This window comes from Sardina pilchardus, chromosome 21, assembly GCF_963854185.1.
Source record: "Sardina pilchardus chromosome 21, fSarPil1.1, whole genome shotgun sequence".
Classification (NCBI taxonomy): domain Eukaryota; kingdom Metazoa; phylum Chordata; class Actinopteri; order Clupeiformes; family Clupeidae; genus Sardina; species Sardina pilchardus.
The window spans coordinates 27,599,870-27,665,153 of NC_085014.1; the positions used below are offsets into that span (position 1 = coordinate 27,599,870).

At 45.9% G+C, this 65,284-nt stretch overlaps 2 protein-coding genes and 1 long non-coding RNA gene across 4 annotated transcripts in view; 2 read left to right on the top strand and 1 right to left on the bottom strand.

Moving 5' to 3' along the window:
• Nucleotides 1-15,947: 15,947 nt before the first annotated feature.
• tm9sf5 (transmembrane 9 superfamily protein member 5) lies at nt 15,948-28,149 on the top strand. Of its 2 annotated transcripts, XM_062524351.1 has the most exons (18): nt 15,948-16,247; nt 17,031-17,098; nt 17,190-17,283; nt 17,743-17,870; nt 18,091-18,220; nt 18,421-18,548; nt 18,667-18,775; nt 18,923-19,002; nt 19,112-19,217; nt 19,886-19,930; nt 20,305-20,437; nt 20,933-21,052; nt 21,269-21,326; nt 21,417-21,576; nt 22,511-22,662; nt 23,530-23,641; nt 24,003-24,174; nt 27,150-28,149. In XM_062524351.1, exons 1-18 carry the CDS (start codon nt 16,119-16,121, stop codon nt 27,215-27,217), a joined length of 1,992 nt encoding a protein of 663 aa, XP_062380335.1. In that variant the 5' UTR covers nt 15,948-16,118; the 3' UTR covers nt 27,218-28,149. The 2 variants fall into 2 exon arrangements, with proteins under 2 accessions (XP_062380335.1, XP_062380336.1); XM_062524352.1 differs by lacking the exon at nt 19,886-19,930 and having other exon boundaries at nt 15,949-16,247.
• Nucleotides 28,150-30,188: 2,039 nt separating this feature from the next.
• gpr101 (G protein-coupled receptor 101) lies at nt 30,189-31,565 on the bottom strand. Its single transcript, XM_062524321.1, has one exon. It carries the CDS (start codon nt 31,563-31,565, stop codon nt 30,189-30,191), a length of 1,377 nt encoding a protein of 458 aa, XP_062380305.1.
• A 27,225-nt stretch (nt 31,566-58,790) lies between these two features.
• Nucleotides 58,791-65,284, top strand: part of LOC134069107 (uncharacterized) — a 55,718-nt gene continuing 49,224 nt past the window's right edge. Inside the window, exons 1-2 of the long non-coding RNA XR_009936771.1 lie at nt 58,791-58,942; nt 64,978-65,030. This is a non-coding gene — a long non-coding RNA (uncharacterized LOC134069107). The remainder of the gene's footprint in view (nt 58,943-64,977; nt 65,031-65,284) is intronic.

A 65,284-nucleotide genomic window follows, 5' to 3' on the forward strand; every position in this document is an offset into this window, starting at 1 on the left:
AAAGCCCTCGAAGATAAAATATCATTAAATCATTGTATTGGGTCCTCCTAATATGGAATATCTAGCACTCAGTTTCAGTGAGCAAATAGCCCTGTTAAGAGAAACGAGAGGAGCGTTCAAATCCCGCAGACACAGGACAGAAAGTGCACATTTACAGTGGTAGCCTAGCAGCTATTGTGCCTTACCTATGCTATGTGCAGAAATAAAATGGCCTTGGAATTGGAATTGGTGTGTTGAAGTCATACTTTTTCTCCTGAAATGTATGAATGAAATATTACCATTCCACCCAATGTATAGCCTATAGTCTGCCAAAGTTGTCAAAAATCTTTTATTAGCTCAGGGGAGGCCATTCCTATATAAACTCCTATCCCATCTCTCTTATAGTAGTAGGCATGTGATGTAGTGTACTTGAATGACCCACGCCCCTCAAGGGCCGCTAAAACTTGACATTTCACAGTAAAATTAAGTGTCCCACTCTGGCCCTGAGCTGTGCTGTGTGTGTGTGTGTGTGGCTTGCAGTTGTGTGCCTGTCTGTATTTGGGTATTGTGTTTATAGAGACTCATTTCTAATTTGAAACAAATAGGTTTGGATGAGCATGAGAGGGCTGGACAAAACAATGATTTAAAAAAAAAAAAAAAAAAGATTAATCTAACAATTTTATTTTTTAGTTTGATTTCAGTTATTGATAATTTCTCCTTTAATTAACATGACAATCTATTCTGGCTAATTTAGCCTATCTAGGACTGTGTAGCCTAATACATGTTTAAGAGTCATTGCATGAGAAAACCAGGCAGAGGTGGGAAGATGGGGGTCGGCCAAATCGGCTCATACTTTGTATATGTGATAAGTATGTGGAACTATGAACAGCCATATACTTAAAACCCTCCAGCTGTTTTTTGTTATGGAGTTCTGGGACCCCTCTCAGAGACCCTCAAAAATCCAACAATTCATGGCTGAAAATGACTGAAATTGCCATTTCTACCCTGATTATCCTGATAAAGATATGAACATAAGCTTTATATTTCCATAGAGCCTAGGTAGCATAGTTTTAAAGACCAAAAGGTGCACCGAGGGGTTATCTACACCACTGAAAGCAGAATTTTCCTCCCTCTAAATTTCGGTCATTTTTAAGAAGCATTATCTCGTATTCGCAGTGGCTTTGGTGGATGGTTTTACTGTTGCTGGAGAAAGGAACATCTACTGATTCAAAAACAATTGTCGTCTAATTGGGCCACACATAATGTGTGCCGTGCCAGGAGGGTCTTTAGCAGGATTTGTCGTGTTTTGGCCTATGATAAACCATATTCAGATCGCCATCACATGGCCATACCATGGCATTACATCACAAACAGATGTAATGACAGATGTTTTCGATGTAATGGCATGGTATGGCCACTCGGTGGCGATCTGAATAGTCTAGTTTCAAATGTATGACAACCAAGAACAACAATGCATGCAGAGGTCTGCACTCTTTGAGTGCTTTTCTAGTTAATTAAAGCTTTCTTTAACAATTTGTCATACAGTGACACAAAAATTGACCATAAATTACCCTATAGTGAGATATTATTACCTGGTTTATTATACTCCAAAACCCGAAAAAAAAACCTGTAAAGACCCTCCTGGCACGGCGCACATTATGTGTGGCCCAATTAGACGACAATTGTTTTTGAATCAGAAGATGTTCCTCTGTCCAGCAACAGTAAAACCATCCACCAAAGCCACTGCGAATGTGAGATAATGCCTCCTAAAAATGACCAATTTTAGAGGGATGAAAATTCTGCTTTCAGTGGTGCAGTCGTGCAGATAACCCCCTAGTGCACCTTTTGGTCTTTAAAACTATTCTACCTAAGCTCTATGGAAACTTAAAGCTCATGTTCATATCTTTATCAGGATAATCAGGGTAGAAATGGCAATTTCAGTCATTTTCAGCCATGAATTGTTGGATTTTTGAGGTTCTCTGAGAGGGGCCCCAGAACTCCACAACAAAAAAGAGTTTGAGGGTTTTAAGTATATGGCTGTTCATAGTTCCACATACTTATCACATACAAAGTATGAGCCGATTTGGCCGACCCCCATCTTCCTACCTCCTGCTGGTTTTGCCTGGTTTTCTCGTGCAATGACTCTTAAAGTGCACACAAACACACACATACTTATGTCGACAGACACACACAGCACAGTTACACACGAACACACACACAGCACAGCTACACACACATGTACAGAGTGTATAATAACACTGGTAAAAAATCTTTTGGTAAGAAATGTGTTGAGGAATCTTTTATGGAACTGATTGAGCCAAATCTGAGATTTACCAAATAGATATAGATGAGAATTGCTTGAGTTTACAAAGAGACCTCTCTGGCGCCTCAGCCTGAGTAAAGAATGAGACATATAAATGAGACAAAACTGAGCATTATTTAAAACATAGCTGAGATCTCATTAGTAGATTAAAGGGAGTCTACACTGAGCCTAACACGAGATTTACCAAAGAGACTTAAATGAGAATTTCTTGAGTTTACAAGGAGAGCTCTCTGGTGACTCAGCCTGAGTAAAATATGAGACATACAACATGGACAAAACTGAGCATTATTTGAGAACTAATTGAGATCTCATTTATAAATCAAAGGGAGTCTACACTGAGATAACATAACTCTTTGGCTCCCGAGACAAACCTGAGAAGCGTGAGACAAAGGCAATAATCTCATTTTTGTATCACTGTGATCTCATTATTGTCTAGGAGAAACAAATGAGAAACAAAAGAGATCTCATTCTAAGAATTTCTTTCCTCTGGGGAGTGGCACCTGAAATGCATTCATGTTTTTAAAGCTTTATTTGTTATGAAAATATGATGATGAGGACTCCAATGAATTCTTTCTCAAACGTTGAGACTGCATCTTAAACAGCACAATGTTCCCGGGGGAGAATTGTTTTATATTAACACGTAGTCCAAGTTATAGCCTATATGTTACTGTGCTGTTCACTCAGCCTATCCCACAATTCCCAGTCCCAATTTAAAACAAAATAAACCAAAATCCATCATAATTCTGAACCGAGGACTTTTAATGGCATACGATGCAATAAAAACAGCCTGTTTTGAATGTTGAAACAGTGTGTTAGGCTAGCGCCTGCTCTGCTTATGTTTTGATCTGACTAATCGTTTATTATAGGAAAAGACACCGTAGACAAGAAAGTATTAGACCTAACCGCATTTAAATACTTAGCTGACACTAAGACATGGTAACAAGCCGTATTGTCGCAGTTCAGCAAGCAGCTAATGGTAAGTGAATTTACATGCGTGTGGTAGCCTATAGCCCCATTCATGCTCAACGTAAAATACGAATACGGATATGTGTGGAGTGTTTCAAACGTTCTTTCCGTTGATTTCGTCCGTACTTTGACACGAAATTGAGGAGCTTATGATTACGGATGAAACGGATGAAACGTTGCAATACCGAACACTACCACAGGAATACCACATGAAAAAGTGGGGGCGCTATGCATTCACACGTAAAATACGGACGGAGGTATGAAGACACCACCGGATAGAACGTGCGTACAAAATACGGACGTAAATTGCCACACGTTGAGCATGAATGGGGCTTATAATGTCATTGCCGTAGTCATCAGAGACGTTCGCTCTCCCAGGTTGCAGATAGGCGCAGCAGACGGCAAGTGTACAGCGGAGCCATGCCTCGATGTCACAATAATTCTACATATTTTTTCCCCCTTTACACTTTGTTGCTGGGAGGTTAGGGGAACGTTAATGCAACCAAATATAGTAAAGTTCCCTAAAGGGTAGGAGAACGTTCTGCTAACCAAAATAAACAACCAGAAAAAAACGTTGTATTTTCGTCAAGAAAACTTTCCTGGGGAACCTTGTGGCAACTTTCGCAACTTTCAGGCAACGTTTTCCTAACCAGGAAAAAAACGTTCTAAAAACGTTCTCCTAACCAGAAATTGTTAGCTGGGTAGCCTACCGTAATATAATGTGGTAACCTCCTGTTGTCATGCTTTCCGACTGCTTATGCTATTGGGTAGTTATTTCTAATCCTACAATAAACCTACACTCAACTAACAACACTAAATTAAACGCCTGTCTCATATAGACGCCTGTCTCAAATACACGCCGGTGCATTTTGGCGATTTGGCAAAATAAAAGCCCGGGCTATTGTTTGGAGTTTTACGGTATTCTATTTCCCCCCCCTCTGGTGGATTGATATTAGGCCGACCAGAGCCATATAGCCCGAGAAGGGGGGCAAGACTGCTGTCTTTGTGATCATGGTAAGTGCATTATCTAGTACAAATGTAAAACTGAATTGGTGTTGATGTCATGTTAGTCTGATAAATATTATATGTAACCGAAAAGTTCACAAACTTAGTTTACACATGCGTGTCAGACGAGTTGGGTAGGCTATTTTGCTGTCTAGTGGGTACGGTAACGGTTAACTACCCTATAGGTTATTTAAAACATTTACAACTAATGTGAACATATGCTTTAAGGCTGAATCGGTATGATCTTCACTTATAATTTACCAAAATTGCTGAATATCGTGTCCATTAGTGTTAGCTGTAAAAGTAAATTAGCCCTGTGTACACTAGTCTACAAGTCATAGCCTACCAACGTTTTTTTTTTTAGTTAGCAGCTAGCTGTGTAAATGGATTTACAAACGTGACAGAGACACTGTCATATAATAATCTTTGAATATTGAATCTAATATTTACTCTCTATTCTTTGCTTTGTGTGCCTTTGTACGTCTTATAGGAGCAGTGAGGGAGAATCGCAAGTCTGAAAAAGCCGACATGGAGATAGCCTACGCCGGTTTAAAGTAAGTTAGCCCTGTGCACTACAAGTCATATCCTTGCTAGCCTACCTGCCAACGTTTTTTTAGTTAGAATTTCTAGCTGGATAAATGGATTTACAAACGTGACAGAGACGATACTGTCATGTAATAATCTTTGAATATTGAATCTAATATTTACACACTGCTTTGTGTGCCTTTGTAGCCGTCTCATAGGAGCAATTAGGGAGAATCGCAAGTCTGAAAAAGCCGACACGGAGATAGCCTGCCCTACACAGTAACCTAACCTTGCTGTCGGCCGCGGGGTGGTCGCCTTGCCCGGTCTCACCTAACTAATGAGCAGTAAAGCCGACACGGAGATAGCCTACGCCGGTTTACAGTAGGCCTACCTTGGTTTCGGCCGCAGGGTGGTCGCCTTGCCCGGTCCCACCCAACTAATGAGCAGTAATGTGCAGTGTTCACAGTAGGTTTTACTTGGTTTTGTATTTGTTTTTCTAAACCGTTTTTAACATTGATCTTTAACGTTGTGATTATGTGCTGGATTCACGTCAACAAATGATTGTTCATGCTGTGTTAGCTTATAATGTTGGTTCAAGTTCGTTTGGCGAAGTTTGTTTATCAACACAAGACAATGAAAATGGAAACAAATAGGCCTAGCAATGTCGCCACAGCAGTTCGTACAGTCTGCCGCCTCTGGTTTGGCGCCGTATATCACTTGCTGCAGGATGATTGAGTGATACGAGATCCAATAGACTTCCTGTATAGCTTTATTTGTAGAGGAGGGTCGACGAAATAAGCCCTGATTGGGTTATATCCGAGCATTGCGGCTAATACTACGGGGGCCTATTGCACAAAACTAGGATAAGGGATTAACCCGGGATATCTTGGTTATCCTGGCTCAATTTATCCGTGATCCAGTTGCACAAAAGCGGGATAGGGGGCAGCAGGATATGTTATGGTATAAGTTACCATGACGATTTATTCTGTGGAGCTAACCTGCTCCTGACCAGGCTCACAGCCAAGATAAGTTGATTCTAATGGTAATTACATAATCTGATTGGTTCAGCTAGCTGTCATTCAAAAGAGACCTCCACGTGATTTTTTTTAAAGAGCTGTAGATTCCATTTATATATTATTTGCAACATGCATTTACTCGCAAAACACAGCAGAATGTCTGCCTAATACCATATGGATGTCATTTAAATTATGGTGGCCTTATAATTCATAACATAGCCTACTCGTTGTTTGCTTGTTTTTTGACAGATGTTTGATGAGTAGGCTGCTGTAGTAGTTGATTGGAAGTGGAGGGGACATTTTTTTAAGGTGTTTTGAACTAATTCGGCTTTTAAGACAAATTAAGATACTTTGTGCATCTTTGCGGTGGCAAAGCGCTTCCTAATGACGTTGCGTGCCGAGACAAGGAAGCTCTCACACACGTGGGTGCATACGTAAATTTGCATTCAGTTGATCTGCCACACCTACTACCGCTATGTAACAGAAATAATCATGATCCCCCATCCAAAAAAGTAAAACTTTACCTCGTTGTTAGTCTATATCAAAAGCGGTTGTTCACTTTGTGTGCAAGACGCTATTTTTTGCGTCTTTTTTATTCCAACCGTGAGTTATTTGGGGGAGAAACGAGAACGCGCACACATAGCCTACCGGATAACTTACACCTGGCTTGATGAATCCGTGTCTGCTTATCCTGGATTGGTCTTTGTGCAACCAATTAAGCCGGTATGCTCTTGTTTTGGATTCAGTGATCGCAGCTCAGTAACTTATCCCGGATATGTTAATTCTGCTTTTGTGCAACGGGCCCTTGTTTTGCTAACATAGCCAGTAACAGTGTTCCGGACTAGGTTTGCGAAACCGTAACAGTAGTTCGTACAGTGCTGTTTTGTACGATATAAACACATATTTTACACCTTATAACGTGTTTTCACGTTGGTTAATGTCGGTCGATTAAGTAGTTAATGCATAGGTTTGTTGGTCAATTACCTGGCAAGGATTATTTTAGGATTTAGCTTAGCTGTAGTTTAGCCTTACCAGCTAAGTCATTTGGTACTGCTACGTCCTTTCTGTGATAACTGATACTTTTGAATAAATCAATAGAAACTCTGAGTGCAGCAGTGACAACTTTTATTTTAAACACAAAGTGCAACAAGTCAAGTGTTTGCGTGGAGGGGGACATAGAAAAGTGGCATGTAAGAACACTTGTGAGACATCTGAACAGGTTGATGTTATGAGGCTTCGTGCCGACGGCGAACCACAGCCAACAGCACCACTCGTACGATAATGCTTAATGAAAACACAACTGCATGTTAGTTTTGCTAGTACTGTCCCTCCTTCGTTTGTATACAGTACAATGGGGAAACGTTAGCATATGTCATAACATGTTTATGATCGCAATGAACAGTAATGTTACTCAACCGTATAATAACATTAATTTGTAAAGCCTTCATGTGCATGGAAGACGTTATAACACCGCATTACAGCATAGGACATTCATATGTGCCATGTTAAAGAGAAATATATATTGTAAAGCATTTCAAATGTGAAAAGAACATAATTGCAACAATCACAAGAGAATGCATCAGATTAAGAGCCCTTGTAAGACCAGGACACAGAACACAACATGCGTACTGAATGAAGTGCCATTTCAAGAAGCCCTTGTAAGACCAGAACTAGGGATGCACCGATCCGATATTTGGATCGGATATCGGCCCCGATATGAACAAAATAGCTGGATCGGGGATCGGGGAAAATGAGCAGATCCATGGGCCGATCTGAATTTAATTTCGTTTAAAAAAGAGGCTGAGGCATGACGCACAACCAGCCATTTAGCGCCGCTGTAGCAGCAGCTCACTGCTGCGGGTTAGAGTGTGCCTCACCTCACTGTGTGCTCTGAGTGTTTAAATTCACGGATGGGATAAATACAGATACCAAATTTATGTCATAGGATCAAAAGAATATCTATGCTAACCACCATTTGTCATAGGTTAATTACGATCTTCATGCGTTTTGTTGCATTTAGGCAACACGTTTAATGTGTCAGTTTACACAAAATAGGCTACTCAAACTAAACCCATTGTCATTTTCATCTGTATAAACTGTTCTTGGTATCAAGACATGCAAATGTTCAAATTGGCTGTTCAAAACTTCTCATTTATTAGATAAAACGTACAACTTCAAGTACCGTTTACCACTATTCAAACTCCATGTGAACTAATTAGTTTATCGCTGGGAAACTGAGGGACGTACCACTATGAGTTAATAGAGGGGTTTCGCGGGTGACACCATTTTGGCAGGGGTGTTTCAATGTATGTCACTAATATGGGATTTTTACCTGCAAAATTGTTTTGATGGGAGAAAATTATGCATTTCTTGAGTTTCATGTCAGCTAGTTAGATGTATTATTTAGTAATAACTGTGAACACAGTTTCTCGGCACTTGTGACAGTACCATGCACCCTCTGGTACCACACTGACCCCCAGGCACTCAGTGTGGTACCAGAGGGTGCACATGTCACACCGTACCCATTCGTGAAGATCACGGGAGGACCCAGGCGGAGCCATGTCCTTGCACAATGTGCAATACTGCTCTGGGTCCTCCCGTGCAGCACGTAGTGCCGCCTGTCTCTCATCCGCGCTGCCCGTGCAGCCTGCTGCGCTGCCACCTGCTGTGGCCGGAGTCGTCGCTGCGCCGCCCTCTCCCGCTTCCCCTCCTCCTTCCTCCTCTCTCTCTGCCAGGAGGGTCGCGTAGGCATCAGCGGTGATGACCTTCGCTGGCAGAGGCATTCTCCTCCTCCCCCGGGCCGGCCGGTCGAACATGGGTGGCACTAAAATGTCCGCCAACCCAGCAGGGATCACACGGGCCGACACCAGGGGATTGGGGAAGCGCCGGCAAGTTGGGCACCGGGTGGTGGTGGCTGCAGCAGGGGTGGTGGTGGTGGCAACAGCAGCGGCGGTGGTGGCGGCAGCAGCGGTGGTGGTGGTGGTAGTGGCTGCAGCAGCAGGGGTGGTGGCTGCGGTGGTGGTGGCAGCAGCGGTGGAGGTGGTCGAGGAGGAGGAGGCAGTGGTTCCCTAAGGCGTCAGGACGGTGGTGGAGGCTGAGTCGGCAGGACCCCAGGGTGATGAGACGGACGATGGAGACTCTACGGCGGTGGAGGAGGCTACAGTGGCGGTGACGGTACCCGTGTCGGTGGCGGTGGAGGTGGTGGGAGACGAGGTGTGGGCAGCGGCGACAGCGGTGCCAGCGGTGGAGACGTCAGCGACATCAGGTTCCCGGAGGCCTTTGACGAGCTGTTAGTAGGGGTTTAGAAAAAGATGTTAATTCAATGAATTGTTCTTTACACAATGTTAAACTGTTTTTTTTTTCTGCCAACTCACCTTTGAGTCGTCCACCGCTGTCCTGTCAAGCGGGAACAGGCCTGCAGAGCGGAACCCGCTCTTGATGGTATCGGACGTACAGGCCTGCTCCACCGCTTACTTTAGCACCGCTGAAAAGTGCCGCTTGCCCAGTCTCCTCTCACCAGCCCCATTTCCCGTGGCAGCCGGGAGAACGCCGCCTTCAGGGCACCGTACACCGCCACGTCCAGTGGCTGGAGCACATGGGTGGTGTTCGCTGGAAGGCACACCACCTCCACCTGGTTGGCCCGACAGAAGTCGACCACCCCCTTCCCAACATGGGCCTCATGCTGGTCCATGAACAGGAGGAGAGGCCGCTCCTGCCGGGCGTAGTTGATAAAGTGCCCCAGCCACTTCAGGAACAAGTCACTGTCCATGTAGCCTCTCTCTGACACGCCGTAGAGTGCGTTGGTTGGCCCCTCCAGGCTGTAGGCTGTGCTGGGGAGGCACCCCTGGAAGATGACGAACGGGGGGATGCTCTTCCCAGCAGCGTTCGCGCAGCAGTGGACGGTGACGTGGTCCCTGGTGGTCACCTGCTGCGTGTACACGTGCCTCTGTCCCTTACAACAGAGGACACGTTGCCTGGAGTGGCCCTTGTCTCCAAAGCCCGTCTCGTCACAGTTGTACACCAACTCTGGGGTCCCGCCGAACACATGCTGCTGGTACAGGGCCTGGCAGATGTGGAACAGCTCGTCCACCCGTGCCACCGTGGCCCCATGGACCCTCTCCCTATCAAGGGGATCAGGCCTCCGCGAGGCCACGGTGGGGTGGCGAGCCCTGAAGCGAGTCCACCACATCTTGCTCAGGCCCTTCTCCATGTTCACCATGGGTGATGTCCGTCCCGACACCTTACAATCTCAGTGGCCAATAACAAGGCCACTGATCTTGTGATGGGGAAGCCGTGGGCTGCCATCCAAAAAATGTAGCCCACTAACGCCTCCTCCTCCTCTGGCATGAGGGCCCGGTTAGGGTGGGGAATGCCGTGTCCATGCCGCCCATGCCTCCTGTCCTGCAGGGTGGTGTGGGGGATGCCATGGCGGGCAGCCACCTTCCGGAGGCTCCCGCCCTCCTCCAACTCCTGGATGGCCTTTGCCATGTCTTCAGAGTATTTAGGCATTTTTCTGAAAAAAAAAAAAAAAAATACAGAAAATGTATTAAAACTAAATTATTATTTCATGGGCAGTGATTATGTTGTTGGAAAGTGGTGCCACAAAAGCATTATTTTTTATTAGTTATGTGGTTTGTTGGATTTATGTGATAACTAGGTTTTCATTGAACACAGAGGGGATTTTATTCAAATAATTACTAGGTGGGTGCTTTTTTTATCCAGTAGGTGGCAGTCCAGGATAAGACGTAGCAGAGCTGTATATATACGGCTCTGTTATTTCTTGTCCTGGACTGCCACCTACTGGATAAAAAAGGAGCCATCTAGTAATTATTTGAATAAAATCCCCACTGCTGTCAGTGCCATTTTACGCTGTGTGTGCACAATATTAATAACTCAAATTCAGTCTAACCATTTCATTGGACTCTGATCTTACAAAAAAAATATTGAAATGGCACTTAATTCACTACGTGTTGCTTACAAATATATTGTTGTGCTGAAATCTATGTATGGCGTTACCAACAACGAGTACCTTGAGCGTCGACAACCTCCTGCCTCATCTTGCAGGAGTGTCTAGCTTGCACTGATTGCTAAGTTTAAGCCTCAAAACGATTCATTATATAAACATACGATCCCAAAACTTTACATGACTGGTCGACCTTGCTAACATTATCAACAACGTTGGCTTTGCTTACCTTGAGTATCGACAACCTCCTGCCTCATCGTGCAGGGGTATCTACTTGCATTGATTGCTAAGTGTAAACTTCATTGCTATTAATTATATAAATATACGAATCCAAAAACATTACTCGATTTTAAATTATGTAATTATAACCTGACCATCATATCTACTCATGGCAATGGCAAATTCATTCTGCTTGACTACTGCATATCTGATATCTGGCGATAACGTTAACGCGCGCTTTGGGTTTTTTAGATGTCCCGCCATTTCCCGGCATATTTTTATGTTGCAAATTACATCATGAAATAAAATGATAGAATGTCCACTAATGTTACATTAACAATCTATATACAAACCAAATAGCTTTTTCAACGTGTCTACATAGTTTTTCGATATATTACACTTGTACATTTTACCTCATATTTTCACAACTTTTGTTTTAAATCTTCCCCCATGTCAATTTGGGACAAAGGTTAAACCCTCCTCCGACGCCATTTTGAAATATCCCTTCGGTATTGATATGCTGTGCATGTCGATATACTTACTCGGTTTGTGGAGGTCGTGATGGACGTAGATCCGTTGATTCGGTCAGAGATCAAAGAGGACAAGACAAGGTTATCAAAGGTATAGTTTTTATTGACCTGGAAATAATTAACTGCATTTTGTCATAAAAGGCTAACTGTACGGACTACTGTTACTGATGTACGAACGTTTCCCTATGGCAAGGAGCACTGTACGAACTACTGTTACTGACTGCTACATTTGGAAAGACACATTACGTTTACATTTCATATTACGTGTATTGGTTTGTGCTATGTTAGGGCACACTGTAGTGTTCTCTGTTGCATTTTCAAAATAAAAAATACTTTGAAAATTACAAATTGTGTGGGTATTTTTTTGTATGATAGCCTAACTATGAATCACGGACCAGGGCCAGATGAGCCCCAGATGTAAAATATGAATCGCGGATCTGGGCCAGATGAGCCCCAAATGTAAAATATGAGTCACGGATCCGGGCCAGATCCGCACCAAATGCGATGCCATTAACAACGGTAGTGGGCCAGTTCTGGCCCAGGTCTGTTTCTGATCCGTAATTCGGAACTGTTCCGGTATTGGGCCGTTGGAAAAAAAGACCCCGGCGTAGATCCGTATATCGGATTTGGGCCAAATGCAAGTGAAGATTTGGCGCAAATCTGGCCCAAATACATTTTGCTGTCTGGGGATCAATTCATAATTAGCATGTATAAACAATTTACAGTCTGTACTAAATGTCTCTTGACTTTTGAAAGGGCCCTAGATTTTGGGAAAATGTGCATTAAGTGTCATATTGAGGGTATGAAAAAAACAGTTTATTTTTTCACTTGGTATCAGTCTCTATTTTCTATTGAAAAACATCAGTTTATTAATGTTTTCTTATCATTTGAAGTCTCTACGACAAATGACCATGACAATAATGATAAAATATGTGTTTGTATTTTTGTGTCATTTTCATGCACCTGAAATGCTATGTGGGGTAGGTAGTAGGACCATGAAAATGTACGTGGAATGCACAAAGTATATGGGCATTTAGTGTGTAAAGTATCAATATTGTACCGAGTCCCATTCACAGAATAAATGCATGTAGTTACAAGTGTTTGGGAACACCAGAATAAAAAATTTTGATTAAAAATATCTATTTCCCCCCTGGTGAAATAGTATGGCATTTTGCAAGCCATTAAACTCTGATAGCTACTTGTATTGAATGAAATGGCTATCATACTTCTCATATTACAAGTATAAGCAGAAATTCCTAGTACCTTGGAAATGTAAAAGATGCCAAATACACCGAATAACCTAAGCCTGCCATCTATGTGCTGTGCCAGCCCAAGCCACTACCAGGACAGAACAGCAGTATTCCTTGGATAAGCAGACGTATGAAGATATTCAAATGGCCTTTGAGAACTTCATAGCCACCAATGAATGAAAGGCCTATTTTAGGTCAATGGTTTCATTTCGAAGGTATTAGGAATTTCTTGTTATTTTTGTAATATGACAAGTAAAATAAAGCCATTCCATTCAATTCAAGACATACTGTATGGGTGCTTGTCTTCTTTATATCCTCTCTTCCTTCCTCAGTCCTCGTTCTCAGTGATCCAGATAAAGTATGATGGGGCGGCAACAATGGGATAGTCTATCCAGTGCTAGTAGGCGCGTTCAAGTTCAACTCCAAATGACCTCTTGCTGCAGCGAGAGCTGCCGGTGGCAGCAGGGGAGGGGATACAAACGCTGCTATGAAGTTGTACACTCTCTACTTCCCGTAGTCTAGATGTGACCATGTGACAAAACATGAGGCACGGACCCTTGTGGATATGAAGAGGCATCTAAACACCTGCACATACGTCAGGGATGTAAAAGCCAATTAGGGCAAAGTCCTGACGTCATAAAGGCAGGGTCGAGGCTCCGCAGCGCTCCGCAGTACCTAGAGAGCTGCTGCGCCGCTGCTCAGCAGCCGCCTGGCCCCGCCTTGCTCCCGCGATAAGTTGAGGCCATGTGATACCGACTGTCGAAAACACACGCATCTAGACCATCGTGGACAGATTTTTAACCACGTGCATCTTATGCTGTGCAGTTCTTGCGCTGCGCAGCCATCATGAACTCGCCTAGTTATAGATCAGTGGGAACGGGTCTGGAGGATCGAGAATCGAAGAGGGATGTTGAGAGAGGCCCCATCTAGATGCCTTGCAAAAAGGAGCAAAATCCTATGTTGAGTTCACCTGAGGGGGCGCTAAAATCAATTTTTTAATTGTAAGTATTAATTTCGGTGTTCTTAAAACACCTGTAACTACATGCATTTATTCTGTGAATGGGACTCGGTACAATATTGATACTTTACACACTAAATTCCCATATACTTTGTGCTTTCCACATACATTTTCATGGTCCTACCACCTACCCCACATAGCATTTCAGGTGTATGAAAATGACACAAAAATACAAACACGTCTTGTTTTATCCTTATTATTGTCATGACCATTTGTTTTGAAGACTTCAAATTTTCAGACAACATTAACAACGGATTATAATTCTAGAGAAAATACTCAATGATGACAGGTGTGTCCCAATAAAAGAGAGTTTTGAGACCCTCAATATCACTTTTTTTACATGTTTTTTTTTTTTTCCGAAACTAGGGACTTCTATACCACCAATGAGACAAACTGTGGTGCAAACTTTTAATCATTGCGTCTGGCTGAGAACATGCTTGTCTTCCATTCTATAAAGTTTAGTCAGGCTAGGAATAATACTTTTAAGATATGAATACCTTAACATGGCCTCCAAGATAAGGCCGTTCAGAGAGTGTAAAATATCAAGGGCAAAAAGACAATGAAAACAATAGAACTGAACGAAAATATTTTACAGGTTTTAGTTATGGAATTATGGATTTTGTCTGATTTCACACAGAATTTTCTGATTTACTGAATAACTAAACGAGATATCCATAATTCCCTCTCTAAAATACTTTTAATCTCTTATGTCAACAAAATGAAAAGAAAAAAACTGAAACTGGCTTTATTCAATATTAATCTTTTTAAGTGTATGCAAATCAGCGCACAATTCATTACATCATACCTAATTTGCATATTCAAACATTACATTTTAGAAAACTTGTAATACATGTATTTTGTATTGAAGAAATTGATTGAAGAAATCAACTGGTGAAGTTTCATAGTAATATCTGCTTATTAATTTTTTTACCCTATTCACCTGTAGTATATCCGCCTTATTCAACACATTGGACAAGAAAGGCTAGATTCTGAATCTACTAGATTCTGCAAAAAAAAAACTTTAACTGACAAAACCAGGTCTGACCCCATGGCTGCCTGACTAATGCAATCAACTGTACTGCTGCCAAGAGGAGGATTGTCCAAAATGTGTAGTAAGCTTTTCCCATTTTTGTTGTTGACTGTGTCATAGCTGTTTCTGCTTTTATTTGTTGGTACATGATTGTTGATGTTATTCAGCGGTTCTCAAACTTTTTCTGTCATTCCCCACTTTGAAGGGAACTTTCAAGCCCCACCTGACCCCATCAACCTGGCAAAATGGCAGGCTTAATGTTAAAGTACTTTTGAAGTTTCCAGGCAGCCTTAGGAGCGTGCTAATCGCGCGCAAGGCAGCATGGGAACACCCAGGCTAGTTCTTGTGTTTAGATCACCACACACTATGACATTGTAATAGGGGGATTCAGAGGGAGGTAAATATACTGCATATAAGAAGATATCCTTGGTTGTTGAAACCACTTTTTTTTTTTCATTTTTAGCATGTTGAACTTGCCCATTCAGATGCCAAGTAAGCATTCCTTCAGAGCCTCTGCCTTGTATTACTCCTTGTTTAGTCTTTGTTGATGGTAATACTCTCTGAAACCTATTGGGCAGCCACTCTCTTGCAAAATTAGGATGTCAGTTAGGAGTTTTTTCTAATCTCTTTCAGAAAATCTGAATTTCTACTCTTAATGTCAAAAATAGATGACCTTAGCCCTGAATATTTCAACATGCAAGTTTTAAAGATGAACCCATTATAATTAATGTTTAGCTGTTTATGTAGGTTTGAGATAAACATAAAGAACATTGATGGACATAATTGATGAAGCAGAAAAAGCAGCTGCAGGAGGAGGCAGCCAAAAGCATGACTAAACATGGGTTATCAGGGACACCACAGGTTAGTGCTCCACACAAGAAGTTCTATGTAGTACGACTACACAAAACGTTTTCTTTGAGCAAGGGTAATTCAGTATTTAAAATAAAGATGACATGTTGTTAACAAATCTCGTTCCATGTGCCCTATTATGAAGTTGGGCCCCATCCTGCTTGTCGGCTTCTTGTTGACCCCTGAAAAACCCAGAAAGGAAACCGGTTATCCAGGCAGGTTAGGCAGGTCAAACAAATTCCGCCTGTGTCACCGCCTTCACTTCAACGTCACTTGCTAGCTAAGCGACTTGCAGTCGTCGGGAGGTCCGTAGCTAACCAAGCTGTATATTTATAAAGCAGGGCTAGCGAGCTAGCCCCCTTTCCCCCTCTCCCTATCAACACCATTTTTTTTACAGTAGACAACGCGAAATAATATATTTTTACATCAAGACATCAACTCTACAATGAAGAAGCAAAGAAATTCAGGTTTTGGACTTGTGATCAGTTGTATTGCGATCTGTTCCTGTTCAGGATTCTACCTTCCGGGTTTGGCTCCAGTTAGTTTCTGCGAAGAGAAAACAGATGAATGTCTGGTAAGAATGTAGTGCTACGGTTATTGTCTTAGAAATCGTGCGCATTAGAAAATGTGATCAAAGCTGGTTAATATGCGGAGTACCTGTCCAGGAAACCCAGTGGTGAAGCGAAATGCACCTATTGCTAGCAAGCCAGCTAGGATAGCTAACGTCATTCGGATGGTAGGAGCTAACATAACAGCTAGAAGCTACCTGATGGTTTTGTAGTGACTATTTCAGGTAGACACAGGACAGCCAGTGATGCTTCGGTCATGAATGAGGTTACTGTAGGGCAGGTATCAGCAACTACGCCAAATACCTTATGAATCAATCACGGATGTATACAGTTGTGCTTGGAAGTGCGATTAATTGGCAAAACCTGGTCCAATGTATACTAGCTAACAGGCTAGCCTCGGAAGAAGATACTGTTAACGTTAATTAGCACTCAGGTAACTTTAGCTAAATATCAGAGAGTTCACCGCATATTTTAATGCAATGCTAGCTTACATTAACAGATGGAAAAGGAATGGCATTAAGACAAAATAGTGTAGCAGCTACGCATAATTCACGTGAGATGACGATATCCGCTTTATCATCTCTAGTATTACCTTGCCCGGTCTTAAGTGAATGGTCGAGCAGCATCAGTTTTATTGGATGTAACTTAGTTGAACGTTGTCAGACACAAGGTTCTGGCAAATTATATCATTGTCTGTGTAGGCTACAATTGTACAGAAATTATAAAACGGTGTGGCAGACTCCGATCCTGATGGTCATTATATTTTGCTTCCTTGTTTCTTTCCTCAGTCAGACATTAAGCTCTTCGTGAACCGTTTGGATTCGGTGGAGTCAGTGTTGCCCTATGAATATGATGTGTAAGTTGGCATGATGTAGTAAGCTAGTGTTAAGATAACTCATTTTCTGTAACCTTCGATCACGTTATAAAACCATGTACATTTCCACCAGGTTTGATTTTTGCAAAGATGTGAAGGAGGAAAGACCATCTGAGAACCTTGGCCAGGTCTTATTTGGAGAAAGAATTGAGACCTCTCCTTACAAGGTGAGAGGTGACCGGCGATTATAGGGGGTTGACATATCTCCTCTCTATTGTAACTATTTAATATTTAAACGAGAAACGAGTATCTGCACAATGGTCGGCTTGTATTTATTTTCCTTTTTATGTGTTTCGTTTTGTCATATACTTATTAATACAACAATCTATCAGAAATAAATTCCACCACTTCTTGAAGTTTTTGGAAAGGCTTGTCTTTGGAACATCACACAACTTGACAGTGTTATTAAGAGTGTTGGGTAGTATAAGGCAGCACAGTCATATTTCAGCATATGTAAAATACATTAATGCAATAGCTGACATGTGCTGTGGTTGGACCCATGCAGTCATTGCTTACTTTTTTAATCATTTGTATGAAGTCCATGTTTGTATTTTTGGCCTGTTTGAAGTGGTTGATAATATTGGTCTCATTTGAAGAAACATGACTAATGAGATTTATTTCTGCAGTTGCAATTTAAGAAAGATGCGACCTGTGTCAAGGTGTGTACAAAATCGTATGCTGTTGACAATAAAGACGCCAAGAAAAACCTTGATTTTATCAAAAGTGGAATGCAACTCAATTACCAGCACCATTGGTGAGTTTGAAAGAGACCCCATATCCAGGTCTGCCACCTGGTTATTTGTCTGTACTCTTTATAGCTGTTTTTACCAATTTGCAACATAAAGATGAACCCTCGGTTGGGTTGCTTAGCACAGATGTTGATTTACACATGACCCTTGTGATAAAATAAGTGGAAAGTGGAAAGTAAGGAAAGTGTTTTGAAGATGTATTAACCGTGTTTTTGTTAACTGAAGGATTGTTGACAACATGCCAGTGACATGGTGTTATGACGTGGAGGACAATCAGAAGTACTGCAATCCTGGCTTCCCCATTGGCTGTCTAGTCACTCCAGATGGACGACCTAAGGATGCCTGTGTCATTAGTGTGAGTTTTTTTCTGTGCTTTATAATAACTTAATTGTAGCCTGCCATAATAGCCATACTCAATTCTATTCAAACCTCAGATTTTGTGGGCGAGGTCAATCGTCAAACCAACTTGTCCACAGAAGTTGGCAGTTTTCGGGTTGTTATAACCTGGAGCAATAGCAGGTCTGAAGCTATTGTATGTTATGTGTTGTTCCTTAGTCCGAGTTCAACAAGAAGAACACGTTCTATCTCTTCAACCATGTTGATATCACCATTACCTACCACAGTGGAGAGAACGAAGGCTGGACAGGTGCCAGATTGGTAGCTGCTACGCTGGAACCCAAGAGGTAGATACATTGATAGCTTGCCTTTCTGTCTGTGGCAATCTTTTTGAAAGAGTAACATGAACTCCCATGTATGTTTTGCTCACCTTTTTGTTTGGTTGTTCTCCTTGTTTTACGACAGTTATAAAAATGATAAAGACAAGCCTACTTGTGATGGTGCACCCATGGAGATCCCAGGCGATTTTACCAGCCCCCTTGATTTAACCTACACATATTCCATCAAATTTGTGGTTAGTGATTGATTAAAAAAAATAAATAAATAAATCTTCTTATGTTCACGTGGACTTTTATAATGTGTTTGTATACTGTTATTCATTGTTTATGTATCATCATAGAAATCAATACGTTTTTAATCCAATATACCCGTTGCATTTCAGAAAAATAATGACATTAAGTGGGCCTCCAGATGGGATTATATTCTGGTGTCTATGCCACATACCAACATCCAGTGGTTCAGGTAATGGCCAGTGATCTGGTTTAATCAGTATTTTTGTGTTGTTAGTGTGTCCAGAGTCTTCAGCTCCCTTAGTCACAGTGATTGATTGGCTGTTCTCTGTTTTCTATAGCATCATGAACTCCCTGGTTATCGTGCTGTTCCTGTCAGGCATGGTGGCAATGATCATGCTGCGGACGCTTCACAAAGACATCGCCAGGTACAACCAGGTGGATCAGGTAAGCTCTCCACAAACCCCAGTTGTATTCCACACAGCACATGGGCTGAGCCTTGGCTTTGCTTACTGTGGGTTGCTAAATAAATGCATGCTTATTAATGTGTAGAAGTCATGTTGAGTTGGCCCAAGTAGAACATCTCCAAGCAGAACTGCCTGGTGTTTTAGAAGATGTATGCATGTATTTTTGAAGCAGTTACTGTAGTAGCTAGTAGCTTGCTAAGCAATAACCTTTTAAGGAGAAATCTGCCGTTCTTCATGTAGATCTTCATATCTTGAGGTCACTGAGTACTGTAGGTACAACCCCCCCCCCCCCCCCCCCCCAAAAAAAAAAAAAAAAACAAAACAATTATTTCACCTAGCTTGAGTTGCTAGTCCCAGCAGTTCCAGCCTGGGCTCATGAACATGGACGCTCACAGACATGCCCACACAGCGCTGTAGCTGCCCGGCTGCTCTAGCTGCTGAAACCTGCAACCTGAGCTAGAGACAACATATCGTTTTCCTGTTTTTGTACCGATAATACTTGGTGAGCTTGAGAAACGGACGAAATGTGAAAAATCTCCAGATTTCTCCTTTAAGCAGAGCGCAGCACATTGTCCTACAATTCCCCTTTATTCTGGATGGTGTAAACATAACACCTAATTCCACTGCTGTATGTTGTAATATTCACAGGACATGATAAAGATTTCACCGGCAAGAAATACGTCTATGACTTATGTAAGCATGCGCTCAGATATTGCTTTTGAGCTGGAGTTGGGCTTTGGGGGTGTCTATGGACATTTCTCCCTGCTGTGCTGGCGAATTGAGAGGAGAAACATAGTGCCTGATGCAGACATTATATCTAATCCATCAGAATGGGATGCCGGGGGCAACTCCCCTCTCCCCCCTAACTTTTGAATGACTTCCATTGTCCGATATGTAGTGTACTGTAACTACACCATGTTCTCTCATCTCAAGTGCATGCGCTTACATCTGCAGCTTGAATTCCCTCTTGCATTACTCGGTGTGTCCTATCTTTCAAATGGGATGAATAAAAAGACTTGGGTGGGTACAAGCGTGCTGATTGGTTGACTGGCATGTTTGATGGACAGGAGGACGCTCAGGAGGAGTCAGGCTGGAAGCAGGTGCATGGGGACGTGTTCCGGCCCCCCAGGAAGGGCATGCTGCTCTCCGTGTTCCTTGGCCAAGGCGCCCAGATCTTCATCATGACCTTCATCACCCTCTGTGAGTACCCTCTAATCAGAGCAACACAGACATTACAAACTACAGGGCCGTTCACACCAATCCATAGCGATAACTATAAACAAATATCGTTATCGTTGATATGAATGATGACGTTCACTATACGTCATATAGTGAACTATAACAACACAAGGAACATTATTGTTGCTGATCACTTTCAGAGCGATTTTCAGAATGATGTAAAGCTAATAGGTAAATCCGAACCCATCAAATTGTAGCCATCACATTCATTAACATAGGGAGAGACTTTGCTTATCGTTGGCCAGTGTGGATACTTTTATCATTATGATTATTGTTCTAGTCATCGTTCTTGGTGTGAATGGCCCTTTACTCCAGCCCACCCTTACATTCTGTGTCACAGCAATGCTGTTTTGATGTCGATAACCTCATTTCGGCTGTCTAGGTTTTGCCATGTTGTGCTACGGCGTCTTTAATAGTGTAAGTGGAGCTGATCAGTCTGGTGTTTTTGTTCCTCAGTCTTGGCCTGCCTCGGGTTCCTGTCTCCTGCCAATCGGGGCGCTCTGATGACGTGCGCCGTGGTGTTGTGGGTGCTGCTGGGAACGCCGGCGGGTTACGTATCCGCTCGCTTCTATAAGAGTGAGTTCTTTGGGCCCAGGCACCGGCCTCCCAAGTCACCCGGCTCAGGTTTCTATCCCTGGGGCAGGCTCACTGCACACACATCTCTTAAGGGGGTGTAATCCTGCTCCGGAGACTTGGCTATGGCCTCACACTCAGTTGGATTGTTTTCAGATGAACCTGTCAAGCCCAATTCTCCCTCCATGACTCAGTCAATACGTGTGTTTCCCCCTACAGCGTTTGGTGGCGAGAAATGGAAAACCAATGTTCTCCTGACAGCACTTTTGTGTCCCGGGTAGGTTCCCCAACATTTCTTCGTTTTTTTCCTCGGTTCTGTGGAATCCCGTAGTTCTGTGATGGTAAGACTCTTTTTCGATCTCCTCAGGATCGTGTTTGCTGATTTCTTCCTGATGAACCTCATCCTGTGGGTGGAGGGCTCCTCAGCTGCCGTTCCCTTCGGCACCCTGGTGGCCATCTTGGCCCTGTGGTTCGGCATCTCCGTCCCTCTCACGTTCATGGGTGCATACTTTGGCTTCAAGAAACCTGTAAGTTTGTGAGGCATTTATTCAGTATATCTTATTTATATTGTGCTGTGTTGTATGTAGAACCATACATCATGTGATGTATACATGCAGTGGCTCCATATGAATATTAAATGTCTGATTAGGCTGGGCTTGCTTGTGCACGTTTTGGAATTCATTTTATACTGTAGCATTCACTGCTAAGCCGGATCTAGATTGTAAAAACATATAGATAATCCTATCTTTGTTTATCATTAGTTTATGAAGTATGTCAGACTGACTTAAATGATTTGATGACCTGGCCTTGCTGGAGGCTATGGGACAGTGTGGTTGACCTAGAAACTTTACTACACCACAACAGTTGAGGATTGCAGTGTCTTCAGCAGACCAGTTTTATTTGATGTGGTGTAATAATTAACTCTGAATCTCTGATCGTGTTCAAGGCTAGCTGGCTAAAACATACACATGCTCAGCTTAACCCACTTCCTACTCTCAGACCTTCCTCAAAGCTTTTAGAGCAAAGGGCATGCAAATTAATGTGTTGATGACGATGAAAGCTTTTTATAAACATGGCTATCCTGACACATTACTCTTTCCTGGAGCGATATCTTGAAAAGGCCTTGGTTTCTGAATGTGTTTCAAAAGGTGTCTTTGTAATCCTGTACGCCTATACAGTTTCTGTATTTAACATTTATTCACATTACATCTTATGTATGATAAAGTAGCTTTAAAGTGGTTGTTACAGTGGTATGCAGTTTAGATGCCCTGAAGTGTGTACAGTCACATAATGGAATGGAGGAAGAGTGTTTGTGAAGTCTGCATTGTAGCCTATAGAGGAGGGTTTTCTTCATGTAGCCCCCCCCCCCCCCCCCCACACACACACACACAAAAATATGCATGACTATTATGAAATAGCTGTTGCAATGTTTTTTAAATGAAATGTTTATGCTCTGCCCAGGTAATGGAGCAGCCAGTACGAACAAATCAGATTCCCAGACAGATCCCAGAGCAGTCGTTCTTCACCAAACCCATCCCGGGAATCGTCATGGGAGGCATCCTGCCCTTCGGCTGCATCTTCATCCAGCTCTTCTTCATCCTCAACAGTATATGGTAGGCGCAGTAGATGAGAAAACGTCACTGCAATTTACCTTGCAGTGAACAAACCTATGAAGTTCATAGAAAAAACAATGAATTATTTTCATATGTGTGCACCCACTTACGTACACACCCACTTGCTTAACACTTATAGTAGTATTATTCTACATGAAACTAGTCATGAAACTTCTTGGACCGAGAACTTGAGTCCAGTGAACTTGGTAGACAACTTTCTGCTTCAACATTGTTGGTTATTTTAGTATAATTGGACCTCTCTGCAGCTGTTACACCTTACTGAAACAACAACTTCACAGCCGTTGAGCCTTTGCAGTTTTAGTTGCATTAGTAATAGGCTATGTGCACGAAAGGCTCTCTGTGGGCCTGTGTGTTTCCTGTAGAACCAGCTGTGTTTGAACCTTCCGCTATTGTTAATGTAATTACATTAATGTGTCTACAAGGACCTGGTTGGGTGTTGCACGTAGTGAATCAGCATGTTACGATAAAGAAGGATTTATGCTTTTGATAAAATTGTTATTATTGGGCAAACAAGATATTCAGTGTTTGCGTGAAGATGTGAGGAGCAGAATATAACAGGAGATGCCATTACCACCCAGTTAACTCTCCACTGGAAATAAATGAGCTACTGGAAGAGTCTTGCGTGCACGTAGCCTATTGACCAGTAAGATATAAAGTACTAAAGTAAAGTAAAGTACTTTATTTACTTAATCTTCTGACACACACTGAATATTTAAACTTGTTTATCAGCACTGTATTTAGCGGCCACGACCGTACAACCTACAACACAACATGCAGCTCAACAGGGTTTTTTGTGTTGCCATTTGGCAGCACTAATTCTCACTCATTCGGCCCTTTTGTCCGCAGGTCTCATCAGATGTACTACATGTTTGGCTTCCTGTTCCTGGTCTTCATCATCCTCCTCATCACCTGCTCCGAGGCCACCATCCTGCTGTGCTACTTCCACCTGTGTGCTGAGGTGAGAGATGCGGGCTGCCCTCTCCTCACGCCGCCATGGTCACCATGAAACTCTGGGCGCTCTGAGCAGTCTAGAGGAGAGCAGATTGCGCAATGTGTCTATTTCAGCTTAAGAAGCTACAGCTGCTCTTAAATGAGTCATCTTGATCAAAGGCCACGCAGTGGAATGTGCTATTAGCATACGCACACAGTTATAAGTGTAGCAGAGTGGACAGTGCTTCTCATGTGTCTAATCAGAGATATTGAGCCCCTTCTCACTTCATTAGGTGTAGGCAGCCTCATTGAGTGTTGCAATATATACATTTCTGAAGACTCACAGTGGACGTTTATGTGAGCTCACGTTTTTCCATCTTTCTCCACAGGATTACCACTGGTGGTGGCGCTCGTTCCTGACCAGTGGCTTCACTGCAGCTTACCTGTTCGTCTACGCTGTGCACTACTTCTTCTCGAAACTACAGATAGTCGGTGCTGCGAGCACTATATTGTACTTCGGTTACACTATGATTATGGTCCTCATATTCTTCCTTTTCACAGGTGAGTGAATTGCATCATCCCTGCCCCACCCCTGTATGTTTATATGCGCTGTTGTTGTACTGCCAGTGTGCAAGCGTAGTGCAGTGGATTGCATTATCACAGCACAAATATGATCTCTGCGTCTGTACATAGCTCATTGTGTGGGCTGTCTCCCAGTGACAGCGTTGTGTAGGAGGAGAGCCAGAGGTCTGGGTGGGAACCGTGTCTGTTTACTCAACACGTCACACTCATTCCCGCTTCTCAAGGGGTCTGAGTCCTGCAGGAAGTGTTGATGGTACACACCTTGTCCAGATTGGATAACCCAGAGAGGGTTAATGGTTGACCATCACCAGTAATGTGTGTACTTTAGTGGAAGAGAATATTTGATTGGCATACAAACTGAAACAGTTGGTAATCCCATCGCAAACCCCATATCTGTATAATCCCAGTGGAAATGATCAGTTTCTTTGACCCCATGTAACATCCATGCTATTCATGAGTTTCATCAGGTGCCTTTCCACAGGTGTATAAAATCACCGTGATTATCAATGCAGAGTACATGATTAATACACCTGTGGAAAGAGACCTGATGAAACCCATGAATTGACTACATGGGTGTCGGTCTTAAGCAAGCTTGGGAGCATGTAGTGAAATATCATTTGAGAAAGGAGGTGAGCCTTTGACAAAAGGTATTCTAGAGGCTCAGCTGAATTGGTTACAGCCATGCAGGTTCCCCTGAGGTGGCCCATACCAAAAAACAAGCCTGACTTGCTCTGCAACTGTCCTGCTGTAATCAAATCCCTCGCTGAGGGCGTGTGTTTTCGCTGTGGTATTCATGAGGCAGGACGGGGAGGGGCCAGTGTGGACCTGCAGCTTTTGTCAGGAGCATTCAGACGTCAGGAAGTGGCGGCTTCAAAGAGCCTGCGCTGATCACTTCAGACAGCGTTCGCCCCTTCTCTCCCTATTCACAAGACACCGCTGCGCTCGCCGACGAGCACCACACACGGGTTTCCGATGGGATGTCCACACTGTTGCCCGTCTCCCTGGCCCCGCGCCAGCGGCCTCCCACACTCCTGACACCTCGCCTGCCGCTCTGTGTCCTCGTGCTCGTAAAAAGCCGCTTGCGCCGCCATAAAGCAGCTGGTTACTACCCGATGACGGCCCAGCCGTCAGTTCAGGCCACTCTCACCTTTTATGACATGTGGCCGTATGATTGGAGGTTTCCTATTGCTCAGCCCCCACCCCCCAATGACCAACCCAACCGCTCTTCCCGCCCGTTTGTGCTTTATTACTTCCATGTGAGTGCTGGGACTCCATAGGTAGTTGCAGGAGTAATGCTGCATTCCAGACCTCATCCAAACGAGTGGGAGGTGGGACCTACCCTACCTGAAAGGTTCTACCTCCCACTTCAAAGCGTTCCAAGCATTTTGGAGTGGGAGGTTTAGAAAACATGGGTGGCCGCCGTAACGTTAGCATATCGTCGTAACGTTAGCATATTAGGCTAGGCTAACTGTATAACGTTATAACGTTACTTTCACAATACGTTGTATTCTTTGTTGACACAATTTTAAGTCATAATATGAAGAACAAGTTAATTACTGTGTCTAAAACAACCCTACCCTAAAGTTTATAGCGTATTCCTTGAAGTTACCTCTCACGGAGCATGTCTCCATGGGCGCCGCCATAAACCTCCCACTTCATTTTGTTGAGGTCGGGGCAGGTTGAGCTCCTACGAGTTCGCAAGTAGGAGCTCCCACTTCGACAGGCGTTCCAGTGCATCTTTCGTAGTTGGAGGTAGGATAAATCCCACATCCCACTAGTTTAAATGCTGTCTGGAATGCACCATAAGCTGACCCCTGCGTGCCGTGCACTGCCTCAGCCATATAGGCACCCCCTCCATGTGCTCCAGTTCTGCTTGTTGTCATCTATTGGATCCCTGGCTGGCTGATATGAGGGGATGCTGTTGTGGTGGGTGGCATAGAAGCAGCTTGTGCACCCCGCCCCTCCCCCCAAGCCCCACGCTTTCCAGCTTTCCTTTATGGAGGCAGACAGGGCTGAAGTTGACATGGTAACTGCCGGCTTCAGTCCTGCTCGTTATTAAACCACCCACACAAGAGTTAGTGCTTGGATTTGTGCTTGCTTGGCTTCCATTGGTCTCGGCCTCTTTATCTATTTCTCTTTCCTCCACGGAAAAGCCCCCCCCCCACCCCCACCCCCCAACTCTCTCTCTCTCTTTCTCTCTCTCACTCTCTCTCTCTCTCTCTCTCTCTCTCTCTTTCACTTTCACTCTCTCATGTTCCGACCAGTAACAACATTATGAAAGAAAGGCTACAGTAATGGCTGGTTGAGTGCAGAGAGAGTAGTGGTCTGTCATTGTTGTGGGCTCGAAATTCTAATCTGGCTGATTTGCGTTTCTTTTAATGTTTTTGTATGTTTCTGTCTCATCCACTTCAATGCCTACTTTGATCAGAGTGTGATTTGTCGGTCTGCCCTAAGAATTCATTTCTGGAGTCAAATGGTTCTTCCTCACGAGTCAGCTCTCAGAAAGCACTTAAAGCTCCCAACAGAATTCAGTTCAGTAATCAGAACATCGTTTTCCCACTGGGAAGGGTTTTTTTTCCCTTTCGTTTCAAATCTGGCGTCGACAGTAATTAATTGTGTCACTAAGACAAACTTGTTGAATAGCTCGTCTACATGCCTTCTATTGGTGTATTGAGGCCCACTTTGTAAGACATCTGGTACAGTAAGCCATGTCTGTTCATGTTGGACATATTTTCTTAGATGTGTCTGCACCAGTATTTCAGTGTGTGTCTGGTCAAGTCTCTCTTCTTTTCTAATTTAGGATTTGTCTCTCATTAGGAGTGGTCTTTACAAAGTGGACACATGTGATCTTCAGTGAACTGATTGAAATGCTTAATGCTACATGGTGTAGCCATACTCAGACAGTTGCATCGACTTGACATGAGGCTAATTTGGTGTTCCATCTCTCTCCTCAGGCACCATTGGTTTCTTCGCCTGCTTCTGGTTTGTAAATAAGATCTACAGTGTAGTGAAAGTGGACTAAATGGTGGGACCCTATGAGAATCTCCACCACAGCCACCCAACCCAACCCAACCCACCCCCCCCAAGACTCAACCAGACCAAGGCAATGCATGTAACCCGCAGCTCTCTCTATGGACGTACCTGCCAAAGCCAGGACTGAAACTCTGATGGAAACCAACCGATCGCTTAAGGGAACAGCAGCACAGCACCGGGACTGGGGAGCCTCCCTTTTTTGTGTGTTTTAATGCTCTGAAGAGTGTCTTCACCTTCTCCGTTTGCTTCTGCTGTCCACTCTGTTTACTACTGGCATTGATTTCGACTCGCAGATTGACCCCGAGTGAGTTTCTGTGCGAACTCCCAAAGACGTGTCTTTGGCTGCTGTTCAGAAGAAAGAGGGCATTTTGCTCCCTTGTTCAGCATGGTACCAAGAGCTGAAGGATTCTTTTTCTAATTTCCTCCATTACAATGTATGAAAATGCATCTGATCTTGTTTTTTTATATATATTTTGAAACCCTAATGTCCATTTGATTTTTAAAAATATTATTATTTTAGCACCTTTTTCTGCTGTATGTGTAAGAAATTTGAACGTGCGAATACAAAGAATGTCACATTTTCTTTGAAAACTGTCCTGTAGAACAGATACTGATTTCTATGTGGTGTTGTTTTTCTCTATCTCTCTTTCTTTTTTTTTTCTTCTTTTTTACTCTAAATCGGTCGTTGGAGGTGATTTGAGAGTAAGAATCCGAACCATTTTTTTCCATTAGGTGTGGTTCAGCAGTGAACATCATTGACCATTATCTTGCTGTACTGATATTGTGTCTGTCATATTGTTGCTTTATGGTTCTCTTACTGAAGGTTGTTTATATGAACATATAAAAAAAAAAGATTTAATCGGTTATGAAGCACATCTTTACGGTAGATTGCTTTTCTATAAATAAAAGAGGAAACATTCATTCATGGTGTGATTTAATAGTTTCTTATTTCAGCATAAAAACAGTTCCACACCATCACCAATGAAACACAAGTAATATATTTATTCATTTATCAAGTCAAAAGTGGTTTTAACCTTTGAAATCATCGGGGAAATTGAATTGCACTATTTTAAAATATTTTCAAACATTCAAGTTACCGGTTGGGCATAGACTCAAACCTGACTTTCTCTTCCATAGACTCCCCTAAACACAGAGTGTAAAACAGTCTTGTACAGTTATCACACACAACTAGTAAACCGTCTTTTCACAAAAACACAGCAATAAATAAGCGAACAGTTCTGTGTTTCTGTATCTACGACCTGCTGATTGTCAGTAATGTGCAGGTGTAACCTTTGCAGGTGTGTGTGTCAAATTCGGTGCATTCTGCCAGTGCTTGCCATTACTGTGGTTTAGGGAGTGAATTTTCAAATGAGATTTAAATGAGATTTAAAACTGCTATAAACAACAGCATCTCTTGCCAACCTCTGCATTTGTCCACAGTAGGAACCCAGGCCTTCCCTTGAATTTGCTCTGTTCACACAAAATTATTGGCAGGCAAGGATGTTTGTCTCTTAGAAGTTCCTAATCTCTCACTACAGCCAGACAGTGTTGAAACTTCAGCCACAGATTACAGCGCATTGGGGATTCCTGGAGCATCTTTTTCTGTGATTGCTGGCACAATCATGAAGACAGTTTGCACAAAATGATCATGCGACAGACCTAATCTCACTCCAATCATATCTCTAATGTTGTGTCCCAAAGCCTGGGAGGAGAGCACAATGCCCTGAATGTAATTTGTTCAGTTGGGTTGTTACGGGTCAGACCACGTGTGGCACCTTCTGAGGACACTGAAGGTTAGCTGTGTCCGCAGAGCCTACAGGATGAGCTACTCTCTGTCCTAGCGCTTCTGAAAGGGAGGGAAGGCAAGGACAAAGAGTACAATAAGAAAGGGTCTCGCTCAGCAGTTGGCCAATCATACAACCCACAGACTGGTGGCGAGGCTGGGCAGATTCTCCCTGTGAACATCTGATAAGTGGGTAGGCACACGGACTGAGCTTTGCCAATTTTCAGAGTACCTCTCTGGCAATGGACTTGGCAGTGTTGAGGCGATGAGGGTTTTTAACTCAAACAGCATCAGGGAGTCTTACTAGAGGAGGCACTTGAACCCAGTGCAGGATAGGCTACTCCCAACTCAACTCCAAACATCCTTGACCGGGAACGAACCGAATGACTCGCAGTCGCAACAACAACCTCATCATGATTTACAATTCTTAATATGTTTGTGAAATGAAATGAGAATATAAAATGATTTGCTTTGGAAGAGGGGACTCTTTTTGGGAATGTGTGTTTGTTTTCCAACAGTACTGTCAGTAGTTTCAGCTGCCTCCATATTGTTCTTTACCAGAGTATCAAAACAATGCTTTACCAATATCCAACATGTATAGTAGAACTAAAAAAAAAAAAACATAAAAATCTCCAACTTTGCCATTCTGGGCAGCATGTCCCTCCATCTCAATCTGAATGGCCAGAGGTGATAAGTCTGTACACATGTACGTATTCAAAACAGTGAACTGACATGTCTACAAAAAGAAATACAAAACATCTGAACAGCCATTCCTCTCCTTGGTGCTCTACATCAAGACAACACTGCAACACTTTACATTCATTTGCTAAATTGGCTAAGATCTGCTCAAATGGAACTCTTGCTTCTCGCTAAGATAAAGGTTTCACTTTTTTTTTGTTACACATCAGCTATGCTTAAAACAGGAATGCATACATCACAAACATATACCCAACAGAATTCCTCAGAACACAATCACATGGCAGTCAGGCACTGTGGAGGTGACAACAGGATGTTCAGGAGAGGAATCACAATAGAGGTATGCCTGGGTTTCCCTTGGTATCATCTGGACGCTTACATGTCCACACTGCAGAGTGGATGTTTATCCCAGCTGACCCCTGCCCTCATATCACTCTACTGACACGCAGCAGTGGTCCACTCACAACCTGCGCAGCTGAGGTCACTTACTGTGGACGGTCAGCTCTTTCTCCGAGCTCAGGCTGATGGAGGTGGTCTCCTTGCGGCTGTCCCGGGACCTCCTCTCCATGGGCGAGGACGACACCGTGCCCTCCTCCCAGGTGCGCATAGGGCAGACGCGGGCCGCCTGGCTGGGGTGCCCCCCGGCCCCCGCCCCCGCCGCCGCCGCCGCCGCTTGCCCCAGCCGCCCGTCGGTCACCGTGAAGCAGCTGTCGACGGCCGAGCCCCTCCCCGGACGCCCCCCGCCGCCGCCGCCGCCGCCGCCGGGCCGGCAGAGCGAGCCGCAGAGCAGCGCCAGGAACTCCTTGCGAACGCTGCGGTGCATGTAGCCGTAGATGTAGGGGTGCAGGCAGCACTGCAGGAAGAAGAGGATGAGCGCCAGCGAGGCCAGCCAGGGCGCCACGGGCCGCCGCGAGCACATGGCCACCGTGCTCAGCACGCTGTAGGGGCCCATGCTCACGATGTACGACGCCATGATCACGAAGACCACGCGCGCCGCCTTGCAGTGGTAGTGGAAGCGTCTGTGGCGCGCGCGCGCCGGGTAGGTAGTAGAGGGCGCGTCGGCGGGGGCGGGCGGCTGCTGCTGGGATCTCTGGGGGCTGGAGCAGGAGGCGGAGGCCTGGGTGGACTCGGGGGGCTGCAGGTGGCTGTTGGCCTGGATGGGGTGCACCAGGGCGTTCTGCCGCCGCGCCGCCCGGAACACCATCCAGTAGCAGCCCAGCATGATGAGCACGGGCAGCCAGAAGGAGAGCGCCGACACCAGCGCCGAGTAGGAGTAGCTGGACGACCACACCACCGTGCAGGCGTTGTGGTGCCGGTCGAACTCGATGGCGCCCCAGCCGTAGAGCGGCGGCGTGCTCTGCAGCGCACTCAGCAGCCAGGTGAGCGCGATCAGGTTGGTGCCCAGGTGCGGCGTCATGCGCGTGGGGTACGAGAGCGGGTGGATGATGGCCAGGTAGCGGTCCACCGACACCACCATGATGGTGTTGACGCCCGCGAAGGCGAACAGGTGCATGAGCACCACCAGGGCCTGGCAGAGGCGCGCGTCCAGCGGCCAGACGCCCGGGGCGGCCGCCGCGATGGCGAAGGGCATCACCAGCACCGTCTGCAGCAGGTCGGCCAGCAGCAGGTTGAGCACGAAGCGGTTGGCCACGTGCAGCAGCTGCGGCTTGCGCTGGAACACCAGCAGCACCACCACGTTGCCGAAGAGCGACGTGCACACGATGGCCGAGATCAGCACCATCTTCACCGTGCTGTTGATCACCGACGGGCCCCCGGCGGCGGCGGCGGCGGCGGCGTCCGGGCCCCAGGGCAGGCTGGCGTTGGCGGAGCCCTCTCCGGGCGCCTCCGAGGTGGGCATGCTGACGGCAGGGACTGCAAGTGAGGAGACAGATGCATGTGTGGCGCTCGGGCTCTGATTCGCACTCTGTCTGTTTTTTTTTCTTCTCTTCTTTAGATCGGCCACTGGGTTCACCTTGAGGGAGGAGGATGTCAGAGAAATGTCAGTGAGGCACAGCAGGTGGAAAGAAATGTGTTTGCTTGTACTTAGAACATGGCAAGCCTGCTGCATCAGCGTGCGTCTACTAAAATCCCTTTCTTGAATACAGTAAGCTGATTTATGGAACAATAGCTAATTTGAGACAGAATGTGAAAACAAATCACAGAAAGATGTGAGGGTGCTGCCAACGCAAGCTTTAAAATGAGGGAAAGAAAAATGCCCGTCTCCTCTCCATCAATCAAAACGTTATGCTGTTTGTCATTACACTGAAAAAGACAGTTCTTTCAGGGGCCTTTTGCCATGTAGCGACCACTCACGCGTGAAAATAGATGCCAAAAGGAAACACGCTCTTTAATTTCATTGTTCGCTTAACACCAGATGTTCAGACATTTGATGATTCGATTGTCGCTTTCGTTTTTCATCAATTGACAACGCTTCTCAGTGAAACATTACCTAACGTTATTACCTTTACGTTGTCATCGTGGACAGAAGAATCCTTTTACGGGGATTGTGGTTGTCATTATCAACGAGTCTTTGTCGGAGGTATTTGGTGATTGGTATCCCGTTGCTCTTTCCCATTGATGCCGCTTCGCTCTGATCACAACACCGCTCTCCCATTTTGGTCACCGCTGTACAATCAATGGCAGTGGCAGCAGCCCCTTGAGTCCGACGCAGCACATACCACCAAGCATCAGTCAGCAAAGCGTCCAATTCAGACGCGCAAACCTGATACAGCGCTCACTTCTGAGCCGTCGTTGCATTTTTTACATTTGATCAACTAGTCAGTGAGGCTTTAGCAAAGAATTCATGGTGAGTCCTTCCACCACTTCAACCATAACCATGACGACATATAGCCTACGAGGTAGCCTATAGTTTACTGACCGTCTGTCACCTGCTATAGGCTACAGAATCCCAGCATCACATATAGCCTACAGACCGTTCGTCACGCGTTTATCATGACCCAAAACACAATTTAGGCTATTTTCAGTCGTTAGGCTACGATGCGGAGTCAATATGATCTTCTTATCGGCATTTGATGCAAACAATTATTTTATTCCATAGCCTAATAATTTACAGAAGTCGAATTACGTCATTGTTCCAAATGTATGACGTGATTTAGGAGATACACATTGTAAGCAAAATAGGCCTACATGGATGCAAGATAAATGAATAAATGAATAAAATAATTAAAACATGCAATGTCAAAACATACACTTAAATGCAATTAGTTCTTATTCATCTTATAGACATGTCCTCATGTTGGCATAGTTAAATTCAATGCTCAGTGGTTTAGGCTAATCAATGCAGCACAAAAACAGGCCTGTAGTTATGGTATCAACCAGTACCAAACAGTAATGGGGGCACATTTCTAATAATTGCTGGGCAATTTTTTTCATTGAAGTGGTGCCATATGTCTAGATATAGGGCAAAAGTGAGCCAGCAATGTCACTTTGATTTACACAAATTGTTCCCTATCCTGCCAGTCAGACTCCACCTCACACGGTTATTTTCTCTGCCCATCCATGAGTAGGGTGGACAGGGTAATCTAAGCACTGTCATTTGTGATATAACTTTTGGTTAGAAAAGATAACACATTTGAACCTGTTTCGACACAGATGAATCTGTTAAAAAATATCAACACCATTGCATATAGGCCTATGCAAGACCGTAGCCATAGAGTCAACATGGCTCATTTCTAAACGTTATATATGTTTATAATATGAATATATGAGTCATATATAATACTGTTTAATAGTCACCTATTACTTGGCCCTGTCCTTCCCCTATTAGTGTCAATCTTATGACATTCCATTGTTATAGGAAAATAAGTTCAGATATAGTGGCCAAACTTGTATTTCTACATGTTTGCTCTGCTTTATTCAAATGTTGCCTGTGACAGAGTGCAATGACTACGGTTGAGTATGCACTTTGACTGCCATGCCAACAAGCCTGGCTCTTAGGTCTACACGTCTGACATTTCAGTTGGATTGCCTGAGGCTATTCGAACAGGCAAAATGACAACTCATCATCTGGGTCCCACCTTTCAGAGGCCTTCTTTTGCAAAGATCTCTAATTATCTCATGGCCTCCATTCTCATCTCATCTCACAAGTGCACTCTCATGCCTGCTCCTTTCCTCTCTATATGTAGAATATGGCATTCATTATGGTTAGCAATTATTATGTTTAGCTTGTGATTACATCTGCAAAAGTAATTATTTCGGACAGCTGTGAGTAATACGCTATTCTAATATAACAATTTATGTTTTATATTGGTGTGTGTGTGTGTGTGTGTGTGTGTGTGTGTGAGAGAGAGAGAGAGAGAGAGAGAGAGAGAGAGAGAGAGAGGGAAAGAGAGAGAGAGAGAGAGTGTGTGTGTGTGTGTGTGTGTGGGGGGGGGGCTTTGGGCCTATGCCTGTCTCAAGGGATAAGATGTTGTGGCTCATTGCCTTTCTGTGTTTCTGCTTAGCCTCTTACTGTATGAGCTAAGTACTCATGATGTGAGCACTGAGCTGATCTAACGACTTTCAATATAATTTGGTTCATTGCTTACTATCCAGATAGAATCCAATGGGATTCCTCCAGTCCACAAAGAATCAAGCAGGGCAATATCAGGAGAAAAATCCTTTGATGGTGTGAGTTTCTTGACCAACTCAAAGTGCTGTGCCCAGTTGGAATAGTAAACTACTCTGTAGAAAAGAATCACTGGATTTATTTGATTTGATCATGTACATCAGTTGCATATGGATGAAATGTCAAGGTTTACGAAATTGATTCATGCTTCATTTCAATGAAATTGATTAAGTTAAGTTTATATGAAGTATTTATGTAATTTCAACATAATTGTGTTATACAGGTGGCACGGAAAGCATTCATACTTATTACTGCAACATCAATGACACTAACTTTAAATGTTGTGCCACAGTATCAAAAAAACATTCTTTGGGATTGACAACAAGCCTGGCAGAACCACTGCTACTTTGTGTATGCTGAATACCTAACGCATTCAAACAAAGCATGCATCTCAAAGCACAACATTAAATACGTCTAGTTCTCGCAAATCTAGTTCTGGTTGTGCGGATTAGTAAATGTGACAACTCCCCCCATGTCATGAGACATGACATTAAAAACGGCTCTCATCAGAATGTAAGAGAGGAACACAGGGCCAAGGTGTGGCTGTAGGATATGCACTCCGACTTGTTTTCCCTGCAAGTTTGCCCAAGGCTAGTTTTTATTGAATGTTGTGGGTGTAAATTGGAGCTACACTGAAAAGGACTGGAATTGCTAGGTCCTGCAATTGTGACACTTACCAGGACATACACAGCCAGTCTGTTTACCCTGGCTGAGTGACAAGTCAGATAGTCAGTGACATCATTTAAATGACGCAAAACAATGTACTGGGAATGTGTGTGGTACTGTATGTCAAATAAAAAGTGAAATTGTTCATTTTCCCCATTCCCCACTGACTCTCATCTACAACAGTTTGAGAAGTTTACAAAACTATACAGTATTTCATCATGCAAATAAGTATGACCCTCCTCAAATTGTCAGGCAGCGGATAAGATGCTTCAGCAATAATAACAGTAGACAAAAATTATAATAACAAGTAGCCAACAAATACTGCAATAAAGGAATGTCATAATAAACACAAGGCAATGCAATAATAGATAGATAGATAGATAGATAGATAGATAGATAGATACTTTATTGATCCCCAAGGGGAAATTCAAGATAATGGAAATAACAAAAATACAGTAAAAGGTCCACACAACAATAACAAAGTAAAACAAAGAAAACGTTTCCCTGTAAAAATACAGGGAAAAGAAAAGACCACTGCAGCATTTGATGGATTCATGCTTTAAAATTACTTAACAAGAAAAGGAGGAGTTGAGGAATACATTGCAGATCATTTGTGCAATGTCACACAATGTGTCACAAAATACAAGAAATATGCACAAAACATACAACATCATTGTAATGTTCATACATTGTATGGTACAGTATCTCATTATGTTCTTCCGTGATGTAAACTTCATAATTATAAAACCGAAGTGAAAGCATGTACTTAAATGTCGTCAGCTCCATATTCCTCCACAGATGTCAAAAGTTTCAAGAAAACAAGTCGCGGTGCCATACAAAAGTAAATGTGTTTAATCTGCATGATGGCGGATCCTACTGCTCTCCTCACATGCTCCATCCTGTCCAACCCAATCTCACTGGACTTCCCCTTCTATCGACCAATCAGGTGGAACCCATCAAATCCTTGTGTCATCATCACCCCCTCTGGAGATTTACTTTAGTTTAGTTACACAGTATCATACTCTGTGATTGGACCATCCACTGCACTATAATACACTATGCATAATCACCATGTAGTTATTCACTATCCTAATAGTGCACTGTGAATAATCAGCATATAATTACTCTTGATCTATTTTCACCTCCCTCTACAAACTGCACACTCTCCACTGATCTCACACCGTTTCTTATTTCTTCTTCTCAGTGTGTGCTCTACTGTAGATGGAATTCCTCTTTTGGCTGTGTTGACTCTTGGCATGTCCGTGTGCTGCTCTTGGCTCAATTCTCAGTATTTGTTGAAAATATCTTGGAGGATGTGCTTAAAATGAAATGTGTTATTATTATTATTATTATTATTATTATTAGATATCACAAATCACAATAGTGGCTTGAACATGTGGGACATGTCTGGCATGCATGAGGGATGCTTGTTCTGAAAAATAAAGCCGACTGTCAAATCAATAACACCATAACCAGTGATCACACGGAATTTTCTGTCTCTTGTCCGGACCCGGATTTCATGCCCCAAAACCACCGCTTGCCTATTTGTGGCCAATGTTTTAAAATGTCTTTAGCAGCAGTATTGGGTTTATTTAGGGTGGCGCGGCTATCTTAGGGCCTGTCTGTCTCCATGCCACTGTATTATAGGATCTCAATTAATCTCCATCATCTGCAGAGGGTAGGCCTAATCCAATCAGGTGCTTGATGTGGTAAGGGTTTTAAGGCCTTGCATGGCATGAGAGTCAAGTGGCATGTGGCGAGATCATGCTCAGGCTTGGCACCAAACCACCAGGCAAAGCTGTGACCCAATCACGCACAGGCTCAAGGCCATTAACCTTTAGATGCATAGGCTACCAATACCTACACTCTTCCATGAGTGGGGTCAAAAATGACCCCAATTAGAATGCATGCGTTTTTTGCTGTAAACTCAAATAATGTCTCTCATTTTGGTTAAAGATGATGATTTTTATTATATATTTGTCTAAATGTTTTTATTTCATGTTGGACATATTGATGCATCACTTTTTATTAACATTTTATTACAAAACAGCTTTTAGATAGGCAAAAAAGGTAAACATCCTAAAATTATCTCAACATAGGTGAATAGGGTACAATTTTTAACTTAGAGATATCTTCATGAAACTTTACCAGTTGAATACTCACATAAATAGGAGAAAAAAACGTATTGCAAGTTTTCTGTATTTATGTTTAAATATGCTAATTAGGTAATGTCTAATTAAATATGCGCTAATTTGCATATATGTTTTGATGCGAAGAATCTGACCATTGGAAAAAGCCAGGTTGAAAATATTTTTTTTGTAGTGTTAATATATCAAATAAAAAAACATTTACAGAGGTGATTATGAATATCTTCTTATGTTATCCAGTAAATCAGAAGGTACTGCCAATTGGCTTAACCCTTATGTTGTCCTTGGGGTCAATTTGACCCCAAGCAGTGTTTAACATCATAAAATATATGGTTCACTTTTTTTGTTTTGCTTCAAGTTTCATGACTTTTCCTCATTTGAAGGGTACAACAGCGTAAACATGAAATTTGCACAAAAATATGTTTCCAATGTCCTGTAAAAAAAATAGTTACGTTGGTGGTATTGGGGTCAATTTGACCCCATTTTTATGAAACATGATGAAAATGAATATTTGACAAATTATGGATATTATTATTGTAATAGTATGAGAACATGTAGTTATTATCATTATTGCATATACAAGTACATATTACATATAAGTTATTTTGGCAGGTCTGAAAAAGTCCAAAAAGTCAGCCTTTGAGCTGTTGACACTGGATTGGCCATATTGCCAGTCAGGGTTCCAGGGTTCATAAAGGGGTGTTGGGGGGGTGGGACTGTTTTGTATGGCTTTTGATGGTGGTTATTACACTCTTGTTAAGTACCTACCACAAAAAAAATTGGGTAAAAAAATAATTTGTATCATTTTTTGAGAGTTTTTTAGCTGGGGTCAAATTGACCCCAAGGACAACGAACGTCGGTAAGATTTGAGGACAACATGAGGGTTAAAAAAATGGATTTTTGCCCTATTTTTAGGCATAAAAAGTCATACAAATCAGGCCAAGAACGCTATATCAACAAATCCCTCTGTAAATATCGCTTGGTGAATTCTGCTTCACAATTATAGGAAGAGCGGACATCGAAGGATCAAAAAGCGACGTCGCTATGAACGCTTGGCCGCCACATTATATGATGATACTTAGATTTATGTTGTTGTGTAAAAATAGCCTTCAGGATGGTGAAACTGCTGACATGAGATGTGATAATCAACAGTAAATGTATACCTGACTGCCACAGTTGATAAAAATCAAAAGATCCTAGGGTTAACTTTTGAAATTCCATAGAAAATGCTTGGGGTCATTTTTGACCCCACCTATGCGGATCGGTGGTACTGATACAAAACATTAAATTACTTTAAAAATATAACAGTTAGACACAAATCCAAATGGCCTCATGTCAAAGACAACCTATTTGGGGAATACATAGAAGGTTAAATGAAAAAAAAATAAAATGAAGAAGATGCTGCAAGAAAACAACCTCTGGGGTCATTTTTGACCCCACTTATGCATCTAAGGGTTAAGAAGACAAAAGTTAATTTGCAGGTCCCTTGGATAGTCCTTCAGCTCTGTGATATCGCACTGGACTCAGGCTCAGTGTCGAGTCGTTTGTAATGCTGTCTCACCAGCAATTTGTTTCAATTTGGCAAGGATGTACATCTCAGTTGACCAAGGGCAATTTCGCTATCCATTAGCTCTCTTCCAAGAACCAACGGGTAAATTCCTGATAGTCGCCCGTGACGTTCATTTGGAGACAGGTTACAAATGTCTCTTGGCATGACTTGAAAGCAGTGCCAACGATCTATGTTTGCACTTTACTGACACACATTCACATACTGTAGAAATTCATAAGAACATGACTCAGAGTTGTGATTACTACTCCTGATAGATGGTGTCCTGCCTGTGAGCACTGAGTGCGTTTGGTTATCACAGCTACAACCACACCTCTGACAGGCAGTGAGGGAGGGACCCTGGACTGGCGACAACCTTGATTCAGGGAGCTGACAGAAGTGATTGGAAATGGTGTATGAAAAGCCCATTGCCCCACACCTACAAGCAGCCACTCCTAGCTGTTGGGAAATGGTTCCTGCTTCTCATCCTGTTCGAGAGAGAGAGAGAGAGAGAGAGAGAGAAAGTAAACATATCCTGTCTCCTGCCTGCAGCTCACTGAACACGATCACAGAATATTTTTCCCAAATGTTCATTTGATCCATATCAGAATGACAATTTGATGTGTTTCACTGAAGAACAAACACGGTTCTATCTCCATGTTGAAATTTCATTCCTATCATTTTAATTCAAGGTCATTTCACATAAGTTCAGCTTTATGTGGTTTTCCATAATTGTAATTAACTCTTTTCACTGTTAATGGCCAAGTGTGTTGATGTTCAACGTTTGACTGTTTTCTCATTAATTGTGCATAACAAAAGCAGATAAAAGACAGCGCGTGGGTATGTAATATTTATATACATTCCGACTAATGAACAATCTTACAGTAATGCCATACAGATGGTGGAGCCTCGGCAAACCTTTGAAGTGGAGGCAGAGCTGCGCCTTTTCCATTACAGCAGCCATTACACGCTAGTGGCTTTTAGCAAAACTCTCTTCCTCATCCTGGCAGATGGACCCCCAGTTCAAAGGCAGCCCCCCGAGCCTCACGCCTGGGCGGGGGGGATTAGAACCTGTCCTGCAGGCTTCTGCAAGGACAGCCCAGGGGACCTGAGTTAAAGGAATAAGGAGTAGGACCTGCTCTCTGTTCAGCCCCCCCCCCCCTGCCCTGCCTTCACTCAGGTAGAGGGCTCTGGAGGGTGGGGTGGGGGGGCCGGGGCCCATAGGGGCCCATGGGGCTGAGGAGATGGATCAAAAGGAAAAGGCTGCTTCGCAAGAGAGAGAGAGAGAACATGCAGATTATTGTGAAATAGAGTTCCCTCGTAACACACAACCGCAGCCCAAAATAGTTATGCACCCCACATTCCCACAGCCTTCCAGCAAGCACCCCGCCTCACCCACTTTCCAAACAAGTCCCACTATCCAAACAGGTCCCTCAGAAAATTGGAATCTGTACTGCACTGTGTGATTACAATATGAATATGTAAATATCTGTGTTGGATATTTTGGGATTGGAGAAAGAAAGGCTGTTGATAGGGAAGTTTGCAGAGGTTAAACCAGATGAGTTGAAGCATACTGTAGCTGATTGGATAAAATTGGTTCTATCAGAAGACTAAACATTTCATGATGGTTACTCTACTTTACACATTATAAACACTTTCAATACATTTACCGTCTTATTATTATGAACTGATAGCTCCAAGTTCACACTGTAAATAATTGGTGTCAGTAATACCAATTGTGTGTGGTTATGCATAATGAATTAATATAGTTCAAGTCCAATCCAAGTTGCCACTTTAGCACCATCTAGTGTTCAGGCAGGGGTATCGCATTTGCTCCCATGGTGCAAACTGGGAGGATCTTATTTTATATCAAAGGAAACCCTGTTTGTCACATGTAGACAAGAAACAAGATGCTTCCATGTTCCACCCTCACCCTAAGCAGAGTGTGCCTCGTCTCTAGTGAGGAAGATGCAGTTTGATGACACGAACCCCCACAGCCCTCATCTGGTGGCACTGGAGTGTGTTTGTTTCTCCTGAGTGTGGAACGTCAAAGATGAGGTGGGGCGTTTTAAGAGACTTAAGACAGGAGGACCCAGCTGAACGCTGTGAAACAACTGATAACACAGCAACCTCACAGGCGGCAAAATAAGATGCTTCCCCGAAGATAATTGAACCCAACTGTCAAAGAGGTGGCGCACAGCATGACGCGGAGGCCTAAAGATAGTGCTGAAACGAGCATGTGTGTCAGCACTCTCTCTGCCATGCACCAGTTCTTCAAAACTTACTTCTGTCTGAAAACCACACGGGCACGGCAACCCACATATCCAAATTCCAGAGTTTTCACCAACTCAGGAACCTCCACGGTGACAGTGACCAAAAGTTTGAGAACATGACATGTATGTTGGGTGTGTCTCTTGCACTTAAGTGAACTGAAATTAAGGAACTTTGTCTCACCCTTCCCTTCACATTTGAAGCAGGTGCCAGGAGACGTGAACACAAACACACTAGCTGTCAGACGATCCCCCCCCCCCCTCCTGTAAACAACCTCGTCCTCGGCCAACTCAGAGGGGCGATAGTGGAACAAGGTCCTCCGTCTCATCGTCTGCAGATAAACAAACAGACAAAACAAGACGCCAGACTCACCAGGAAAACAGAAAACAACACTGGCACTTGAAAAAAGGCCTCCTATTCATGACAGAGGCTCGACATGGACGTGTTTTTCCCTGAGACTCCAACAGTTTAGAGGTAATTATCTGTGTACCCCCCTCCCACCACCACCACCACCACCACCACCCCACTGATGATTACTTTGCCACCCTTGGCAGACCTTGTCATAGGGTGAAGGGGGTGGGGGTGGAGCGCATCATTGCATCTCCAAAACATGGGTGCCTCTAGTCCCCATCTCCCCCACCCCCAACAAGACACCCACAAAAGCAGAGAGGAGCTCGACTGATGACGGGGCCTCCGAGTGTCGGAGGGAGAATTGAAAAGTTCTTGTGTGTGGCTCTTTCAGGAGATTAACTTGCTCCGAGGGCTACCTGCCACGGACACATCTGATGTATTCATGGCGCGGCCACAAAGAGCTGCCCTCTCCCTTGAGCTCGGATCACAGCTGCATGAAAGCGGCCGCTTGAATGGGATAATGGCTACAAAAGACAACAAGCCTCAAGTGTAGAGAAATAAAGTGTCGCCTTAAATGTAAGCCTCGTATTCATTTGTGAGGGAGAATGATTCCCTCTTACATCCCCACTCTCTCTCTCACACACACACACACACACACATATTCTCCAGTAATGATTGAGAACCCTGAGCAGCGTCACCCAGAGTGCTCCTCTTGCGTCCTAATGCATCTCAGTTGAGTGGAGCTGTAGTGGGGCCATACAGGGAGAATGGACACTTTAATTAAACACCTTTCAGACAAACCTCTGGAAAGCAGACATCACAGTATGGCTGATGATACTGGGCTCTCCAACTAACTCAATTAGTTATAACCTTGTGGCTCTGGTAAAGGCTCTTGTGGCTCTTCTCACTAACACAGATCTGCCTATGCAGAAACACACACACACACACATACACATTCTGTCTCTTTCACACACATTCATTGCATTCATAGTCTTTCTCTCCCTCTCAAATGTATACACACACACACACACAACCACGCGCGCACACACACACACACACACACACACACACACACACACACAATGTATGTTAGTGTAGCTGTATGTTAAACGTAATAGTTTTCACAAACTACCTGCATCTGAGGGCATTCCATTCGTGTGGTACCCAAGAGACATCTGTTGGTCCATCAGAGGGGAAGTCAGTCTGGGCCGCGCTGCCCTCCTCGCTCGGCTCCCATCCCCAGTGACCGGTGGGGCCAGCTCTGCTTTGTGCGGCCGCGGCCGAGGAGCTCCATCAAAGGAGGACCCCGGCGGTCCAGCCCCGGCGTCCTGGGGGTGTGTGTGTGGCCGGCCGGGCACCGCCACACCACACGCAGAGCAAGCGCAAAGAAAAGAAGCCCCAGACACAAAGGCTGCTCACACACCATAGCAGACCCACAGTTGAATGTGCATGTGTGTGTGTGTGTGTGTGTGTGTGTGAAAGGAGTATGAAAGAGAAAGTGTGTGCATGCATGTGCACATGGGTTTGTAAGGTCTTTGTACACATGTTTGTGCCTGTGTCTATTTGGGAGAAGGGGACCAGTACAAGTGAGAAGTGATGTAAAGGGAGGTAGAGCTGACAGCACGAGAACAGGAGAGCGAGAGAAAGAGAGAGAGGAAGAGAAAGAGTGAGTGAGTGAGAGAGAGCGAAAGAGAAGATAAGAGGCGAAGGGGAAGTATGTATTGACGGGGCTGTGAGGCGGCTCCTGCCATTATGTCGGGGTGAGAGCTGAGAGAGCGGAGCGTCTGAATGGCCGGGGCTTTCACAGCAGACGCACACAGAGCCGCGCCGCGAGGAGCCTGAGGAGGGCCCGGCCTCTTTACTCGTGCTTACTCAGTGGAAAACCCTCTGACAGGTGTGCCATTGTATGCGTGTGTGTGTGTGTGTATGAGAGAGACGTGTGTATGTGTGAGAGAGACATATGTGTGTGTGTGTGTGTGTGTGTGTGTGTGTGAAACTGGCGGCGATTAGCTGTGTGCTAACTATGTCTTTTCACTGTGGCCGGGGGGAGGCTCAGATAGGAGCGGTCGTCTGTGTCTGTCCCTCTGTCAGCAGCAGCCCCGTCCCCCTCCTCCTCCTCCTCCTCCTCCTCCTCCCCTTCACCTTCCTCCTGAGTGGAGCTGCGAAGAATCCGGCCAGATAGAGCAGCCGCCGCTCTCATTATGAGACTCCCAGCCCAACTCATAGAGGTCAGCAGAGCCAGAGAGAGAGAGTGAGAGAGAGAGAGAGAGAGAGGGAGAGAGAGATGAGGGACTGAAGAAAAGAGTCACTTCTAGCCACTGAAAGGAGTTGTGGCTTTGCTCTGGTGGAGGAGTATTCAGGAGGCCAACTGCTGCAGGCTTCAGAGGAGAAGTCAGCACCAAGCCAGGTTCTGGTCTGTTGAGGTGCACTGTGGAGTCACAGGGAACTTCTCTTCAGCACATGATGCATAGGTAAGAACAATTGCTTTTGTGCTGTGCAATGATGTTTAAAAGGTGTTTCAGAATCTTATTTTATTTAAATAAATGTATTTGATCTGGTCATGTTCAGAGTATTATCCTACATGTGGACTTGGATTGGAAGTTACCATGCCTCAAGCATGACAGTACAGATGGTGCCACAAGGTCAAAGGTCACTGCCACAGACCATATTTGCATTTTGGAAATCTGGTTGGTCCAGTTTAAGAGTTAACCTATTTACTGCATACATATATGGGACAATGTATGCTACTGTGGAACTGAAAGGATTACTGATGTATTCTAATTGGTATGTACCATGGAGTATATTAATTTGGGCAATGATCAAGTGTAGTAGTGAGATCTAAAGGGCCAATTTTATTTTTGCTCTGCAGTTCCAAATCTGGCCACCAGATGTCAGGGTTTGCTTTGAAACCGGGTCCTGGTGGCCTCTGGCCCTATAGGGAGTTTTAGTGAATGTACGTGGTGTGACAGCTTCCCCAGGAAGCTAGGGTGACATTTGCCTCACTTAATGACACAAGCTAATTAATCATTAGCGATCCCAGAGGTATTCCTGTTAGAGAGGCTTTGTCGGGCCTTTCCCCAGCAGGAGGCTGCAGCCCCAACATATTATGTATGCATATGTTTAACCGCCTTATCCCGCTCTAAAATGTCTTAATGCTCGCCCGTTTATGTATTTAGATTTCATTCCTATTGGTGCTTTTCCGTGCTCTCTTCCTGCGCTCCGCTCGCCCTGTCGAACCAAGTGGGTTTAAGCAGCGCTTTGAAGTCCTTTCTTCTTAACCTTGTGCTTGCGCTGACCTGAGGCGAAGGACCACGCTCCTGCAGCACTTCAGCGAGGTTATTAGCGAAAAGCTTCTTCAGCCACAAAGAGGTGCAATTCTATAGCACCCAGTTCCAGATACAGGCACAGACGCACAACAACAGTCTAGGAGGCTCAATGTCAGGTAGAACCCGAACGTTCTAGAGCGGGGAACCCATGATGAGAGCAAGAGGTTCCAACTAGAACAGATTTCCTGATCTGTGCAGATGCAGGGGGAGATCTGTTGCGGAGTCAGCTGCTGCTGGAGGACAGAATAGCTGAGTGTCAGTGACTACAATAAAAAGGAACAGAGAGAGCGAGAATAATAAAGCCATCTGAGACCCATATATATTTCAGTCTGCGCTTGCACATTTGAATACAACCTGTACATTTCTAGTGGAGAGGAGAGAGTCTTACTGCCACGGTTTGCATTCAGTGAAAGTGCCAGAGGCTGAGATGTAGGAATGAGAAGGTATGACTAAAATCCTGCTGAAAAATCAATCTCTCTCTTTCTGTGTGTGTGTGTGTGTGTGTGCGCATGTGTGTGTCCTTAAGGTAATGCATACGTGAATGTATGTGTGTGCATATGTGTAAGGAGGTCGATGTGCTTGTATGTGTGTGTGTGTGTGTGTGTGTATGTATGATGTTTTTTTTCTGTATGTGTGTGTGTGTGTGTGTGTGTATGATGTTATTATTCTGTATGTTTGTGTGTGTGTATGTGTGTGTGTGTGTGTGTGTGTGTGTGTGTGTGTGTGTGTGTGTGTATGCGTTGCCGACACATAAGCATCCTTGTAGCAGGGCCACTGGGTTACGACTAATTGTCTCTCATGGGGTGTGTTCCTGAGCGCTTGGCTGTGGAAAACACATCTTTGGCTCTCGTGCTGTGAGTGAGGAGCTGGAGAGAGAGAGATCCTCTTCTGTACTGCTGCCCCTCTGTGGAGCCTGCTGGCCCGAGAGAGAGACCCCTCACCCTCAGGCCTCTGCACAGGGGCTCCCACATCCTGGACACTGTCCGAGTCCTGTCCGAGGACCCCAGCTCGGGTGGACATTAGGGATGGATCCCAGAGGTTTGTGTCTCTGGGAACAGCAGCCCTGTTGACTTTGTGGCTGATCACTCTGCTATAAATACCAGTGTTAGTGGACTGACCGATGCAGAGACAGTGCACGGGAGGGCTGGACCACTAGTCCACACGTACAGTACGACCCCTTCCACCAATGGCCCACTGCCTCCTGCTGGAGAAGGTGGAGAAGTTGAGCAGCGCGGGCATAAATCATTCAGGCCTGCTTGCTCCCCAACATCAAAGCTGGAACATTTTTCTTCTGTGGCACTTTTCTCCTGGAAAAAAAAAGAGGACCATCTGTATGTGCCTGCTGTAACAACAGTGTGTTCGTGGCTGTGCAAAGCTCACTGCAGTTTGTCCCTGTCAGCCCTGTTTACCATCACCCCGCTCCAGACCCCATGCGCTACCCCTCTCGCCTGCTTTTAGGGCAGCCATTTTGTGTGTGACCGCAACTGAAGTGCGCCGAAGTTGGAGGCGCAGCCCCTGAGAGTGACAAAAGCTTCTCTGGGCTCGTGGCGCAATCGAGCGAGAATGAATAATTCTGTTTCATAGCCGAGGCGCCGTCATTGATATGCAGAGGAGAGCCGGGCCTCCCCCTTTCTGCCAGGTGCCATTTAATATCACTTGGATATACAACAGATCCTTCATTTCCACTTTTATCAGGGCTGGGATTTCACTCCGGCGAGGAGACAAGGTAATCCAGCCTACCTGGCGAGGCCCTTATCGAGCACCTTGAGAGAGCATTGATGTCGGTGACGCGCCGCTAACTCCGATGCAGCCGGCGCGAGGCTGTTTGTCCTCCAGCCTTGCTCTTGACAGGACACCCGCGGAGTCGGAGCGCGCCGCCACACTGAGTCGACGGCACCATTTTGCATAGATAAACTGGTGCCCTCGCGCGCGTGTCACTCGGCATGTCGGGCCGGCTGCCGCGATTGGGGCTGAGGGTCCGTCGCGAAGTCACCCGGGCGACGCGCCTTCCTGCCCGCCCTCGGGAGCTGACGCCAGAGCCTGACGCGATTCGCTCTGACTCCTGCCAGCTGTCTGCTGTGCCCTCGTTCGCCGTACGCGCGCGCGGGGGGGCCCACCCACAGTGACGCGCGGCATGGAGGCGTTCCAAGTCTCCGGCGAGGTGACGGGGCGCCCGGAACCGTCCTGGCAAAACCGCAGATGCAGGAACGCCAGGTAACCAACTCCAGGGGGGAGGTTCCATCCACGAGCTTCCTGGATCCTCCTCTGTCTTTCGCAGCCGAATGGCCAGTCACCTCCAATTACAGCCTGTGCACATGAACAAGGCAGTGGTGCGCTGGGTACCTGCCCCTTTTAGTCTATTAGCGTCTGCCCAGGAACCATCCTCCTCATGCCATCCTCCTCATGCCCGCGCCACATGCCGCACCGCAGCAGGAGGCCAGGGTGGCACATCAACGTCAGCATTCCAAACGACAGGCCCAGGGTGGCAAAAAAAACAAACTAAACTTTGGATAAGCAAACAAGGGTTCATTTGAACTTTTAGGAAAAGCGAGGGCATGTCTTGAACAAGGCCCTCAAATGGCTGATTAGTGTGACACAGTTTAGAAAGAGTCATCCCTGATCCAGGGAACTACAGTATCTGGAAAAATGAATAATTCCCACTGAGTTTCCCAAGTAGGCCTCAACCAGTTTGAGTTTCCCATGTACAGTAGGCCTTAACCACCTTGGGCTCTGTGAACTTCCACACATGTAACTGCCTTGTGGAATTTTCAGTCTTTTAGAGGAGCAACTGTAGATGTGGCGAAGAATAGTGAACAGAGGGCATGTGAGGATAGAACACATAGCCATTACAGAACATAGCCATTACAGAACATATAGCCATTACAGAACATATAGGCATTACAGAACATATAGGCATTACAGAACATAGTCATTACAGAACATATAGGCATTACAGAACATATAGGCATTACAGAACATAGTCATTACAGAACATATAGCCATTACAGAACATAGTCATTACAGAACATATAGGCATTACAGAACATATAGGCATTACAGAACATAGTCATTACAGAACATATAGCCATTACAGAACATAGTCATTACAGAACATATAGCCATTACAGAACATAGTCATTACAGAACATATAGCCATTACAGAACATAGTCATAACAGAACATAGTCATTACAGAACAGTCACTACAGAACATAGTCATTACAGAACATATAGCCATTACAGAGCATAGTCATTACAGAACATATAGTCATTATAGAACATATAATCATTATAGAACATATAACCATAATACTGTAGAACATATAGTCCTTACAGAACATATAGTCATTGTAGAACATATAGTCATTATAGAACATATAGCCATAATAGAACATAGGCTATAGGCATTACAGAACATATAGCTGTTACTATGTATTTAATATATGTAGGGCTTTGATGGGACAAACTTCCTATTTTGCTTCACTTCCATTTTCTCTTGGGCGCTTTCATGATGGAACAGCAAAGATAGGTGGGGCTGCCGGCTCGCTTGTGATCCCCCATCTCCGCGGACCCCCGCAATTACATCTGGCACGGCTCGGCATGAAATAACGCTCGGGAAGCTTTTTGTGTGCATCTGGGCTTTGAAGAACCCTGACCCTCTCTGTCTCCATGAGTTGGTTTTTTTCAGAGCACAACTCCCACCCCCCCTCCCCTCCCCACAGCGCCCTGAGCACCCCACACCCCCCTAACAATCCCTTAAATCCCAATACACCCCCCATCAAACACACACACACACACACACACACACACACACGCACGCACACACACACAAAACACATACACACAAATCCCAGCACCCTCACCAGAGACAGAGGACAGAATGCGATGTGTCGTCCCTCCCTCCCCACTGCTCTGCTAACAAAGCCTGACTGCATTGGACACACCTTTGACGGCACAAAGGGATGAAAAGCCAGGCGAGGCTTGGACACGCAGGACGACGCTGCCAGGCCCGATAAAGACACTTCAAAACGGCGGCGGCGCCGGTTCGCGGCCCTCCTTCTCCTCTCCTTTCTTTGGCCTCAAAGAGCCCAGTGTGACAGAGAAAGAGAAAGAGAAAAGAGGAGCGGAGCCAGAGACAGAAAGAGACTGAATGAGTGAGAAAGAGATTAAATTGGGCCAGCCGCGTGTTTTGAAGGGCCATCCACCAATAGAGAATGGGTGCGCCGGAAAATAGGAGGAGATGTGTACATTTGTGTGTGCGTGTGTGTGTGTGTTTGTGTGTGTGTTTGAGTGTGAGTGTGTGTGTGTGTGTGAGTGTGTGCGCTTTTTGAGTCAGCGTACCTCTACTTCAGTCCCATGGAAACTATGAAAAGTATTTGAAAAACAAAAATATTAAATGGCTGGTCTTGAAGATTAATAGCAGTGGTGGAGATTTTAAAGGACTACCATTTAATGAAGATAATATGTTTTTTTATGGAAATAATTATATTTTTATTTTGTCTACAAATAATAAGACTCACAACCTTAACTAATAGAACCACTTGTGTACATTTGTTATTGGAAAATAAGGTCAGCTGTTAAATGCAACAGTGGAAAAGAAAGTGAATAGAAAGAAGAAGAAAGAGAGAGGGGCAGTGGAAAAAAAGAGTCTTCCCTTCATCTTCCTTGCTCTTTCCCTCTCTCCTGCTCTCTCCGTCTCTCTCCCGCTGAAGCAGATGGCAGTTTATGCTGAGCCCAATCAGGGCTGTTCAGTGCCACACTGGTCCTTGCCCTCCCCACCTGTTTGCCACCAAAAACGCCACCGTAATGAACATGTTGGGAGCAGTCGAGTCCAAATGACTCACAGTAGGAGCTGAACCTACAGGTAACCCCCCCCACAACCCCACCCTACCACTCCTCACCCACCCACACCCTCACCCACACACTCCCACTCCCACCCCAGCCTACCAAACTCTGCGGGCAGCGCGCCAGGCCTGGTGAAAACCCAGCTCTGGCACCAGGTCCTTTAACTGGCCCTTAATTAAATCAAGATTCCCATCGGCCGCCTGTCAGCATTCCAGCGCTGTGGAGAGGTGTGGGCGGAGGGGGCAGGAACAAGCCTATAGGTTACAGGTGCTGGGGACGCGGATTGACAGGCCTCGTGTGTGTGAGCCGTGTTTATGCAGGATGGCGTGTGCCTGATATGATGAGGGTCAGCTCCCATGTGGGGCTGGGGGGTCTGAATGAGGGTTGTGTGCGCCGTGGAGTGGTGGAGCGCACACAGTTTTTTGCATGTGCATTTATGTGTATATGTAAATATGAGTGTATGTGTATGTGTGTGTGTGTACAGCATGTGTATATACTGTATGTGTGTGTGTGTGTGTGTGTGTCTATGCAATGATTGTGAGCTTTCAGGCACTTATTTTTTTAGCAAGGCATAGAAGCATCTAAATTTCTCTTGTGCACATGCATGGACACACATGCATGTGTGTATGTGTGCACACACCCATGAACACTGAACACGCACACACACACACAAACACACACTGGTGAAATGTGCGTGTTTCTCTCAGACTATCAAGGCACAATTGATCTGAGGGGGAGAGACAGTAATGACAAGGTTCTCGATGGGAGGGGGTCCCACCAGTTCCTCACTCTGTGCAACTGAGCCAAAGACATGTTTGGCAGTCAAACAGTTAGGCATAACCCACAACCCTTACTGCTCACTTACTCTACAGACAAGAAACAAATATACACACTAACACACTAACACACACACACACACACACACACACACACACACACACACACACACACACACACACACACACACACACACACACACACACACACACACACACACACACACAGTTGTTCGGACACGATTTAGTTAGCCCTTTCCAAGCACTGACATTCATGTGGTGTTGATGATTCTCTTCCCCTGGCTCTTGTGAGTACCTTTGTATTCCCAGCCAGAGCCTCCTCCATAAAGCTGCCTTCAGGTGCGCTCCCCAGCACAGGCTGATTCTCATGTGCTCAGGCCCTGGAGGTGGCCCACTTTCTGCACACTTCAATGACGCTCTGCCGTCAGTCAATCTCTCTCTCTCTCTCTCTCTCATTCTCTCTCATTCCCTCTCTCTCTCTCTCTCTCTCTCTCTCTCTCTCTCTGTCTGAGCGTTGTTTCATGACTCCCGAGCGCCTGTTCAGCTGGACCAGGCCGATGCATAATGCAACAGGCTGCCTGCTCCCGGCGCACAGAGGTTTGTGTTTACCGGCGTCTCACTGGCGGAGTCTCAGGTGCTCGGCTGGCAGGCGGCACACTTCTCCCATCCGTCTGCACGGCTGTGGCGGCTGCGGTGGCGGCGGTGATCTCCCCCCTCCTCTCCCTCGGCGCCTTTTCAAGGCACACAACAGTGCTGCGCGGTGCGGCGCTGTGCCACCAGACCTCGTGACACGCAGGAACTCCCTCCGACATCCTCGGCCACAAAGGAGCCTGAGGAGGTGGATGCTCTCGGAACCACCCTCCTACACGCCAGACCCCCACCACCACCCCCACCACCTGCACCACCCTCTCCCATCCACCACTGAGCCCAGCTCCATGCCCCGGCCACCAGCCCCCTACCCCCCCCCCCCACATCCATCAGTGGGGCGCTGGCAGGATCCCTGCCCCTCCATCCCATCTGCACCACAAGAGCTGCTGGAGCAGGCCCCTTATATTACTCTGCTGCATGTCAAAACCCCTGACCTGAGCTGCAAGACACAGGAAGTGTAAATATCCCCTAATGGCCTGCATGCAGATGAATGTGCCCATGACAATAGCGTCCGCCGTGCGCCTGCGGTGTCCTGTCAGTGGCCGGCCGAGCGGGCCATCACAATGACTCAGCAGAATTATGCATACGAGGTGAGGGGGGGGGGGGGGGGGCGGTCCACCATTCACATGCTAACGATGGCAGCAGTGCTATGATAATTGATGTGGCCCATTCATTTGTGCCCACTCACATGCTTGGGTTTGTATTTGAGGAAGACTTTCAAGTGGCAGAAGGTCTAGTTGGAGGTCTTGCTGGAAGACAATGGGATGCAGGACAGAGATGGATCCATGGGGTGACTCTCCTGCTATTCTCTGCTCCAGTGTGGGTCACTGCAGGGTCATATATTCTGGCTGGGCCCTGACGGAGGCCTTCTTGATGAAGTGTGCCATGGGCTGCTCACTTGTTGTTGTGTGTTTTCTTTCTCTTTCTGGAGTCATTCCCCTTGTGATTGACAGGTCTGGGCCAAATTCTGTGTGGGCCAGAGAGGTAGCAGTGGCCACCCCACTCTGCCCCCCCCATCACTGCTTTGAAGTGAGATCAGGGATGGCAGAGCATCAGGGTGCTTTTCCCTCCCAGCCTGAGTGATTATGTAATGAAAATCACACCTGTCTCGGACAGAGGTGGGTCTGTTCAAACGGCGGCCTAAATGGGTTCCTCGTGACGCCCAGTGGGGAGGTTGGTGCTGGTGGGCTCCCTCCACCCGCCCGGGCGGCCAGCCTCTCCGTCAGCGCTCGCTCCTGGCCTGTATTTTGGCAGTAACACAACACCAGGAAGCCTTTGAAACCTAATGAAGCCCCCTCTCGGGGGAAGAGGTTGACAGTTCACCGTGGCCAGGAGGGCTCAAAGCACGGGTCCCGGGCACCCCGGGGCAGGTCGGCGACAGGGCCGCTGCGGTCCGCCGCCGCTGAGCGAGGCCTGGCGCCCCTGACCCCGGCCGGCCTGCCAGCCTCACGTGCCCGCCGAGCCCCAACAGGCCCGAGACCGCAATGTGTGTGGCGCGCGTACGTGAAACGGATCGGGCTCAGTCATCTGGGGACTGGCGAAGCAGCCAAGCGCCGTAACACAAAACACTGGACCTCAGTAAGAAATGATTTGTCGGTGTTTAACTTCTTTCATACGAACAAATTCCCCCCCAAAATTATGTGAATATGAAATCCAACCCAATTAAAGCCTGCCCCAGAAAAAGAAAGCAGTCTTCAGAACATGAAACGAATACAACTTAAAACACTGTTGAATAAATGCAGAGTCAGCGAGTCTCGAAAAATACATAGATCCCTTATGGCACCAGGGGGTGCACAGAAAACTGTTTAAACATTGTTAACACACTCCCCACGCCAGCTGAGTAGCTGTCCCATTTTGGCACGTTTCACATGCGGCATCTCGGACCACAATATCATGTGTGTTCCTGAACAACTTTATCTGTGTCTGACGATGGACGTGAGGTAGATGTCTCCAGCTCTGGAGTGGTTGGGGGTTTTGCGGTTGTTGGTGGCAGTGAGGTTGGTGGGCTTAGAACACTCGAGACCTGGTTTGTGTTTTATATGTGTTCTCAAAGGCTGCCTATCAGCAGAACCTGGACAAAGGAGGAACGGATTAGAGAATGCCACCGCAGCGCTTTCTTGGCACGTCATGGGCATTAACAAGGTGGAGTTAACAAGGTGGCGTTTACAGTGGTGGTCGCGTCCGCACAATTAGGATGCTGTTGTATTTGTCATAAAAGAACATGGGGGGAGGGTGCTTGTTGTGGCCCCTTTTCACTTTGAACAGTGGAAAATTCAATCTGTCAAAACCTCAACGTGTTGTTTTGACATCATTCCAAAGTTTATGGATTTTCCTTAACGTGGCGAAATGGGGATGTAAAAAGTGTGAGAGCGGATCACCTTGTGCTTGTTGGAGGAACAAAGGTTGCAATGTTTGCACAATGCAGATCTCCTCTTGGGAGGTCTAGCCTCCAGAGGTAATTGAAGAGAACCATATTGTTAAAGTACACTAAATTAGAACCCGTCTGCTAGCTTTTCCTCAGATTACCTATTGAGCAATCTATTTGAAAGTCAATATCGCCCTCTTTTCCTTGAAAAGAAAGACTTCCAAGGTTCACAAACAAAAGCCTCATGTTTTCCTCCACACCAATGCCAAGCATAACGTTCAATTGTAAGATTCCATGTATCTTTCTGTCCGCTAATCGGTTGTGATTTGCTGACACAAATGACTGTGAGTCAGAGTTACAAAACCCTGCACTGCACATTTGTTCAATATTTAAAAATCGATATTTGCATGCCCAAGAAATATTCAATACCACATGCTATTACACATTTTACCATTACTTTGCACAAACATGAAGTCTATATAAAAAAGCTTAAATTCTGTTCATTTTTTCTATCAGTTCCTCGCATGTACAGATTAATCTTTAAAAAGAACATATTTCCTGTAAGCCATAAATTGGTAAAAGCCCAGATGTTTGTCACCCAGACATGTGCAGTGAATGATTTCTGCTGAAAGCTCTTTATCTGGCCCAAATCAATGTTGGGGATGGTAGGGGGAGTATCTCTCTATATTTTTTTTTATATGTGTCCTTTTCTACCATTTGGAGATCAATCATCCGGGAGGTGGAAATGTTCTGGAGCTTTCCATGGTGACACCATTGCCGTTGCATCAGAGACAGGCGTCTGGCCCCTTCTCCTTTGGCTGTGATAAGTCAGATGGCTGCTGACACCCGTGGACTTGTCAGTGTGTGGGGAGATCAGTGGCGGCGGCGCAGACCGGCCCTCTCCTCTCTCCAGGTGAGCCCCTGATCTCGTCATATCTATGCGAATGTGGGGCTGGGGGGGGAGGAGGGGGGGCAGGGGGGAGGCTGTCGGCTCAGAGGACGACCTTATCTTATCAGCGTCGGCTCGGCTCGGCTCCACTGGAGGCCCGGTATGTCGCCGTCACATGCGAGGTGCCGGCTTCACAGGTCCCTTCTGCCCACAATGTCACATCTCCAGCCAGTCGGCTGCCATTTGCCAAAATGCACCAACAAAGGTGCAGAGACATTAAAGGCCCAACCTACTGTATGTACACATACAGCCATATGCACATACCACCACCACCCCCTCCTATGGGCACGGTCCTGTGCTTTCACAATCATAGGTGTCAGCCATGTCTGTTTCTAGCTGCGATGATTATAGTATGGATATCAAAGTGATTATGTTTCTTTACATATACAGGTTATCAGATTAGCCTACTGAATTCAATACCAGCAGCACACAAACAAGCGCTCGGGGAAGTTCGTCTCGAGTGTCCTTGTCACGGCGCCGTTAGGGGGCACGGGGTGCGGACCTGAATCGCTGGCCTTGGCCGAGTCGGCATAAAAGACAGCAGCGTCTGATGATGATGATGCCTCTAAAACTCTCTCAAAGCAGATTAACTGCGGGGGAGTAAACATGCTCGAACTGATGACTTAAAGCCCCCCAAAAAAGTTGATGTGACCTAACTCCATCTGAGTCCAGCGCGGGACAGCCCAGACAGTAAATCCGGGGTGGACTTAACTCTCCCCCCACCACTCCCCCCTTTGCTCCCCAGTTGCCCCTTAGCCTCTTTGTCTCCTCTGAGCCCCACCTCCCCGACGTGATTATTTCTTATCATGTATTTATTTGTTTAATCCACCCCTCCCCCGCCACTCCCGACACACAAACATGCCACGGCTCCCGATGCGCAAGCTGTCTAGCAGCTACAGCACGGGGCCCCCCCCCTGACAGCCCCCCACCCTTTCATTTCCTCTCCTCTCTTTTCTCATCTCTGTACTTCTCTCCTCCTCTCCTCCTCTTCCCTCTGGACCCAGCCAGCCCCCAGCACTCCCAACCCTCGGAGCTGCTGAGCACAATGGCCTGATGCAGCTTCCCTCCGTGGCCCAGGAATCCCACCAAGGGGAGACCCCAACCTCCACCACTGCCCCCACCCCACCCACCCTCTCCTGTAGCATGTGGGCATTGCAGGCCCTGGCCAGCTCCTGCTCACACACTATAAATAATGGATGCATTAGCATGCATGAATATCTTTTTTAAGGGGGGTGGGGTGGCTTGGTAGAATGCCTTAATTCATTATTAATCCCTTCAACTCCTAAAAAAAGGAGGGGAGGGGAGGGGAAGGGAGGGGGGTCCTGCCTCAGTGGCTGCTTGCTTTTGCTTTGGTGCCTGGGCCCAGTGTTGGGTGAGGCTGCATCTTCATTCTCCCCCTATGGCCTCCCTCAGTCAGCTGGCCCGACCCAAAAACTGAAACCCCTCCAAGACCCCTATCTCACCCCCACCCCCTCACCCCACCAGCCCTGCAATCTCACTGCAACACATCTGGAATAAGGGGGATAATCTGTGGTTTGGGGTGAGGGGGTTATCTTTTGGATGAGGCTGGTGGGGGACATGCCCTTGCCTATTCAGATGTTACGACTGCATCCTGGGACACAGCCACCTCAGGTGAACCTGCCTCTCCCCTCCCACCACCAGCACGGCCTGATTATCTCACCTGCTCTGTGAATCTGAGTGTCGCTTGTTCCCACAAAGAAACTGAATGTGAAGTGGCCCTTTTCACCAGTTGACTTCAGAAGGGGAGGGGGGGGTGCAAGATTGATGCGTGTGTATGTACGTGTGCCGGTGTTTGTGTGTGTGTGTGTGTGTGTGTGTTGTAGGAAGGGGATTGGCAGGGTAGCTTAGTCTTGTGCATAAACATGAATCTGATCGGGGGGGCAAAGTCATTTCAGATCGGGGTGGGGGAGGGGACCGGGGTTGTTGTGGGGTTACCGGGTGGCGTGTTATATTTAGCGGGCAGATTAGTGAAGAAATATGCAACACATCACAATATTTTGACTGTGGTGCCAACGGGAGGCGTGTTAAGGAGAAGCCCGCAGTGTGTCCCAGACATGAAAGTGAGAGGGTATTGCGTGATGCTCTGTATGCTTCAACAGGATTATGCTATTATGTCAGGGACATCTGAACATGTGTGTGCCTGTGAAAGTGCACTTCTATCTGCAAGTGTTTGTTTGTGTGCTCAGGAGAGAGTGGTGGAAACCCAGTGTGTTGGCGTAATCTCCACGGTTATGAAGGAATTCCCAGCCATTCATGTAGAAATGTGATGTCTTTATTACCGCATGGGCAGCACATGTATGTGTGTGGTGTGGGGGTGCTGGCTGACTGGTTGATAGCTCTATATGTCTTTGTTCTGTGAATGATTGAATGTACTTGTGTTGGCATCCATGTATGGATGTCTACGTTTACATTTATGTGTATGTGTGTTGGGTGTGTAAGTGGATCTGTGTGTCTATGGTTTCCTCTCTCAACCCCAAGGCAACACAGCTTACCACAAGCTGCCTAAAGAACTTTAGCCAATCACAACCATCCACAGTGAAACTGCGCTGCCCCTTTCCCCAATCAGCGCTCATGTACACTCATACAAAGACAGTCTTAAAGCTTGAGCCATTAGATATGTATGCATAATCACGTTTCTTGAAACACTATGAGCCATAAACACACCTGACCCAAATAACGTTAGTCTTTACTGTCAATGTGATCCATATGCATTTTTTTTTATCCCCTCTATGTAATGCTTGCCAAATGTGTGTTGGCATAAAAATATAACAAAACCTGGAACTATGACATGAAGTAAAAACTGTCTTGGAATCCCAAGATATCTTCTAAATCAGATTTATTTTCGTCAGAGTTCGTTCGGAGAGCTTACCGTACATGACCGTCTCCCCCACATCTGCCAGTGGTCTGGAATGTGGCCTGGTGATGCCATGACATTTCAGAAGTCTTTTTGAGGTAATAACTCCCTGTCGACAAAACAGTAAGTTTGACCGCATAATGTTGGGTTAAAACTGTGGTTTGGGTACTTCTGAAAAAAAAAAAATCAAAGGTGCAGCGCACTTTGGGTACACTTACAGCTGCCCCGGCCCGTGTTTCATCATCAACGCCGTCCTGTGGTGAGCGGCCTGTTTGTCCTCCAGATGTGCGCCTGCCAGCGGTGCGGCGGGAGGCTGTTTCTGCTGACACACTCAGCCAGAGCAGGAATGTGCGGAGGCCGAATGTTTGGGGTCTCAGGGCCTCTGCCTGGGCCTGGGCTGTGGGGAGAGGCAGGCGGCGGCCGGCGACACGCTGTGCTGCTGAACTCCCGGCAACCTCCAACACATACTTCAGCTCCCCTCTCGCACCTCTGCACGGACAGGAAATTGAAATATTGTGCTGCATCGGCTGGCTGATGGCCATCTATCAAAATGGGGGTTGGGGAGGGGGGCAGAGAAGGAAGGCCTGGGAGCGGAGACCTGCTTTGTTGAGATCAGAGATGGACCGCTGGGCCAGGGGTTCAAAAGGTAAAGAGGGGTGAGCTGTGCTTGGGGAAAGGGGATACACCACCTCATGGGGGGTCTCCATCTCAAACCAGCCTTGGCACACATACCTCTCACTATTGTTCACTCGATACCTCCCCTATGACCAAGCTATGCATGCTATGACCAAAAGCTTCAGCCAGTGGAGTGCAGTGTTTTTGATCTGATTTGAAAAGATCCTAATTTGTCATATTGATAATACTGCAATATCAAGATTTGTGTCAGAACTTTGGGTAATTGTGTTCAGAAGATAACACAAAATACAAACACAATGGCAACCACACAAATATTTCACTGTGAACCCAAGCCATCTGAGTTTGTGAGTTTGTGAACTGCAAAAGATGTCAATAGCCACAACAAATCAAAATTTCAATTTTAAATGTCATGCTCATCATGTCTAACTCATTATCAAAAGAAACACTTCTTGCTTAAGTCTTTCAGAGACTAATTTTGTTAATTCACAAAGTTTTCATCTCTACAAATAAAAAGCATCACAACAGGTAAGATTACATTTTAACCTCTATTCACTAAACCAAGTGGCGGTTGGATTTATTATAGACACAACTCTCAGTTATAACATGTTTTTTTTGTTTATCCACCAAAACCAAGGCTTTGACAACTGACATCAGCGGAGGCAGGTGCTGTGGCGGTCTCTCGTTGCGTAATATGCGGATTTTGTAGCCATAATGTACACCGTTACATATAAGAAACTCTCATGCGTAATCGGTGGAAAACATACGTAACGTTAAAGTGAATCAGACTCTCAATATGCTAGAGTGTAAATAACCACTATCCTCGGATGGTTAAACAGAGATGTAGGATACCACTTTAAATTTTCTCTACAGCCGAGACGACAGGTTCCTTGTCACGGCGCCATTCTAATTTTCGCCGTGACCTTGTGAACCTGAGCAGACGAGCGACCTGGAAAATGATGTGAAATTAGATTTGTTTTGATAAATGGGAAAGTTGGGTTATTTCGTCTGGGACATAGACAGGAAGTGACATCAACGGGTCAAAACTAAAAATATGTCGCAGGACAGACTGTCTGAGATGTCCAGAACCTGGCTCGGGAGGGATGCCTGAGCACAGGTTGTCTGTGTCTTCGCCTGACGGATGCCGGTGAGACATCTCTCGGACTGGGAGCACGCACTGGCGAGCTTGAGTGAGTCGCGTGCTGACTGCGCGCTTCTAGAGCATGACTTTCATCCACATCAAGTTCAGCTGCGACGCCACACTTTCCCCTTGTTACTGCTCTCTTACGTAGCAGACTCAGACGGAATGCCCGACAGACGAGTTACATTGAGTCTATCGCACTGCCCTGAGGCTTTTAGTTGGTCTACATTTCTGTGTCGGACTAAAAGAAAGCTTGTTTGGAGATCGGAAACTAACAGTTATGGTTTCGACTCGCATTGTTTTCGCAGGTGCATTCTCTTTGAAGCGGCTAAAAACGACACCGTGATCAGAGACTGTAGAGCCCGATGTTTTTCTAATGACTTGCGCGAATTTTGTTGTAAAATGCTTAAGGTTCCGATAATATTGTTGTTCTAAATCCTGTTTCACGGGTTTATGTACCTACTAACAGTTGCCTGTGTGTTATTCAAGTGCCTGACTGCAGTGTCTCAGTAGTGGACGCACCGCCGTCTGCGCGGGACAGACAGAGGGATGGGGAAGTCTGGGATGCTGCGTGAGGATGGCTTTTAAATCAGTTGGTCACGTGCTTTTTGTTGTTGCTCGCTTCCATATTAGCGGATTACAGTAAGGGGGACTACCCGTTGTTTCGTAACAGCAATTTGACGTTTCCCCTACGATAATAAATTATGAATATATTTCTCACTTGTATTTTAGCTTCCTATGCGTGTAACTTTGCGGCACGCATATTGAAGTGTTTTCAGACAAAACACATTTCATAATTACAATGCACTCTATTGGTCAGTTGCTATATATACACTGCTATTGGTTACAACTTTATAGTTTGTCATTAGTCAAACTTTCAATTAAACGAGAAATGTTACCTTATAGAATATTTATATCCTGTTAAAAAGTAAGTGCCCCCCTAACGTGCTTTGGAGGAAGATGCAAACATTCCCTACATTCCCCAATGCATTCGTTTCCCATGTATGCATGCTCCCTGAACTTGTGTGTAAGTTGCATGTATAGGCTGCGGTAGCCTCCTGTGGCGGCCTCTGCCCTCCATTACAAGCATGTGTGTGTGTGTGTGTGTGTGTGTAAAACCCCAGTCTGCGTTGCCTGCATGTCTGGAGTGATGACTCCATTATTCATGCTTGCGTGTAGACGGGGCCGTTAATCTCCCTGTCTCACTCTCGCTGGCACACACTCCCTCTCCTGCCACGCTGCAGTGCCTTCATCAGCTGAGCACCTCTGAGCTGCCTGGCTGGCTGTGCAGTGCAGTGCTGTGCTGTGCTGTGCTGTGCGTGGCCCAGGCGCCTAGGTCAGGGCGAGCAGAGCAGCACCAGCACGAGAGGGAGAGTGGCGAGGGGAAGCCCCCCGCGGTAGGGGCCGCTGTGCAGGCCCTTTGCCTCTTGGGGCCGGGGGTAATTAGGGAGTGCAGGGGCAAGCGGCGCGGCTGTATATTCAGCGCGCTGAAAGGACCAGGGCGGGGGGTCTATTGACGGCTGACAGGTGCAGTGGCGGAAGGCGTCAGGAGTTTAGGGCATGGAAACCAGAGCTGGAGACCAGTGGCACAGTCTCCGGGACCCCTCGAGGTCAGCCCCTCTGCTCCCGCCCCAACCTCCCCTTGTTATGGGGGTCAAAAACTAACCCAGGTTCAAGCCCCTTTCCTCCCCTTCCCTTGCCTGTACACAAGGCCACAGTATGTTTATGTAGATTAGAAGCTGAAGGACTTGTGTAGGGATTGCTACTGCCACCGAAGGCTTATTAGGTCTGAGATTATGTTGCATTTAATGAGCAGTCTGTTTACTCATGGCGGATGAACAAGTCGTTTATTTTGTTGACATACTTTCACCTTTGCCATGTTTGTAATGGCAAATCTTTGTTTGTCTTTGGTTGCGTAAAGTTATATAGCCTACCTCTAACATAATTATTTTAGAATGTGCTGTGGTACGTGAGTTGTGTGTGTGTGTGTGTGTGTGTGTACATTATTCTTCTCCGGCTGTTCTGCTTAAATAGCCAAATCCTGGTTACGGCCATTACAAATCCTGCTGTCTTGGTGTGAGAGCCAGACAGAAGGCCTTCGCTGAAATTTGGTTTCGTTTAGCATTCCTCTGGGGTTTATGGGCAGGTGTTTAAAATTACTGGCAGGATATTTATTGGAAACTTTTGAAGGCTAACTTTTTTTGCTTACCTCTCAATTAGATACACACAGTCACAGTCTCTGTCTCTCACACATGTATATTTTTTTACACACTTTTTTATGTACAGTATATATATATATATATATATATATATATTATAACAGTGATACAAGAAGTCTTTTGAACTCTCTCACTCTCCATTTTCTAACACATACACTCTCACTCTCTATGTTCATGCCTCTCTTCCTAGCTGTTCCTGTCACATCAACAAAACACACACACACACACACACATGCATGCACTTCCCAGCAACTGAGCAAGCACATAAAATGCTCGGGACAGGCTACCTACCTAGTTCCCCCTCCCCCAGAACCCCCCTCCTCCCCACCCCCCACCCCCATTAACTCAGGTCACTGTGAGCAGTGGATGCAGGAGCTGAGGGGAATTTTCTGACCTGTAATTACTGGGGCTTAGCTGGAGCAATGGTGGCTCGTGCTCAAATCAAGGTGCAGCGCAGGATGGAGTCTCCTGAACCCCCCCCCCCCCCCCCCATCCTTCGCATCTGGCCCCCACAGCACCCTGATTGCTGGCGGAGGGGTGCTGGATGTCAAGAGGCAAGCCTGTGAAAATACAAAATCCCAGATAAAGCACCAAGCTCCTAAAGAGCCATGAAGCTCCGTAATGAGGAAACTGATGGGGTTTAGGTGTGCTGAGCACGCAGTATCTCTCTCTCTCTCCCTCTTTCTCTCGCTCTCTCTCTCCCTCTCTCCCTCTCTCTCATTCCTGTATGTGTATATGTGTGTGTATGTGTGTGTCTGTGTGTGTGTGTGTGTGTGTGTGTGTGTGTGTGTGTATGATTGAGAGAGTGTGGCTGTGACTGTTGTCCTCCCTAATCCTGGATTTGGAGGGGCCCTCAAATTCTAACAAGGTTAAATCAGTAGTCAGGTTGGCTCAGCTTTAGAAGCACGACTTGCACAAAAAAAAAGAAATGAGACAACCCAAATTAGACAGCCCGCCATACCTCTCCTGTCAAGACTATACCATAATATCTCCAGCAGTCTGGAGAGCACTTCCAGTTTACCATGCACCTCCCCAGACTTCCTCCCAGTGATCTCCTCACAACCACAATCGCGCCTATTTCTCATTTAGACTCATCATAAAGTACATAGTTGCCCTAATCGCCATTGTGTTTGGAGAGGGCTAATAAGTCCAAAATGGCCCCAGGAAAAGCCAAATAATGGCAAAACATTAATGGAGGACAGCCCTCTTCGAATGATTCCCGGGCTGCTGTGGCAGTTAAACGCATTCCGAGTTTTGTGGAGGCCATTATTCCTGCTCCTTAATCACCACCTTGGCTTTTATAACCCCCCGTCCGCCCCCGCCCCCGCCCCCCCTTCCCCTCCTGCCCCCTGAGCCTCAGTGTGTGGCGCGGGGGGAGCCACATGTGGGCACAGGCCAGGAAACACGCGGCAGACAGGAAAATGTCTTCCCTCCCCGAAACACGGAATGGCGCTCACCGCAACGCCAGAGACCAGAGCCAGCGGGGCCAACCTGGTTCTCAGGCAGTCGGCCGGGCGGGCGGGCGGGCGGGTGGGAGGGCGGGCGGGCGTCCCTCTCGAGCGCCCAGGAGATGATGATGATGATGATGATGATGATGATGGTGATGCTGCTGGAAGGTGGATGCGGGATGGAACAGGGGCTGATGGAAAGTTCCTGTCACATGCTCTGAAGTGCTTCTCCGTGGGCGAGGGAAAACCTCAAGACAATGATTATGTGAAATCACAGCTGGCGCACTGGCTACGGGGCAAAGTTTGTTTTTTCCCCCGTTCTCAGAAATGAGTCAGGAACATCTGTTATTGTTACTGTAGTTTGATATCACCTATGATTCCATGTGCTGGCAATTACTGCTAAGCAGGGCTTAGTCGTCTGCCGCATCAGCACAATGATGGATCGCTGGCTTGTTTGCAGTTCATCGTTCATCGTACACAGACATATCAGTGGAAAGCCCGGCGCTGCTCAGCTCTCCTTCTGGCCGTGGAAGGTGAAGTGTTTCCCAGGGCAGGTGCAACCCTGCGTAGAGTCAGCAGCTCCACGTGTGAGCCGGGGAGGGAGGGAGGCAGCGCTGGCACGGCCCATCCATCAGCCCCCATCGCCCTGGCCAAGCCCTCCTCCCTGGACCCCCCCCTGCCTGGGTGGCTGCCGGTGATGGAGAGCGGTCATTAAGGCAGCGGTGCTGCGCGGCCCAGGGTCCTCGGCGCTCCTCCAGCCAGCTCTTGGCTCCTCCGCAGCAGCCGTTAGTCAGTCAGTTAGCTGCAGCCGCCGGGGGAGAGCGCTGGGCTCAGTGGTGGAGGCGGCCCGGGTCCCGACAGCTGCACTCGGCCGACTAAACAAACCCTGGGCCAGGGGAGAGAGAGAGAGAGAGGGAGAGAGAGAGAGAGAGAGAGAGAGAGAGAGAGAGTGAGAGAGTGCTGGCTGGCTGGCTGGGGGCGGCACGCGTGGAGGGCTTCCCCCCAACGCCTGGTGCCGTAATTCATGTGCGGCAGCCATGCGAAGAGTGTTTAGGGGGGGGGCGGCTGGAGGAAGGAGAAGGCGGGTGTTGGGGTGAGGGAAACCGGGGGGCCTTCTCCCTGCCTGCCTGTTTACCCAAGGCCTGATGGCCCCCCGCCGAGAGCAACAGCAATTATCACCTTGGAGGAATGTGGGAGCCTTGTGTTAAATTCCCTTTGACCCCCCTGGTGGAGGAGGTCAGGAGGTGGTGCTCTCCCCAGGGGGTAGCATGCAACCAGGAGGGGGGCAGCAGTAGGGGCTGCATGGATGGGTGCGTGGAGAAGGGAGAGGGGAGAGGGGGGATGTGGGGAACAATTATTCCCATCGTCAGGGGGACACGATGGCGTAGCTCTTCAGTCCCGCGCCGTTAGTCATGGAGCAGCTCCGGCTCCCTGGCCTGACCTCAGTTGGCTTTTACGGTGCATCCTCTGATCCAGGCCTGCCATTCATGCTCTCAGAGAAAAGAGATAGTGAAAGGAGGTATAGAACACATGCAAAATACACCTCCACACATGTTCTCTCACACTTGGTCCTTTTCTCAACACATACCCTAAGCTTACTTCCCCCCAGGTTTATTTTGGCCCATTAACAGTTTGTAGCAGTTTTTCTTTGCCCGTTTAATGTAATGTACATAAACATTTATTGACTACTATTTTTGCTGATTTCTTTTTATCGTATTCACTTTGCCCAATTCGAGCTGGCACGCCCTGAAGGCCTGAGGTTGTTGGTGTTTCTGTGTTGTTTGTGTCAAGCTGTTTTTAGTGCTCGTGTGTAAATCACAGCCTGACAAGTGGAGAGTATATGGCACCATAAAGACTGCTGGAGGCCTGTGATTGGTCAGAAAGCACTGTCTCAGATTCTGAGCATGCTCAGTGGAGGTGTGAACCTAATACTTGTTGTTGTCCTGTTCTTGGGAACCATGATGACAGGTCAGCTGTTTTGGGGTCGGGCTGAAGTTGGGGGGGGGGGGGGGGGGGGTAATTACTCCAACTTCTAGCCATCAGCTGACGTCTTTCCACCTTTGTGAATTATTACAAAAGTTGGCAAGTGTGTGATTATGCGTTAGCCTTTGGCATGGATTGGCAGTGAAGTGGAATACAGTGGAATTAGGTGATGCTGAAACTGAAGCTTCCCTTAAGAAATATGAGCTCGAAAAACAGGTGTTGATTTCTGAATTGCCATATTATTCAAAAATCCACAGAGACATTAAAACATGTGCTTTACTCATTCTACTTGAACAAACACACAAACACACACACACAGTTTACCTATCAGGATGGATGTTGTTGAGGAACAGAATTGAATATAACCTTAAAAATAGCAATCCATCTAAGAACCCCTCATTAATGGGTTGTTATTTTGTCTATTTTTCCAACAGATATTTCACAATGAGAACAATGGCACCTGGATGGTTCAGTGGCTTCTAAAAAGGTAAGGGACATAATTGTCTTCCACAATTGGCCCTGTGTCTGTTCAGCTGTCTGTGTGCACTGCTGAATCATTGTTCAGTTGTTGTGGGGTGCTGGTGCCGGGGTCTTCATTTCTGCCCTGTCCATCTGCTCGCTTAGTTTGTTTGTTTGTGTCTTCGCCTCGGTGCAGACAACCGTGTTGTGACCTGTGTTTCCTGGCAAGCCAAAGAAATTCTATCAACTGGGCTCAAATTGAGTGTCTGGCCACTGGCCTGC

Bases quoted from the DNA above. Each gene is read 5' to 3' on its own strand.
- tm9sf5 (XM_062524351.1), top strand. From the start codon at position 16,119: ATGAAGAAGCAAAGAAATTCAGGTTTTGGACTTGTGATCAGTTGTATT. The intron at 17,284-17,742 runs GTGAGAGGTGAC...TTATTTCTGCAG, and splicing joins TTGAGACCTCTCCTTACAAG to TTGCAATTTAAGAAAGATGC. The intron at 20,438-20,932 runs GTGAGTACCCTC...TTTGTTCCTCAG, and splicing joins CATGACCTTCATCACCCTCT to TCTTGGCCTGCCTCGGGTTC.
- gpr101 (XM_062524321.1), bottom strand. From the start codon at position 31,565: ATGCCCACCTCGGAGGCGCCCGGAGAGGGCTCCGCCAACGCCAGCCTG.